Source organism: Protopterus annectens, chromosome 12.part0 (assembly GCF_019279795.1).
Source record: "Protopterus annectens isolate FY-2018-M chromosome 12.part0, PAN1.0, whole genome shotgun sequence".
Lineage (NCBI taxonomy): Eukaryota > Metazoa > Chordata > Ceratodontiformes > Protopteridae > Protopterus > Protopterus annectens.
The window spans coordinates 632,683,027-632,755,115 of NC_056746.1; positions in this window are offsets into that span (position 1 = coordinate 632,683,027).

A 72,089-nucleotide genomic window follows, 5' to 3' on the forward strand; every position below is an offset into this window, starting at 1 on the left:
AATAAAGATTTTTCTTCCTGAAGAACAAAATATCTTTAACACACTTGAAGAAGCGTTGGAATTTACTCAGAAAAAACAAACTTTCAGACAAACTGGAAGAAATGGACTGGTTACTAACTAGTTTAAAGAGACAAGCAATTAGAAATGACTAGGCAATTAAATAAAAGAAAAGCAAAAACCTAAAAAGTAATGACTCAGTTTATTTTGTCTGTATTGTTTTGTTGTTTTGAATACTGCTTTAATTTTCTTTTGGGGAGCAAAACAAATAAGGTAAAATCTTTTCATTTATATAAATTCATTATCTAACAATAATAATAATTACTTAGTTCCTTACATCTTATATTCTTTTAATGAGTCACAAATAGCTTGTCAGTAGTAGTGATTAGATTATTATTAGGAAATAACTTATCTAAGTTTTAGTCGTAGTCTTTTATTATGATTTTCTTTCTTTCAGCTCATTAATATAATGTATTATTTAAATATTTTAAGTTGGCATATTTATTTATTTATGTTGATGGTTAATGTCTTAGTGTGTTATTTTACTATGATACCTCTGTTTTTTGTTTCTTAAGCAGTCTTTGAATTATAGTTGTCACCAAAATTGGTATCAGACTTCAGTAATGTGCATAGTTATTTAGGAAGTCTGTAAATATTACTGTCCTACTAATATTTTATTAATATAGTTGTTGATGTAGTGTGTTTAAATGTTATTTATCTTGTCCTTAAACTTTAGTTGTGTGTTTTTGAGGTTGCAAAGAAATTTTAAACTGTTTAAATGGTTTTACTCATCTTGTGCAATCACCAGCCTTATTTCAAAATATTAAATAACTATTATAGCTTTTCCCAATTCTTAACTTATATTGTTAAAAAAAGACAGTTTAAAATGCCATGAGACAAGTTCTACTCATTGCAATAGCCCAAATTTGTTTTAGATTCAACGCAAAAGAGGAAGTGCGTTGTGACTTTTCAACTCTAAAGAAACAGGAAGGGCATGTTTAGAATGTTCAGATGAGCAGAAACGGGAATCCTTAAATAATAAACTGTCTTTTTTATTTACATTTTAATGTGACTTAGAGTTATAATAGTATCTTCCTTTACTGTTGTCAAATTTATAAACTCATACATAATGCGTTATTGGTAATAGAAGAAATATGAGTCAGGGATCTGGATGACTGAGAGGTATGCTTCACACTAAAATCCTCCATTTCTTTGTTTCTCATCGGTTAACAGCAGATTTTATACACCTCCATTCCTATGTATTTCCACTCAATGCTACCCTTTTTTGTTACTGTTTGTACTGTTTTTTTTTTATTAGAGCTCATTGTTTATTGAGTACTGTAATACAGTATATATGATACATGTGTTTCTAGTACAGCTAAGTGTGTTGATGTGGTGTCCAACTCTAGGGATCATAAACTGTTGATTTATTGTGGGTGCTTTGACTCTGCCAGGACATCACTGGGGAAAATATTTGTTATGCCCCGATGGACTCCCCTAAACAATAAACATAATATAAATAAATGTAAAACTGAGCTAGTGGACAGCCCTGATTTTAGCTTAGTTCTTTTCCTAACCTTAACTACTTAAGTACAGGACCAGATAGCAAAGTGCTGTGTTCTCACGCTGATGACTTTGGCTGTTTTGTTTTTCAGGTCTAAGCTGCAAGTGAAGAACTAAATATCAAGTTGCTATTTTTGTGGTGTTGGACATTATGTTGATGACTCATTGCTAGTGCCACTATTGCAGCAGTTTATCTTATTTTTTTAATAGGAATGAAGTATGGATATGGCAGCCACTGGGGCTAGAGGGTAGTTTGAGGAAAATAAAAAGTGCTATTCCAGAATGCTCCTAAAACAGTTTCAGGACATTATGGAGGGAGGGAGGGAGAAGATTGCTATTGATGATCAATTTTCAGGTACCCAATTACTTGAGTGATCCTAGATAACATAACTGTGTAACCTTCTGGGTTGCATAGTGTCAGGTGTTGAAATTGAGCATGTAAAGAAGGGTCTGCAGGGTGGTGCCAAGCATTGATTTCAGTGAATCAGAGACAGGTCTGGAGGTAATCACTGACACTTGGAATGTTGGTGCTATTGGCTTGAGGCAGTGACAGAGTATGAGAAAGTGAATTAATTATCTATTGACAGTGTTTCATCACATTTTTTCAGGATGTCATCAGTTTTAGGAAGGATTGGAATGGACAGATCTAAAGTTTGAATTAAAACCATAAACAGTTGAACCGCTATAATACAACCTGTTTGTGTTTTACTTTCTTAGAAAATGCACCGCTGGGAGTAATTTTGCATGGTATGTAACATTTCACTGTAGGTAAGTTTTGTTCAATTATTATAATATACATTATATAAGTTGTATGCATTCAACACACACTACACAAAAATTGTAATCACATAATTTGGAAGGACTTCTAGGTTGAATATGAAGCCTATTATTTATATTTTAGTTTTAACTTATTGTAAGGTTTATATATATTAATTAGAAGTAGTGTATCAATGCCACTAATACATTAGCTAGTATTTATGAGTTTTGTGTTATAAGAAGGTTCTGATATGTATTGAGTAAAGTTATAATGGATGTTACAGATTTCATATTCATTGGCTTTATATATAACTTAACGAATATGAATTGGCATAATTTTTTTAATATCTGAAGGAATGTTGTATTATATCTGAGTTAGTCTTTTGTATATTGTGTAAAAAATGTATGAAGACCTAGTAAAAGCCAAAAAACTCTTTATTTAGCGCTTTCATCAACAATAAGTTATGACTTCTTCAGAATAAATGAATCTTCCACCAAAACACATTAAATAGTCATCAGAAAATGCATTTGCAAAGTTAATACCTCTCAATTAAGCATTAAGACCTTCTATTTAAAACTGTAGACTCCAAAATTTTAAAACCTACTATTTCTATATCTGGTCACATGATTTTAAATACATAATAACATTTGTAAACAATAAAATATTATATGTTAAATAGTATGTACATATGCTTGCATCACAAATAACATTCAGCTCTAAGTTTTAAATAACTAGGAAGGGATACTACTTCATTTAACCCAGGTGGACTAGTGGCATGCACCCTAAGTTGCCACATTAACTCTTTGTACTCAAGAAATAAATCAACAGGTCCCACACTTATCCAACTCCACATGCTCAAGTATAGTAAATTTAAAACTGTGGTTAGAGAAATTATTTAAATGCTTGACAAGCGCATTATTTGTGTTACCTTTACTAATGTCATACATGTGTTGATATATACATGTCCTGAAAGCATTTTTAGTCTTCCCTATGTAATATCTGTAACAAACCTGGCACACAGCGACATATACCACATTTTTGGTTCCACAGTTACTTTTATGGCTGTATCTTATCATACCATATATTTTGATTTCAACACTGTCCCCCTCCAAAATAAACTTACATTGTGAACAGTGTCCACATATGTTCAGCCTACCATTCTATGTTTCACACCTTCTTTTTTCTGTTCTAATATGTCCTTAAAACATGTGTCCTTTTTATATACCACTAATGGCTCATCACCTATTTTACTTCCCATTTGTTCATCATTTTAAGGATGAACCAAATTTTTACTAAGATATCTCTAAGCAAAGAAAATTGTGGATTATAAGTCATTGCCAATGCATTTTTGTACATAGTGTTGTTACTCATACTACCAGTATTGTTACTACTGGACTTTAACACATGTACCCCTTCGTCAATATTTAAACCCAACAGTGGAAAAAAGTGACCTGTTATTCTTTTCTTAGTTACTTCTTCTAATATTGGCCTCAAAAATTCTTCAGGGTACCCTCTTCTCAACAACATACACAATAAAACCTCCCTTTCTTTATAAAACATGTCAATCTCACTAACCATTCTGGCCAACCTCACACCTTGTCCCTTGACAAGTGATCTTTTTTATTGGAAGGGATGTCCACTTTCAAAGTGTAAAATGGTGTTTGAGTATGTTGGTTTCCTGTAAATGGTCAAAACAAAGTTTGTATTCACCCTGTCTTTACTAATCTGGATATCCAAATAGTTAATACTATCTAAATTGGCATCCATTGTGAATCATAGTAAAGAAGCATTTGAGTTAAGACAAAGTAAAAATTCACTTAGCTGGTCTGAATTCCCATCCCAAAAAATCAGGATGTCATCCAGGTATCTCCCATAAAATTTACAGTACCTGAACCCACTAGTCCCCCTGGGTTAAATGAAGTAGTATCCTTTAGTAGTTATTTAAAACTTAGAGCTGAATTTTATTTGTGATGCCAGCATATGTACATAATATTTAACATATATTTTATTATTTACAAATGTTATTATGTATTTAATTTAGCACTTATTCAGAGTTGTTTTAGTCTGTTAAAATCATGTGACCAGATACATAGAAATAGTAGGTTTTAAAATTTTGGAGTCTGCAGCTTTAAATAAAAGGTCTTAATGCTTAATTGAGAGATATTAAGTATGCAAATGCATTTTCTGATGACTATTTAATGTGTTTTGGTGGAAGATTCATTTATTCAGAAGAAGTCATAACTTACTGCTGATGAAAGCACTAAATAAAGAGTTTCTCGGCTTTTATTACGGCTTCGTACATTTTTTACTTATTTGGTTTGCTTTTCCAGAATTTTGTATTGGTTTGTGGAGAATGGTACGCAGGCTGTTGTAGGAGCCTGGGGTTCCCGAGATGAACTGGCAAAAGCTATTGGGAACTTAACACTCTTTGGAGTGTTGACACAGCAACTTGTTGGTTTTGGGTGGAAATTAAACCTGTCTCCCACTACATTTGGGCAACAAAGTGACGAAGGTATGTTGCATTCACAAGACTCACTTAACAGCATTCCCCCAGGTCAGAAGATTCCTTTTTTTGGTAGTCAGCTATCAACAAACAGAGAACAAACAGGATTTAGTAATGTGCAAGCTCAGCAGACTCAACAGATTCAACGGATATGCTCCACTAATCAGGTGGAGTTACAACAAACATTTAACATCTTGGATTGGATTAACAAAGAAGTACATGCTGCTTTTGCTATTTCCCAACAGTGAAACATACAACGTGCTGTTGTTAAACAGCTTAAAGCTCTTGAAAAAGATGTTTTAAAATTAAGAAAATTGCAGGTTGAAAACCACTATTTGAGAGAACGTTTAAAACTGTAACAAGTTCCAAAAGGCCTTAGGTGTTGGAAGTTTCCAAATGGCCTAATAAGTGGTTCTGACCTGCATAGAGACTTGCTAGCTCTGTTTAATCGCCAAGGCTGTGAACTGATGGAACTTTTAGTAAAAGACAATTATAAGAAACTTAATTTGCTGAAAGATTCTGTTAACAGACTAGATAAACAGATTAAACAGGATTTGTGTTTTCCTATGAAATTTAATGAATATAAAGCCATGTTTGTGAATGTTGATAAAACTATTGCCAATATTAAAGAGAAAAAATACAAGAAATTAGAAATGGATAGAAAAGAGTATGAGACAGGGCAGGCATATCCTTTACCTATAAGCAGAAATACTGCAAATAATGTTCAGCAAGGAGATGTTAATGAAATAAATGTGCTTGAAAGGGACACAACTGTTGAATGTTATGATGACAGTGCTAATCAGGAAAACATCTCTTTATGGACCCCCACACACACACACACACACAGATGATCAGAGAGAATTCGGCAACAGAATTACAACAACTACAGACCACAGACTAGGAGTTACTGGAATGGCCACAATCAGGGGAGGGGTACTCATGGGAGGGTGAGAGGGAGGGGGAGAGCTGTGAATTGGTAAATGATGTGCTAGAAGCATTTCTGGTAACAGATGAAACCAATGATAGTACAATAATATATAATGATTACAGTGACTTCAAAATTTACAATTTAAGTAGTCATCAGGTCACAAAAGAATGGACACATTTGTTCCAGAAGGGGCTGAATTTTGTGCCCACTAGGAATGCAAACATGGATAAAACATTATTAGATGTTACCTTATATACAAGGAAGCTCAATTTAAGTGTGACCATTAATACTGATTCTGACTTGAGATATAACACAATGTGCAAAAAGGCTAGTGTATTTAACCCCCCCTACACCCCACACTACAACTTTTTGAAACCATGTGCATGAATGATATCAGGACTGTATGCAAAAACAACATTTACCCCAAGGAGAGATATAACTTAACAAAGGATGAAATTAATTTGTTGTCCAGTATTTCTAATAACAAATGAATTAGAGTCATGAAACCAGATAAAGGGGGTGGGTTGGTGGTGATGGACCAACAAAGATACATGGATAGCACATTTTGTTATCTGTTTGAGGATGGATATGAACAAGTGCCCCTCAATGAACTGAACATAGCATACAGAAATATAGATGTCATTTTATATGATTTGTTATTAAATGACCAGATAATGAAAGCAGAGTATGATTTCCTGTTACAGAATAGTCCTAGGATACCAACAATATTTGGGATCCCAAAAATTCATAAAGACACCATCAACCTGCCCCTTAGGCTTATAGTTGGCGCTAAGGCATCAAAAACATTGACTATTGCTAAGTTTCTTGACTTTCAATTGAAAAATTGTTTAAAGAAATGTCCACATATTATTCAAGATTCTTGGGACTGTTTAAGAAAAATCAGACAATAATTTTACAGTGATAAAATCATCCTAGTAACAGTTGATGTGAAAGACCTATTTAATGTTATACCCCATCAAGAGGGTATAGAATTATTTTATGATTTTCTTTGTAGGCACACCCAATATGTGCATTCTAGAATTCTAACTTTTAGGACTTTGATGGAAATAGTTCTAGAAAATAATTATATAATATTTGAGGGACAACTATTTAGACAGACATCAGGTGTTGCCATAGGGGCTGCATGTGCCCCTATGTTCGCTAATATTGTCCTTACACAATGGGAGTTGTCTATGGTCTTTCCTTCAGAAGGTTTCAAGTACTGTAAATTTTATGGGAAATACCTGGATGACATCCTGATTTTTTGGAATGGGAATTCAGACCAGCTAAGTGAATTTTTACTTTGTCTTAACTCAAATGCTTCTTTTCTATGATTCACAATGGATACCAATTTAGATAGTATTAACTATTTGGATATCCAGATTAGTAAAGACAGGGTGAATAAAAACTTTGTTTCGACCATTTACAGGAAACCAACATACTCGAGCACCCCTTTACACTTTGAAAATTGACATCCCTTCCAACAAAAAAGATCACTTGTCAAAGGACAAGGTTGTGAGATTGGCCAGAATGGTTAGTGAGATTGACATGTTTTATAAAGAAAGGGAGGTTTTATTGTTTATGCTGTTGAGAAGAGGGTACCCTGAAGAATTTTTGAGGCCAATATTAGAAGAAGTAACTAGGAAAAGAATAACAGGTCAATTTTTTCCACTGTTGGGTTTAAATATTGATGAAGGGGTACATGTGTTAAGGTCCAGTAGTAAGAATACTGGTAGTACGAGTAACAACACTATGTACAAAAATGCATTGACAATGACTTATAATCCACAATTTTCTTTGCTTAGAGATATCTTAGTAAAAATTTGGTTCATCCTTAAAAATGATGAACAAGTGGGAAGTAAAACAGGTGATGAACCATTAGTGGTATATAAAAAGGACACATGTTTTAAGAACATATTAGAACAGAAAAAAGAAGGTGTGAAACATAGAAAGAATGGTAGGCTGAATAAATGTGGACACTGTTCACAATGTAAGTTTATTTTGGAGGAGGACAGTGTTGAAATAAAAAAAAATATGGCATGATAAGATACAGCCATAAAAGTAATTGTGGAACCAAAAATGTGGTATATGTCACTGTGTGCCAGGTTTTTTACAGATATTACATAGGGAAGACTAAAAATACTTTCAGGATGTGTATATATCAACACATGTATGACATTAGTAAAGGTAACACAAATAATGCGCTAGCCAAGCATTTAAATAATTTCTACAACCACCGTTTTAAATGTACTATACTTGAACATGTGGAGTTGGTTGAAAGAGGGGGACCTGTTGATTTATTTCTTGAGTACAAAGAGTAAATGTGGCAACTTAGGGTGAATGCCACTAGTCCTCCTGGGTTAAATGAAGTAGAATCCCTTAGTAGTTATTTAAAATGTAGAGTTGAATTTTATTTGTGATGCCAGGATATGTACATAATATTTAGCATATAATATTTTATTTACAAATTTTATTATGTATTTAATTTAGCACTTATATTCATAGTTGTTTTAGTGTGTTAAAATCATGTGACCAGATACATAGAAATACTAGGTTTTAAAATTTTGGAGCCTGCAGCTTTAAATAGAAGATCTTAATGCTTAACTGATAGGTATTAAGTATGCAAATGCATTTTCTGATGACTATTTAATGTGCTTTGGTGGAAGATTCATTTATTCTGAAGTCATAACTTATTGTTAACGAAAGTACTAAATAAAGAGTTTCTCGGCTTTTACTACGTCTTCGTACATGTTTTACTTATTTGGTTTGCTTTTCAAAATTTTAGTATATTGTGTCATATAATATGAATGGGTATTATCTTATATTGTTTATTGATATTTAGTTTTTATTAAGAAGTGGTAGCATTAGAGTGAGATTGGGTAGTATTATGGAGATGGTTGTAAGTGGTTTGTATGATAACTGTTATCAAACCGGGAATTTTTTTATTCAATGTTAGGAGGTGTAAATATTTTTATAATTATTCTTTTAGTTGTTAGTTTATTGAATTTGTCCATAACAAATTTCATTAGAATTAAATATAAGTTCTTGAATCTAATTCATAAATTCATTTTTTCTGAATTTATTATCTTTAAAGATGACAGTTTATAAATGCATTTCATTAAACATTAATTGTCTTAATAATCCTATAAAGAGTGGTAGCTTAATCAAATATTTAAAAGTAAATAAAACTCACATTGCCTTTTTACAGGAAGCACATTTGTTGTCTAAAATTTTAGATAGATTGCAATTTAAAGATTATTCAGTTTCAGTGGGGTCCCATTTTTGTTCAAAAAGGAGAGGCAGTCATATACTTTGGAAGAAGTAATTGATTATGCCCAAAGTGATTGATACTTTTTCTGATAATAATGGTATGCTGGGATTGGTGGTAGCTGAAATAAACAAAAAATACTACATGTTTATTAATGTTTATTGGATTCCTGGAATTTGTTCTAGGGTGGCTAAAACATATGTAGGTATCATAACTTTACATTCAAAAGGGGACATTTTATTAGTTGGCAATTTTAATTGCATTTTATCAGGACAAGACACTACCAAAGATAAAAAGCCTAGAATATCTGTAGCTCCTAAACACTTGGACTATTTTATAAATTCAATGGATTTCAGATATATATATATATATCATTTAAAATTGCCAAACTCCCTTAACTATATACAATATTCATTTAGATTTGGCACTCAAATATAGATAAAGTTTTTGTTTCCAGTGGGTTATATTCTAAAACTGATGAAGTGCTAACAACTTCTTGTCCATTGTCTGACCATAATACTACTATGTTTGATATCCTTTTGAAACCCAAAGACTTATTTTTGTCAGAGAATTCCTGCTTATATACTTAAAATTAAAGGCTTTAAGGAATATTTTATGAAATGTATTTATGGAGATTAATAATAATGGTGAAGATACTGGTTTGGGATTCATTAAAAGCCTATTTATATGGTATAATTAAAAATTAGTATTTATATAAAAGGAAAGAGTAAGATAAGAAGTTAAATGTTTTGCAATCAAATATTGATAAAATTAAATTTAAAACCCAATGATATGACCATGACAACAGAACTGAAAGCTTTAAATGAGAACTATTTAGAAATGTTGCATCGCAAGATTTCAATAAATTGTGAAAAGTTAAAAATTACAATCCTATTCTATTAAACCCTCTCCCCAAATTTACATAGGTTAGCTACTTGTTCTAAAAGATGAAACAATATAAATCACATTAAAGAAATTGAATATAAAGTTGAGAACAGCATTATGAAAGCAATACATTTAAAATATATATTGGAATGCTTTACAAAGCATTATGAATTAATTAATAATAGTAAGTCAACTTTAGGTAATAGCAATTTAACTGACAATTTTCTGAAGGAAAATATAAAACATATGTTGACTAAAATGAGCAGAATACTAGAATAAACAAGCCATTTACTTTTAAAGAACTACAAGAACAAAAAAATCTTAAAGCTAATAAGGCCCCAGGGATAGATTGTATAATTCCTGAATTATGTAAACTAATGCCTGATAATATATTAAAAATCTTATTAAAAGCTTTGCAGGAAGTTAGAAATATATCAGATAGTCTTCCCTCTTGGATATATTATTTGATTTAACCCATTTTAAGCAAGATAAAGATCCAAAACGATGTTCCTCCTATTGCCCCATTTCCCTCCTAAGTATTATAGGTTCATAGGTTCATAGGTTCATACTAGGCTATCTGCCCAAGGGCATTTATAAGCCTAGCCCATAGTTATGTGGCTTTCGCCACCCCTTTAGTTTGAATAAAAACTATGCCTATCATTTTTCTGTGCCTCTGTCAAGCAGTGACACTGAAGTAATCCCTGGGGTATATCTGCGATCTCCCATCCATTGGTCAAGATTCCTCTTGAACAAGGCCAGCGAGGTGCTCTGCCTCACATGTACCGGGATTTTGTTCCACAGCATAGGGAGTCTCTGGGTGATGAATCTGTCCCTCCAGCACGTTCTATTTATAACCGTGTCAAGGTTTAAGTCTCCGCCCTTGTGGTTCTGAGGGATCTAGATTTTGAGGTGAAGCATATTCATCAAATCTGGGTTTGACATGGCCTTATATGTCAGGCACAGGTCACCTCTGAGCAAGCGGTATGAGACTGAATAAAGCTGGAGTTCTTTCAGTCGGGCAGCATAAGACATATTTTTGAGACCCTTTATCCTTTTGGTGAGGAACTTTTGGGGCCTTTCAAGCTGCATCAGGTGTCTGGTCAGATACATTCCGAACGGGCATTGTACTCAATCATAGGTCTAATGAGTGATGAGTACAGGGGGACGATGACCTCCCTTGATCTAGATGTGAATCCCTTCATGATCAGGTGGGTGATATAGAAGGTTTTCCTAACTACTTTAGCAACGTGAGTGTCAAACGAAAGACTACTGTCAACTTGGGTCCCCAGATCCCTGATGACTTTTTCTGTGCTCAGTGGATTGTCACCTATATGGTAGCTAGGTAACCTTGTTTTTCCGAAGGGTATGACTATGCATTTTTTGGCGTTTAACTTCAGGCCATGGCTCTGGCACCAGTTATCCGTTTCTGTGAGGCCCTTCTGGAGGATATCTATGTCAGATGTGTTTTCGACTATGGCGCCGAGTTTGCAGTCATCTGCAAACTTTGTCAGCCATAACCCTCCTGTGTTTGCTTGTACTTCAGAAAAGTAGATGCCGAACAAGAGTGGACCCAGGACTGAGCCCTGTGGGACACCACTTGTGACAGGCTTTGAGTCTGACATGGCTCCAGCAACTCTGACCCTGTGGGTTCTGTCGCTTAGCCAGTTTGCAACCCATCTTGTGATGTATGGGTTTACATTCAAGCTGATGAGTTTTTCGATGATACCTGAGTGGGGTATTGTGTCAAGGCCTTTGCCAGGTCGAGGTAGGCTGTATGGACTGCCTTTCCCTCATCAATGGCCTTGGTGACTGTCTCGAAAAAAGTCAACCAAGTTTAAGAGGCAGGATCTGCCTTTGACAAAGCTAAACTGTTGGATCCAAAGTCTGCAAGTTCCTATGTCTTTATTTATGAGTTCCATTATGATCCTCTCCATGGCTTTGCAGATAAGGCTTGTCAAGCTAATGGGGCGGTAATTTCCAGGGTCTGTGGAGGCACCGCCCTTATGAAGTGGGACCACAGTCGCCAGGCCACTCCTTGGGTAACGTATCCTGAGGTGAGGCTAAGATTAAACAGCTGTCCTAACTGTGGGTTTAATTCCTCGTTGAGTTCATGGCTACACAGTCGGGGACACCATCCGGTCCCATGGATGCTGTGTTTTTTGCCTTAGTGAGGGCAGTTCTCACCCTATGCTGAGATGTTTGGGGGCTACAATCCTCTGGAATAGATATCTCTCCTTTGGAGGTGGGGGGAGAAGTTTGCACTGAACCTGTCAGCCAGTATGTTAGCAATGTGTGTAGGTTCAGTAATTTTCACATCATTTTGAACTAATTCTGAGCATATCTGGGAGTTTCCTCCTAGGTTTCTAACATAGCTAAAGAAGGCCTTATGATTGTCTTTAGAGTCCTTGGCGATTTTTCTCTCTTGATTATAAAATGTTTATATCTATTCTTGCAAAAATTAAATCATATCCTGCCCAGTCTAATTGAAGATGCTCAAACTGGCTTTATTTTAAACAGAAAAGTACAAGACAATATCATAAGACTTTTTTCATTAATAGATAGTGCAAACAAAAATAAGAAAGAACTTTTGATTATAAGTCTAGACTTAGATAAAGCTTTTGATTCTGTTAATTGAGTTTATTTAAAGAGCTTAAAATATATACATTTTCTCTAGAATTAGAGATCTGATATCAAAAGTGTATAATAATTCATTTTCTTTTGTTAAAATAGGTTTCTTTTTATCTAATTCCTTTTAAATACTAAAAGGTACAAAGCAAGGATGCCCTTTATCTCCTTTATTATTTGCCTTGGCAATAGAACCTTTTGCTAATTTTAATAGATCAAACGCAATGATTGAGGAGTTTTTCTTAGATGGGAGTTATACATCCAAAATTCAGCTTTTTGCTGATGACATCTTGCTAACCAGTGGTGACATTGATTCTTTACTGGAGCATATAATAAATTCAATAAACTGTTTTTGCTGAGGACATCTTGCTAACCAAGCGTTTTTTTTAAAAAAAAAATTTTTTAAAAATTTTTTTTTTATTGACATTATGGATGACATCCTGATTTTTTGGAATGGGAATTCAGACCAGCTAAGTGAATTTTTACTTTGTCTTAACTCAAATGCTTCTTTTCTATGATTCACAATGGATACCAATTTAGATAGTATTAACTATTTGGATATCCAGATTAGTAAAGACAGGGTGAATAAAAACTTTGTTTCGACCATTTACAGGAAACCAACATACTCGAGCACCCCTTTACACTTTGAAAATGGACATCCCTTCCAACAAAAAAGATCACTTGTCAAAGGACAAGGTTGTGAGATTGGCCAGAATGGTTAGTGAGACTGACATGTTTTATAAAGAAAGGGAGGTTTTATTGTGTATGCTGTTGAGAAGAGGGTACCCTGAAGAATTTTTGAGGCCAATATTAGAAGAAGTAACTAGGAAAAGAATAACAGGTCAATTTTTTCCACTGTTGGGTTTAAATATCGATGAAGGGGTACATGTGTTAAGGTCCAGTAGTAAGAATACTGGTAGTACGAGTAACAACACTATGTACAAAAATGCATTGACAATGACTTATAATCCACAATTTTCTTTGCTTAGAGATATCTTAGTAAAAATTTGGTTCATCCTTAAAAATGATGAACAAGTGGGAAGTAAAACAGGTGATGAACCATTAGTGGTATATAAAAAGGACACATGTTTTAAGAACATATTAGAACAGAAAAAAGAAGGTGTGAAACATAGAAAGAATGGTAGGCTGAATAAATGTGGACATTGTTCACAATGTAAGTTTATTTTGGAGGAGGACAGTGTTGAAATAAAAAAAAATATGGTGTGATAAGATACAGCCATAAAAGTAATTGTGGAACCAAAAATGTGGTATATGTCGCTGTGTGCCAGGTTTGTTACAGATATTACATAGGGAAGACTAAAAATAATTTCAGGATTTGTATATATCAACACATGTATGACATTAGTAAAGGTAACACAAATAATGCGCTTGCCAAGCATTTAAATAATTTCTCCAACCACAGTTTTAAATGTACTATACTTGAACATGTGGAGTTGGATGAAAGAGGGGGACCTGTTGATTTATTTCTTGAGTACAAAGAGTAAATGTGGCAACTTAGGGTGAATGCCACTAGTCCTCCTGGGTTAAATGAAGTAGAATCCCTTAGTAGTTATTTAAAATGCAGAGTTGAATTTTATTTGTGATGCCAGGATATGTACAAAATATTTAGCATATAATATTTTATTTACAAATTTTATTATGTATTTAATTTAGCACTTATATTCATATTTGTTTTAGTGTGTTAAAATCATGTGACCAGATACATAGAAATACTAGATTTTAAAATTTTGGAGCCTGCAGCTTTAAATAGAAGATCTTAATGCTTAACTGATAGGTATTAAGTATGCAAATTCATTTTCTGATGACTATTTAATGTGCTTTGGTGGAAGATTCATTTATTCTGAAGTCATAACTTATTGTTAACGAAAGCACTAAATAAAGAGTTTCTCGGCTTTTACTACGTCTTCGTACATGTTTTACTTATTTGGTTTGCTTTTCAAAATTTTAGTATATTGTGTCATATAATATGAATGGGTATTATCTTCTATTGTTTATTGATATTCAGTTTTTATTAAGAAGTGGTAGCATTAGAGTGAGATTGGATAGTATTATGGAGATGGTTGTAAGTGGTTTGTATGATAACCGTTATCAAACCGGGAATTTTTTTATTCCATGTTAGGAGGTGTAAATATTTTTATAATTATTCTTTTAGTTGTTAGTTTATTGAATTTGAGGAAGGTGGGTTATTTCACCCGCCGAAAGCGCTAATTTCACTTGTGTGGAAATATTAAATCATTTTACAGTTCGAGCCTTCTCTTATTGTGTTCCAGATCGTTTTTTGGTTTTACATAGTTTTATCTGGTGTGTTTGGTGCAGAGTTTATTGAATTTGTCCATAACAAATTTCATTAGAATTAAATATAAGTTCTTGAATCTAATTCATAAATTAATTTTTTTCTGAATTGATTATCTTTAAAGATGACAGTTTACAAATGCATTTCATTAAACATTAATTGTCTTAATAATCCTATAACGAGTGGTAGCTTAATCAAATATTTAAAAGTAAATAAAGCTCACATTGCCTTTTTACAGGAAGCACATTTGTTGTCTAAAATTTTAGATAGATTGCAATTTAAAGATCATTCAGTTTTAGTGGGGTCCCATTTTTGTTCAAAAAGGAGAGACAGTCATATACTTTGGAAGAAGTAATTGATTATGCCCAAAGTGATTGATACTTTTTCTGATAATAATGGTATGCTGGGATTGGTGGTAGCTGAAATAAACAAAAAATACTACATGTTTATTAATGTTTATTGGATTCCTGGAATTTCTTCTAGGGCGGCTAAAACATATGCAGGTATCATAACTTTACATTCAAAAGGGGACATTTTATTAGTTGGCAATTTTAATTGCATTTTATCAGGACAAGACACTACCAAAGATAAACAGCCTAGAATATCTGTAGCTCCTAAACACTTGGACTATTTTATAAATTCAATGGATTTGAGATATATATATCATTTAAAATTGCCAAACTCCCTTAACTATATACAATATTCATTTAGATTTGGTACTCAGACATAGATAAAGTTTTTGTTTCCAGTGGGTTATATTCTAAAACTGATGAAGTGCTAACAACTTCTTGTCCATTGTCTGACCATAATACTATCATGTTTGATATCCTTTTGAAACCTAATGACTTATTTTTGTCAGAGAATTCCTGCTTATATACTTAAAATTAAAGGCTTTAAGGAATATTTTATGAAATGTATTTATGGAGATTAATAATAATGGTGAAGATACTGGTTTGGGATTCATTAAAAGCCTATTTATATGGTATAATTAAAAATTAGTATTTATATAAAAGAAAAGAGTAAGATAAGAAGTTAAATGTTTTGCAATCAAATATTAATAAAATTAAATTTAAAACCCAATGATATGACCATGACAACAGAACTGAAAGCTTTAAATGAGAACTATTTAGAATTATACCATGACCCCCCCAAAATGTGCACGCTGATTGGCCAGCGTGCACATTGTAAATCGAGTTATACTAATGGAAAAAGGTCCGGTCGCCCGGACTTTTTTCCATTAGTATAACTTTACTTTTAAAACAATGTCTCGCTATGTTAAATGGGTTTAACATAGCGGGACAGCTTTAAAATAAGCAACGGAGATCTCTGTTGCTTATTTTAAAGCTGTCTCGCTATGCTAAACCCATTTAACATAGCGAGACAGGTTTTAAAAAAAAAGCAACGGAGAAAGCAAGATCTCCGTCGCTTTTTTTACTGATTTTTCCATTAGTATAACTTTACTTTTAAAACACTGTCTCACTATGTTAAATGGGTTTAACATAGCGAGACAGCTTTAAAATAAGCAACGGAGATCTCCGCTGCTTATTTTAGCTGTCTCGCTATGCTAAACCCATTTAACATAGCTTAAACAGTAAAAAAAGCAACGGAGATCTTGCTTTCTCTGTTGCTTTTGCTCACAGTTCTGATGTACTGCGCAGCAAGAGTACATCAGAACTGCCACGGATGCCAGACATCTGCGGAAGGGCAGTAAACAGGCATTATACTATGCCATTATTTAAGAAAAGTAATAGTTTCTTTTCTTAAATAATGTCATATAATAGCAATAACTCATTTCTGGTGGTAATGCTGTATTTACCCCCAGTTGACTTTGTTTGGTCCCTCGGGCTTCGTCCTCGGGACCAAACCACGCCATCCGTGGGTAAATCCAGCATTACCCACACCCAGGCGTGGGTTATCGCTATAATGTTGCATCGCAAAATTTCAATAAATTGTGAAAAGTTAAAAATTACAATCCTATTCTATTAAACCCTCTCCCCAAATTTACATAGGTTAGCTACTTGTTCTAAAAGATGAAACAATATAAATCACATTAAAGAAATTGAATATAAAGTTGAGAACAGCATTATGAAAGCAATACATTTAAAATATATATTGGAATGCTTTACAAAGCATTATGAATTAATTAATAATAGTAAGTCAACTTTAGGTAATAGCAATTTAACTGACAATTTTCTGAAGGAAAATATAAAACATATGTTGACTAAAAAGAGCAGAATACTAGAATAAACAAGCCATTTACTTTTAAAGAACTACAAGAACAAAAAAATCTTAAAGCTAATAAGGCCCCAGGGATAGATTGTATAATTCCTGAATTATGTAAACTAATTCCTGATAATATATTAAAAATCTTATTAAAAGCTTTGCAGGAAGTTAGAAATATATCAGATAGTCTTCCCTCTTGGATATATTATTTGATTTAACCCATTTTAAGCAAGATAAAGATCCAAAACAATGTTCCTCCTATTGCCCCATTTCCCTCCTAAGTATTGATTATAAAATGTTTATATCTATTCTTGCAAAAATTAAATCATATCCTGCCCAGTCTAATTGAAGATGCTCAAACTGGCTTTATTTTAAACAGAAAAGTACAAGACAATATCATAAGACTTTTTTCATTAATAGATAGTGCAAGCAAAAATAAGAAAGAACTTTTGATTATAAGTCTAGACTTAGATAAAGCTTTTGATTCTGCTAATTGAGTTTATTTAAAGAGCTTAAAATATATACATTTTCTCTAGAATTAGAGATCTGATATCAAAAGTGTATAATAATTCATTTTCTTTTGTCAAAATAGGTTTCTTTTTATCTAATTCCTTTTAAATACTAAAAGGTACAAAGCAAGGATGCCCTTTATCTCCTTTATTATTTGCCTTGGCAATAGAACCTTTTGCTAATTTTAATAGATCAAACGCAATGATTGAGGAGTTTTTCTTAGATGGGAGTTATACATCCAAAATTCAGCTTTTTGCTGATGACATCTTTCTAACCAGTGGTGACATTGATTCTTTACTGGAGCATATAATAAATTCAATAAACTGTTTTTGCTGAGGACATCTTGCTAACCAGCGGTGACATTGATTCTTTATTGGAGCATATAATAAATTCAATAAACTGCTTTGAAAATATTTCTTGTTTAACATTTAATCATAATAAAACAAGAACATTGCTAATGAATAATATATATATATATATATATATATATATATATATATATATAGATTAATATATATATATATGTGTGTGTGTGTGTGTGTGTGTGTGTATATATATATATATATATATATATATATATATATATATATATATATATATATATATATATGTGTGTGTGTTTGTGTGTATATATATATATATGTATATATATATATATATTTTTTTTAATTATAATGATTTTAATTGGGAGAATTTGTGAATTAAATATCTGGGGATTATTATTGCATCTAGTTGGAAGGACTCAGTTTGGGTAAATTATAAAAATGTAATTGATATATTGATTAAATAAATTAACAATTGGAATAAATTGTTCTTTACAATGGAAGACAGACTTAACATTGATTAAAATGATCTTCTTCTCTTTCGGCTGTTCCCGTTAGGGATCACCACAGGAGATCATCTGTTTTCATTTCTTCCTATCCTCTGCATATTGCTCTGTCACACCAACCACCTGCATGTCCTCTCTCACCACATCCATAAACCTTATCTTAAGCCGTCCCATTTTCCTCTTACCTGGCAGTTCCATCCTTAGCATCCTTTTCCCAATATACCCAGTTTCTCTCCTCATCACATGTCCAAACCAATGCAATCTCGCCTCTCTGACTTTGTTTCCAAACCGTCCAACCTGAGCTGACCCTCTAATATACTGATTCCTAATCCTGTCCTTCCTTGTCACACCCAGTGCAAATCTTAACATCTTTAACTCTGCCACTTCTAGCTCTGACAGCTGCCTTTTTGTCAATGCCACCGCCTCCAAACCATACAACATAGCTGGTCTCACTACCCTTTTGTAAACCTTCCCTTTCACTCTTACTGGTACCAGTCTGTCACAAATCACTCCTGATACTCTTCTCCACCCATTGCACCCAGCCTGTATTCTCTTCTTCACCTCTCTTCCACACTCACCATTACTCTGAACTGTTAATCCCAAGTACTTAAACTCTTCCACCTTCACCAACTCTACTCCCTGTATCCTCGCCATTCCTCTATCCTCCCTCTCATTCACACACACATATTCTGTCTTAGTCCTGCTGACCTTCATTCCTCTCCTCTTTAGAGCATATCACCACCTCTCCAGGGTCTCCTCAACCTGGTCCATACTCTCACTATAGATCACAATGTCATCTGCAAACATCATAGTCCATGGGGCCTCCTGTCTAATCTCGTCTGTCAACCTGTCCATCACCATTGCAAATAAGAAAGGGCTCAGAGCTGATCCTTGATGTAATCCCACCTCCACCTTAAATGCATCTGTCACTCCCACTGCAGACTGCACCACTGTCACACTACCCTCGTACATATCCTGTACCACTCATACATACTTCTCTGCCACTCCTGACTTCCTCCCACAAATACCACAAATCCTCTCTAGGCACCCAATCATATGCTTTCTCCAAGTCCACAAAGACACAATGCAACTCCTTCTCACCTTCTCTATATTTCTTCATCAACACTCTCAGAGCAAACATCACATCTGTAGTGCTCCTTCCTGGCATGAAACCATACTGCTGATCACTAATCATCACCTCCCCTCTTAACCTAGCTTCCACCACTCTTTTCCATAACTTCAAGCTGTGACTGATCAGTTTTATCCTGCTGTAGTTACTACAGCTCTGCACATCACCTTTATTCTTAAAAATAGATACCAAAGCACCTTTTCTCTATTCCTCAGGCATCCTCTGATTTTCCAAGATTTCATTAAACAATCTGGTTAAAAACTCCACTGCCATTTCTCCTAAGCACCTCCATGCTTCCACTGGTATGTCATCTGGATCAACAGCCTTTCCATTCTTCATCCTCTTCATAGCTGTCTGTACTTCCTCCTTGCTAATTTGTTTCACTTCCTGATTCACTATCCCCACATCATCCAACCTGCTCTCTCTCTCTCATTCTCTTCATTCATCAGCCCCTCAAAGTATTCTTTCCATCTGCTCAACACACTCTCCTCACTTGTGAGTACATTTCCCTCACTATCCTTTATCACCCTTACCTGCTGCACATCTTTCCCAGCTCAGTCCCTCTGTCTAGCCAATTGGTACAGGTCCTTTTCTCCCTCTTTAGTGTCCAGCCTTTCATACAACTCTCCATATGCCTTATCCTTAGCCTTCACCACCTCTCTCTTTGCCATGCTCATCTCCTTATACTCCTGTCTAATTTCTTCATCTCTCTGACAACCCTACTTCTTCTTCACCAGCCTCTTTCTCTGTATACTCTCCTGTACTTCCTTATTCCACCACCAGGTCTCCTTGTCCTCCTTCCTCTGTCCAGATGTCACACCAAGCACCTTTCTAGCTGTCTCCCTTACCATCTCTGCTGTAGTTACCCAGCTATTTGGTAACTCTTCACTGCCCCCAGTGCCTGTTTTAACTCTTCCCTGAACTCCACCTCAAAATCATCCTTTTTCAACTTCCACCATTTGATCCTTGGCACTGCTCTCACGCTTGTCCTCCTTTTTTTGATCACCCACGTCATCCTACAGACCACCATTCTATGCTGCCTAACTACACTTTCCCCTATCACCACTTTACAGTCTCCAGTCTCCTTCAGACTGGCCCTCCTGCATAGGATATAATCCACCTGTGTGCATCTTCCTCCGCTCTTGTACGTCACCCTATGCTACTCCCTCTTTTTAAAATACGTATTCACCACAGCCATGTCCATTCTTTTCGCAAAATTCACTACCATCTGACCTCTGCATTCCTCTCCTTAACACCATACCTGACCATCACTTCCTCATCCCCTCTGTTCCCTTCACCAATATGCCCATTTGAATCTGCTCCACACTGATTAAAATGATATTACCAAAAATGTTATTTTATGTACAGTCAGCAATTATGCTTCCATCAAAAAAGATTTTCAAGAATTTAAACTCTACTTTATGCACATTTCTGTGGTAGCCATAAAAACAAAAATTTAATTTGACTGACATGTAAAAAGCTGGGAAGAAGGTATCACCAGTTTTCCAAATATTGAATTATATGCTAAGTTTGTTATTATAAAAATAGTAATCCAGTGGTTTAATTTTTCCTATGTTTCAAACTGAAAACTCTTACATGAAATAATTTTAATTTCAAACAATAGATTTGAAAGAGATTCTAATTTTCAGTCTGTTTTTTATAAAATATATTGGGCCCTGAAGAATTTTTGTATGAATATTAAAAGTAGTTTTAGTTCTATTCCTTTTAACTATATTCTAAGTACTTTCAAGAGAGTTATGGAATCTAATTACATTGTTAAAGAATTGCTATTTCTAATATTTTCTATAGCCTATACTAATGTATATCTGGAAACATTTAATGTAAATAAAATGCTAGATCTTAAGGAAAATGATTTAAAATTTTGGTATGAATTTTTAAATGGTAATAAAATATATTCAGCTGATTACCTTTCCGCTAGATAGAGTACAGGAAATAATTGGATACGCATACACATTTGTAAGGAGTTTATCAATCATGAACTAAATGCTTTTAAATATGCATATAAATTTCATCCCACAAATTTTTGAATTTTTCTTTATTATTAATAGTAGTATGATTAATATTAAGTTTTATTTATCTAAAATTTATAAGATTTTTAAAAACTTGAATGTATAGTTTCTGCTGCATCATATTGGAATGATTCATCAATTTTTTTTCAGATAGGAATAAAAAATTATCTTTAAAGTCTGTAGATAAATCTACTTCATCTTTTTATTAGAAAATGTATACTTGAAAGTATTTGCACATAATTTTTAACTCCTTATAAGGTTGCTTTAATTGATAAAACAGGAAAATTTAATTGTTGGAGATTTGATGAGGTGCTGGCTGCATATTGATTTCATATCGTTTTTAGAATGTAAAAGGATTATTCCCTTTTGGCTAGAATGTAGAAAGTTTGCTAAAGCATTATGATCTGATAATTGCATTGCTACAGATTCTTTGATTTTATTTAATGCTCCAATCTCAGATAAAAACAACTCAAGATATAAATTGATAAGTATATTTTTTGGCACTTTTTTCCAAAGTTCTACAGTATTCTAATTGCTTTTGCTTGATTGATTTAAGATCATATTTGCTGGCTTCTGATCTGTGTTGAAAGTGTTATTTTTCAGAGTGGAAAGTGCTATTTTTCCTCCACCCTTAATCCTGCTCTGTTAAATACTGGCCAAAAAACTTGTGTGTTTCATCTGATTGTCTCAAGGCTTGCTAGTATAATTAAGATTCCCTGTTTGTTACCTCTGCATTCATTGCTTGAATCTAATTGAGATCTAACTGAGAGTGCTACTGAAACAACTCAAGATATAAATTGATAAGTATATTTTTTGGCACTTCTTTCCAAAGTTTTTGAGTATTCTAATTGCTTTTGCTTGATTGATTTAAGATCATATTTGCTGGCTTCTGATCTGTGTTGAAAGTGTTATTTTTCTGAGTTGATTTTCTCCCACCCTGCCATCTCTATTGGCGATTTCTTTTTATACTTGGTGGCTTTGCAATTGCCCACCTCTACTGTATATTTGATATGTGACACTCCTCCTAGTCTAGTGTCTTTAGCTCATTCTACCTAATACGGAGAGAAAAAAAATGTGCACTTTATTCATCTGCTTACTGTGTTTGCGTTACTTCCTACGTTATTATTTATTTTGCTCTTGCTGCCTGTTCTTAAAAGTACTTAATAGCATTTATTCTGCTGCATTTATTACTGCTTGTTAGTAGCTGATTAAATTGTAACTGTTATTCTAAGCCTTTGGAATATGCACTTGGGCTTTAGACCAGTTGTTTCACATTAGGAAGGTTTGTTGTCTGCCACTGTTGTGGCAGGACAGGAAGCTTGCATCCTTCTGAGTGGGGAATTGCTGATTGAAGGCTTAGTGTCTGTTCTAAAGTGTATTAGTTCTGGTTTAAGCACTTGGGCTTTGGGCCAGGTTTTTTACATTAAGAAGGTGTGGCCTGCACTCTTGTAGGAGGCTGGATTCTACCCTTCTGAGCTGGGAATTTCTGGTCACAGGCTTATTGTGCCTGCTTATTTGAACTGTTTCTTTCTGAAAATGGTGCATCTTGTTGCTGCAGCATAGACCAGATTTAGGCCTGCTGAATCTAGCTTTGTTTGTATAACTTGAGCACTGACCCAGGCCATTTTTTTTTGGAGAAGGTTCCCATGCACCCTAGCAGCAGGAGTGTGCAGTTAGAACTTGTCTGTTTGAAGACTGCTGGAGCAGGGCTCAGTTTTGAGCATTTTTCTGGTTAATTAGGTAACTTGTTTAAATCAGTACTATTATACTGTACAGAAGGACAAGGCTCTCTATTTAACCTTGCCAGCCATTCAGTAAAGCATTCGTTTTCCATTGTTTTATATATATATATATATATATATATATATATATATATATATATATAAATTGCATTCTATTCATCTGCTTTTACTGTATTTGTGTTTCTTCCTACTTTATTACTAGTGGCATTGACTACAACTCTGATCTGAGATATATAACAATAAGTATCCTTTTCTGTACATTTAAAGAGTTTTTTGATTGTATCCACTTTATTTTCTGAAAAAAAAAAAAAAAAACAAACAAAAAAATACTTGTTTCCCACCTTTCTAAGCTAGTATAGTCCAGTTTTCAGGTTAAGTGCTGAATTCAGGGTTGTGTTACAAATCTCTGTGTTTGCCCATACCTTACCTGGATAGAAGGATGTTTCTCTGTTCACCTGTGAGAGAGGGGAGCTTTGAGCAGTCTATCTGTCCCTGGAGGAGTGGTTTCAGCCCATAAATTAGTAGTTTATTGGTCATTTTGGGCTAATTTCTATCTCTTTCATTTCCCTGCTATAAATTCCACATTTGCCCGGTTTTGCACGCCAGGCAGTGCTGGTTAGCTAGGGTATAACTATTCTTGGCTCTACTAAGTCTCTTCTTCAATTTTTCCCTTGGAACTAGACAAACTTTCAACTTAAGCACTCAAGCCATTCATTTCTCAGCCCATCACTTGCTCAAAACTTATAGCAAGCACTTATAAACCCTAGCACTAGACCCTCCTATACTGTACAGAAGGACAAGGCTCTCTATTCAACCTTGCCAGCCATTCAGTAAAACAGTTCACTGTACCTATACAGGCATGTCCAAAGGGCAGTTTCAGGTGTACTCTCCAGTCCAACTGGTGAATCTGGGCATTTTGAGGTAATGTTACAACTGCCTCATGTACGCAGACAACCCTCTCCTCCTATCACCAAACACTAATACATGTGAGAGATGCAATTATACAGCCAAACTGGAGGCTAAACTCTCTCAACCAAAGGCTGGATCAGACAGTCAAGAGGAGAAGGGAAATACTTGCATCACACCACCAGTCTCACATAGACCCATTAAACCAGCACCGGCAAAAAACACACATAAATACACAAAAACATACTCGGAGGCTCTAAATAAAAATCTGCAAAAGCAACAGAGACCTCCAAAGCAGACATCCAAGCAACCTCCACCTCCCAACACAAATCAAGAAACACATACTTCACAAAACCAGTGTGTCATGCAATCACAGCCCTTAAGGCAAAATAACATACCCAACATACTACTAATAGGTGACTCTATAGTCAGGCAAACTGACGTCCCACTCACTAGGCTGAATAAGAAGAAGTTTACTGTTAGCTGCCTGTCGGGTTCCAGGATCCGCCACATAACATAAGCACTCAGGTTACTCCAGAACAAGTACAAATACGACTCTATCATTGTCCATGTTGGTGTGAATGACCTGAGCCGTACCTCCCTGGACTACATGAAAAGAGACATGGAAGAGCTCTCTGATCTTGTAGCCCAGGCTGGTATGACCCTGACCCTGAGTAGCATCCTGCCCTCACCAAGAATGATACCACAGTATAAAGAAAAAATTATCAATTTCAACAATTGGCTAAGTTTCTGGTGTCATTCAAAGGGGATCCAGCGTCTGTCCGCCTAGGTTGACATTCTCAACAAGCCACGCTGCTTCCCTAGTGATGGCTTGCACCTGTCACCCTTAGGCTTTCAAATACTGGCCAAGGCTCTTGCCACCCCCACTCCTCAGTATGGAGAAAATTGATATATGTGCAGCAACAGAAACCTGGTTTAAGGCTCCAGAGAGCACCCCAGCACTACCAGGCTACAACTCATACCATACTTTTTGGCCACAGAACCCAGACTGAAATACAAAAGGTGGGGGCATATCCATATTCATCAAGGATACCCACACCTCCAGGTTAGTGGCACAGCACGATGCTTCAGAGATCATACACGTGCAACTAACAATGGGCAAAACTGCAATTCAAATTGTAGCTTGCTACAGATTACCCACCATGTCCCAGGACCCCCATTCCACATTTCTGGAAACACTGGGAAATATAAAGGTCCTACCAAACACCCTACTATTGGGTGATTTCAATTACCCAAACATTAATTGGGAAAACTACTCAAGTACTAACTCCCTTGCCCAATATTTCCTTGAATTTATAAACTCAAATTCCCTGGATCAACTGGTCAACACTCCCACCAGAGGTGACAACATATTGGACCTGGTCATCACCAACATGGGCGACTGGTACTCCACACCGGAGGTCAACCCCTCACTGGTTAGATCTGACCATAAACAAATCACTTTGGATATCCACATTCTTCCCCCACTCCCGGACAAGGAAACCACTATGAAAAACTTTTCAAAAGCAAATTCATGTTACTTAAGACCGAGGTAGAAAGTTTCAAAGCCCCCATGCTAAAGGATAACATTGTCCAAGCTACAAAATCCTTTACTAATGCATTCTATGGGCACCAACAAGAATGCATGGATCATGCTATCCCAAGCAAAACCAAGACTCACTCCTCCAAGAAAAGGAAACCAGTCTGGTGGACTCCTGCCATAAACAAGCTATACAATAGAAGGAGGAAACTAGTACAGAAAAGAGTAAAATCCCAAGAAGGGAAGACATCCCTGATCAGTATCAGCAAGAAACTACGATCCCTCATAAAATCATCCAAGGTGAGTTTCGAAAGAAAAATTGCCAAGGACTCCAAAGATAACCACAAGGCATTCTTTAGCTATGTAAAGAATCTAAGTGGCAATGCTCAGATCCGCTCAGAGTTAGTGCAGAATAGTGCAAAATACACTGAACCGACCGATATTGCCAACATCCTGGCAGACAGGTTTAGTGCAAACTTTACCCCCCCCTCACCCCTAAAAGGGCCCATAATCATACCAGAAGAATGTAGAGCTCCTGAAATCACAGACACTCAGGTTAAAACAGCCCTCTCCAAAGCCAAAAACATAGCATCAATGGGACCAGATGGAGTCCCAGGCTGCGTCCTACATGAACTCAAAGACAAACTAACCCCTCACCTAAACACACTGTTCAGACTCAGCCTCTCCACAGGTTATGTACCCATAGAGTGGCGCACAGCAAAGGTTATTCCGCTCCACAAAGGTGGAGCCACAACAGACCCCAGGAACTATCATGCTATAAGCCTGACTAGCTTGGTCTGCAAGGCTATGGAGCACATCATCATGGAACTCATTAACAGAGACATTGGGAACCTCCAAACACTAGACCCTACCCAGTTCAGCTTTGTTAAGGGTAGATCATGCCTCCTAAACCTGGTGGACTTCTTTGAGACAGTTACCAAGGCTATAGATAAGGGAAAGGTGGTACACACAGCCTACCCAGACCTTGCAAAGGCCTTTGACACCATTTTCCATTCTGTTATTAGCTCACCAGCCTGAACATAAACCCCTATGTCACAAGATGGGTTGCCAACTGGCTCACGGACAGAACCCACATGGTAAGAGTTGTGGGAGCTAGGTCTGACTCTAAACTGGTTACAAGTGGCATTCCCCAAGGCTCAGTCCTAGGACCCCTCCTGTTTGGCATATACTTTTCAGAGGTACAGACAAGCACAGGAGGACTATGGCTGACCAAGTTTGCAGATGACTGCAAACTAGGAGCTATAATTGACTCTTTGGCTGACACAGACATCCTCTAAAAAGGTCGCACTGAGACGGACACCTGGTGTCAAAATCATGGCCTCAAGCTAAATGCCAAAAAGTCCATAGTCATCCCCTTTGGAAAAAACAAAGTACCCACAAACTACCACATAGGTGGTAGTCCCCTAAATACAGAAGATGTAATAAGGGATCTGGGGACCCAAGTAGATAGTAAACTCTCCTTTGATAATCACATCACCAATGTGGCTAGAAAAACATTCTACGTGGCACACCTTATCACAAAAGGGTTCGCATCCAGATCAAAAGATGTCATTGTGCCCCACTACTCATCACTCATCAGACCCATCATAGAGTACAATGCCCCATTTGAGATGTATCTTACAAGACACCTGCAATAGCTGGAAAGACCACAGAAGTACCTCACCAAGAGGATCACTAGCCTCAAACAGATGCCCTATGCAGCTCAGCTGAAGAAACTCCAGCTGTACTTGGTTGCATACCGTCTACTTAGAGGTGATCTCTGCCTGACACAAGGCCATGTCCAACCCAGAACTGATCGACATACTTCACCTAAAGAAAAGCTTATCCCATCGAGCCATGCACTCTAGGGATCTAAACCTCACCACAACAATAAATAGGGCATGCTGGAGGGATAGATTCCTGTCACAGAGACTTCCCTTGCTTTGAAACAAGATTCCAATCTACATTAGGCAGAGCTCCTCACTAACACTCTTCTAGAGAAATCTTGACGAGTGGATGGGAAACAGAAAGTTTTCCCTGGGGATCACTTCAGTGGCTCTGCTGGGCAGAGGCACAGGGAACTAATCTAAGTGCGCGGCGAAAGCCAAAACCTTCTGGCTAGGCTTATAAATGCCTTTGGGCAGATAGCCTAGTACCTACCTATGAACCTATGAACCTATACCAACAACACTCAGTGCTGGTTTGGAAAACTTGCCTAAGCACTGAGAAAATCAACATATTGGGGGCAATTCAATAACACCTACATGGAGCAATTCTCTGTGCAGGAGTAGTGTTATAGCTCGAACATGGAATATGTCCGCTAAACGATCCAGGAATCAAGGCTGGGGGCATCCATGAGCCTCCTAGCACTGTCAGGACATGGAGGTGACCACATATTGCAAATCACCTCATTTTCTGGTGAAATCCATGCAAATGAGGTGAATTTGTGATACAGGAAGCAGACAGGCATCCGTGTAGGAGCTGTGTCTGCAGAAGAAATGTATGCAGTTATTGTGTACCAGAATGTAAAAATAAAAAAGGGGCCATGACAACTCAAATAAAAGCATTTATTAGGTGCAGTTGGCATGGCAATGGCCAAAACTATGGCTATTGGCATTTAAAAGTGATGCAATTAATGAAAAATCAAAGGTATTTTTAGCACATTTGACACGTTTAAGTGGTACTCAGTGATCCGCAAACATAACAGATCATAAAATAAAAATTAAAATATGAAAATATGAGATATAAAGCTATATTGAAGTTTCCCATTATACTGGCAAGTAGGCAGAGTCATACAATGGCAGGTTATAGTGGTTGCTAAGGACATAGGCTCTGGTTAGTACAGTAATTAGGGTATACACAATTGGGTGTATGTAAATGAAAAGTAAAGTTAATTGAATAGAAAAATGGGCCACAGTGTCCATAGGTACCTAACCATGTAATGGATACAATGTGGTAGTGTAGACAGAAGAGGAAGATGACATGAAAAAGGTGTGTGCCATGGTTTATGTAAGCACATTGTAGCTCAGCGGCTCCTGTTTGCGCTCAGCTAAGCACAGCTAAGCAGGGGTGTGTGTCTGAAGCTGCTAAACTGTGCTTAACTGGATAAAAAAATTCTGAGTGTGCTTGTGTACAAGGGAGGGCCCTTTCTGCTCAGCAATGTTTATACTAGCTCCATGGGTTTGTGGGCCTAGAAGTGGAGGAAATTAAAAAAAAAAATAAAAGGAAATAGCTGAGAAATGCCAATCAACTATAAATGACTAATAAGCCCTCTGCCACTCAGAGTGGCCCATTCAAACCCCTCAATAATTTAGCTGACAGGTGGAATGTATCATAATCAGCCAATCACACAGGCTGCATCTGCAGTACACCAGTACAAAGTATGCAGAAACCCTTCAATCTGATTTTCCCACATACTCTGCACTACTGGAGTGCACACTTGGGAATTTTAGCTGACAAAATGATAGGGGCAGCTGCTGCTTTGCTACATCTGTATGAGCTACAGGCTGATGGCAGTGATGAGGATAATGTTGACAACTGGCCAAGACTGAGGAGGAGAAGAGTTTTCAGACCCAGGGTAACCTTTCAGGGGCTACATGAGCTTGAGATAATAGAGTGCTACAGGGTGGACAGGGTCATACTACAGCAACTCACCAAGTTCTGCCAGCCTCACCTCAGACCCAGAGCCAACAGAGAGGAACCCATCCCAGTGGAAACAAAGGTATGTGTAGCCTTAAGATTACTAGCTACAGGTACTTTCCAAAGACCTACTGTGGACATCATGGAGATCTCACAGGCATCTGCATCCAGGGTACTCCATCAGTTCCTGGATGTCATGCTAACACATTCCAGTGAGCACATTTATTTCCCCAACACCTGTGAGAAGAGGACCAGCAATATGCATCTCTTCCACCATGTAGCACATTACCCAGAGGTACTGGGTGCCATAGACTGCACTCACATACATATCAAAGCACCAGCCAGTGAGGAGGGTAGAGTCTACGTCAACCACAAGGGCTGTCACTCCATCAACTGCCAAGTTGTGTGCAATGCCCAGGGCATTATGATGAATGTGCATGCTGGCAGCCCTGGCGGTTATCATGACTCCCACATCTGGCATGCCACACAGCTGTACCAGGCATTTGCCAGGGGGGAACATCCCATATGACCATCTAGTGGGGGATGCTGGTTACACACTGGAACTGTGCATGATGATATCCATCAGAAATGCACACACATCTACTGAAGTATGCCATAATGAGGCACATGCACACACTAGGAACATTGTAATGTGTGTGTTTTGGGCTGCTTAAGTCATGGTTCCACTGTCTTGACATATCTGGTGCAGCCCTGCAGTACTCTTCAGCTACATGTGCACACATGTTCATAGTCTGTGCCATGCTACACAATATGATCCTGTGGAAACAGCTGTGGCAGGAACATCACAGGGAAGGAGGACACAGCCCCTACCATTGACAAGGTCCCCACAGGTACAGGGGGACTCTGAGGAGGAACCCCCCTTAGGCCTGTCCCTGTAGGCAGACATAGGCATGCCAATATACCCTGGTCTTGGCAAAGAGGCAATGCATAGCACATACACTGACACCCTAGTGGCCCAGAGATTGACACCTCACCTCGACTCACATACACACAGTAAAATGGATGCCAGTTGCATCACACTACCTATACCATACCATGTATAAGCTGTGTACTGCCTGCATCTGACAGAGTCAGCCCTGAAGCACTGTCCTCTCAACCACTCCTGGCACAAGGTAAGTCACTCTTATCAACAATAAATGAATGGGGTAGTAGACTGTGGTAGCGTATGTACGGTACTGATGCATGTATGCCTGGGAATGGAGTGGTTTACCAGGATAGCAGCAGATAATGGACAGCTGTGTGGGAGAACAGGAACTCTCTCCCAAATACTGGCTGACCCACAATATGCTGTAGGCTCTAAGCCAGCAAAATCTACTGCACTATGTGAGAGACTTACAAAGAGCAGGGCAAACGACAAATGCATGCAAGTCAATGTTGGAGTCCCATACATAGCTCCAAACCCCTTACAGCAAGAAATGTGTACAAAGCCATAATAAAATGTGGGCAAAGGCCACAAAACAGGGACAAGTCATAAATATTGCTCTTACAAACATAGGAAGTTGATAGAATAACAGCTGTTACAGTAGCATGAATTCTCTGAGAACAAGAAGTCTGAAACTCAAATTATTGTCATTGCTTTCTAACTTCAGTCTTTAATGATTATATTATTTGCCACACAACCACATTTTTATGAAAAATGGACCTAAAATATGAGCTAAACATCTGCACAGTCTGTGAAGATGTGTACAGTTGAGAGGTATGCTTCCTTCCCTCAACACACCTGTGTCCACATAGAACTGTAGTAACATTTATGTCTGTAAGGTGATAGCAGCATGCCACACATTCCCAGGGCTGTCAACTTGTTCCATTTCTACGATATGCAGGGGTCAATGTGCTATGTATGTTTGTGGTTAATAGTGTCAGGAAGTAGCCAGCATATGCTGGTTGCTGTTGTGGCTTAGTGGTCTAAGTACAGTACTGTGGTTGTCAGGGTCTATGGTTTGAGACTGGCTATGGCAACTATTTTGCATGTCAGCTACACCAGTGGTAGGAGTTGTACACACTGGGCAGAACTCAATATTTGTTACTGTAGGAAAGCTGGACAATGGAGGGACAGGAGGCCACACATATGGACAGTACACAGGTCTGACTAACCTACACAGTGCCTAGTACAACAGCAGGTTGTGACAAGTCAGTCAAGTGCCAGGATATAAAGGCTGCCACATCACTGTGTCAGTACTGACAACAAGTTAGTGGGCACCAGCCATACCCCTGGAATGACAGGGTGTCACAGAATGTCCACACATATGCCTCATATATCTGTTCTGCTTGTCATAACATTGCATTTGCCTACCAAACTGTTGGCAAACTAATAAAGGTTTGTGTTGAAACAGCAATGACAGACAGTTGAGATGCAGATGCCATACCCATAAGTAAATGCAAGCTAATACAAAATTGTTCTACCAACTGTGTACATTTGGCAATATTAAGATCCTGCACCCATGTCTGGGCCTGTATAAGACTGTTATATATGGGCATGTCCAGATGTCTGTCTTTAAGAGTTTGAAATCTATGGACAACCTGTTTGAGAGCTATGGCGAACCTGTAGCCTTATAATAACAGTGCAACACAAACTGCCTGAGGACCACAGCAGATGTATGGGGCACAATGATGGACAACCTACTAAACAGGTACAGCAACTGTGGACAAATGCTGTGACTAGACTACAGAAGGACAGAGACACATATAAGGTGAAGGGGAGCCACTAGCCAGACAAACATAGAATGTGCACAATAGAACAAATTCTGCTGTAACATAGTTATCAGCAGTGTATAGGTTCAATGAACAAATGTCTGTAAGTGCTCCCTCACATTACTCTATACTGATCTGCCACTCACATACCAGGAAATCACAGTGCTATGTAGAATACACCACACATATTATGGAAAACTCAGCTCAGTCCAATGCACTCTGTACCCATACCAGGATATGACTCAGTTAATAAGGACAGCACACAGCCAGGAGATTCCACACACAGTATATCACTGAGGTGCTGGACTGTTTACACAGGTTCATCAACCAATCGGCTGTAGCACATAAAATCCTCGACTGGAGTACAGCTAGCTCTGGAATGGAGTCAGACTCCTACTATTGAATGTCATACTGGGCATGCTCTAACACTTAGAGAATTACATCCCATGAATCATCCCACATCTGACTATACAATTCTGTTATCCAGATATGTTTTTGCATACAGGCAGCTATATACACCTTATCTGTCTCCCCCCACCCCCATCAGACAGGATTACCCTCCGCTATCTCAAGGTGGCACATATGTGATATATCGCCATCTGTTGAATGTGGCAGATGTACATATATATAGGTAACATACACAAATATATCAATTATAGACAGACAGAGACATGGGGAGGGACAGACAGAGAGAGAGAGAGAGAGATAGGCATAGACAGACACCCTGAAAGGCATAGACTGATATCCTGATGCAGATGTTTGCACACCAATTGTAACTACTGGCACATGCCAGTATGAAGGTGAGCTCCATTGTGTAATAGTAGTGAGGTAGGGGTTGTAATCTTGCATCACCTGCCTTGTGTCTGTGTGTAGGTTAAAGTCTTTTGAGGCCTTTTCCACCCAATAAACTTCCCATTGCCCTACTTTACAAGGCCTGCTGATGTAATTCACCTTGGAAGTACCTTTGGGCACACTTCAGCCCTGTAAGCTCTGTGGCACATATGATAAGTATGTAGCACTATAATAAACATAACTAGATAGGTAGGGCCACCAATCTCAGTGCTGGCAACTGTGTGTATATGTTTGTATATTAAAGAGTTTTGAGGACTTTTCCACCCAGTAAACTTCCCATTGCCCTACTTTACAAGGCCTGCTTATGTCATTCACCATAAAAGTACCTTTGGGCACTCTTTAGCCCTATAAGCTTTGTTACACATGCAATAAGTATGTAGCACTGTAGTACACATAACTAGATAGGTAGGGGTTCTAATCTCAGCACTGTAACTGTGTATGTGTTTGTAGGTTAAAGCATTTTGAGGCATTTTCCACCCAGTAAAGTTCCAATTGCCCTACTTTACAAGGCCTGCTCATATCATTCACCTTAGAAGTACTTTTGGACACCCTCAACCATATAAACTCTGTGATACACCTGCTAACTATGTAACACTATAGTACAGAAAACTAGATAGGTAGGGATTCTAGTCTCCATATTGGCACATGTGTGTGTTGGTTATACCATTTTGAGGCCTGTTCTACCCTAGTGACACCCCCCATTGTATTACTTTACAAGGCCTGCTCATGTTATCCACATTACATCCACTGTTGGACACTGTCTAGACATATAAGCTCTGTGGTGCATGCAATAAGTCAGCAGTACTCTAGTACATACAACTAGGTAAATAGGGGTTTGAATCTCAATACAGGAAATCATACTACTGAATATGTGTGTTTGTGTGTGAAGCATATCCCCTGTGGCTGTTGTGTGCATTGGTTATACCATTTTAAGGCCTGTTGACCCCCTCCCAAAGGCATTACTTTAAAGAGATTGTTGATGTCATCCACCTTAGATGCACCATGTCAAACTCTACAGGCCATATCAGCAGTAGGCAGAATGTCCAGATGTTGGCAACATACAGGTGGTCCGTGTCTCATTACAATGGGGTATTATGAAAAATCACTGGCAAATATGTGACAGCTGCCGTAGTGACAGATATCAGCTTCAGATGTCATACTCATCTGAAACGTCATGCTGATGCAAAATATGTTGCCCTATCACTGGTCTAGGTTTGTAAGAGCAATATGTGAGAACAGTCCCTATTTTGGGTGGTTTATCTCACCATTCATGAAGGCATTCCAAAGATTATGTGGCATATGAGGCTGTGAGTTATGTCCCTGGCTTATAATCTCTGTGGCGCATGCAATATGTATGTAGCACTATGGTACTTGCAAATAGGTAGTTGTTCGAATCTGACTATTGACAGCTGTGTGAGTGTATGTGTTTCTGTATACATATCCCCAGTGGCTGTCTTGCCTGTGTGTATGCAATGGTTATGCCCTTTTGTGTGCCTGTTCCACCCTGTTAACTCCCCCATTGCCAACCTAGTCAGGGGCCTCTACAGATGTCATCCACCTATCAAGCACAGTTACACATTTTCTAACACAAAGGCACTGTGGTGCATGCAATAGTCATGTCAGTCTGTGCTGTACATAAGATAGGAAGGTGTTCTAATCAGAAAAGCGTCAACTCTGTGTGCATGTGTGTTTCAATGCACATCCCCATGCAGCTATGTGTGCATGTACGTTTGTGTGTGTGTGTTTGTGATGGCTCTACCATGTCAAGGGCCTGTGAACCCCCCATTGGCAATCCTAACAGACCCTGCAATTGTCACCCACTTGAATAGTAGTGCCGGACACTGCAAACACTATAGTTGTTCTGTGGTGCTTGTGTTATGTATAAAGTAGTACCATATGTAAAACTACGCAGGTAGAGGTTCTACTGTCAACAAGGGCATGTCATGAGTGTGTGTGTGTGTGTGTGTGTGTGTGTGTGTGTGTGTGTGTGTGTGTGTGTGTGTGTGTGTGTGTGTGTGTGTGTATGTATATCCCCTTGCACCAGTCTAACTGTGTTATGACCACCAGCATACTTCTCAAACCCTCATAGAAAGACATCTGGTTAAAGCCATATGAAAAAGTGGGGCAAAGGCCAAACATTGAGCACAACATTCACATATTGCTGTGACATAGATGGAAAGTAAATACTAGAACAGGTTGTGCATTTGAATGCATTTTCCAAAGGGTACGTGTTGTGACATAACAATAGCTGTCATTAATCTGTAATGTTAGTCTGTCATGTTTTTTCAACAATTTACCAGAAAACCACAATGTTATGATAAACTGAAAAAAGAATATGTGGTAAACATCAGGACATTATGCAGACATATGTAGAGGTTAGAGGTATGGCCACCATCTGTACCACCCTGCAGGTTGCAGTCCATGTTTGGCAAGGTGTGACTTGTGATGACAACTGAAACAATACAGAGGTCATGAGAGTGTAGGATAACAAACATTTCATAAAGTTGGCTACTAATTGCATAGAGCAGTTATTGCACATCAGAAGCACCTTAATGTTCTGACAAATAGTGTAAGTTAAGGTAATGTCACACAAAGAAGGTGTCATAGTAGCACACCAAAGGAAGTTGTTTGTGTTGCACTTACCGTAACTGTCACGTTAATACAAGACATGTCCTACAGTCCACATTTGATAAGGTGACAACCACAATCTGTGTTGCTTATGTGTGTGCAATATGTACACATGTGAAGGCCCTGTGACTACCTGCTACCCCCAATGACCCACATGTATATAGGCATGACTGCTAACTGCCACCACCCACATATGTAGGTACTGCCTAAGGCCGTGTCAACTCTAAGTATTGTGCAGTCTGTCATTGAGCCACAAACTGCTGTTAACACACTGAAATGGGCCATACAGTGGGTATGGAATGGTGCCAAGGTCCTGGCAACATGCTGAATGCAGACCACAGTGTAAGCATACCATACAGCAAGGACATGGCCCCAGTATTCCCCACATCAGCACCAACCCCATAAACACACAGACTGTGATGACAGACCTGGGTACTCAGAATGCCATCAATGTTGCATTCAGGCAGCAAGTAGTGGCAGTGGTCATAAAATGCTTATATGTAGTTCACCACATAGGTAAAGGGACTGCATCCAGACAAATGGTGGACATTACCTCTGAATAGTCCTCAGTCAGTACAGCAATACATTAGCAGCATGGCCGGTCTGCTATGCACGTATGCAGACATCTGCAGAAACTGTAAAGGCTATGTAAACACCCACAAAGGTCAGCCATGGCCCTCAACAACTGTTCCATGCAGACAGCTTGTAATCAGTACTGCTCCACTGGTTATCGGTCAGGTTGTCCACAGGTGTCTGTGACATGCCTAGATGGCAAAGTGGCAATGTTGTGCTCAGCCCTTCAACAGCTGCCCCATATATGAGAGTATAACTATGTGTGCATTACTGGCATGAGAGGCCTGCATCACATCTGAGATAGTATAAATACATGATGGAATGTCAGGTTTTGCTCCCAGAGGTTGCCCTGTGTCAGGACTACACTCCCCAAACATGTCAAACACTGTACCATGCATACCTTTATCAACTGCATCAAGGTTGAGTGGATGGGAAAAACATGTGTCCCTGGGATTCAGCCTGTGTCCAGCAATGCCAGAGGCAACAGGTGCTAATCAATGATTTTTTGGGGGATAAAGTAATGGCTAGGCTTGTAAGGGACCTAGGGCCAGTACTCTAGTAACCTCCTCTGTATCTATGAACCTGTGATCCTACAAAACACCCAGGTGACATGTATGAAGGCTAGCTGGCTGTGTCAAGGGGTATGTATGCAAGGTTATGCTGTCTGCCCCCATTGTCCCTCATAGACTGTTGCATGCATACGCGCCTAGGTAAACATGCACATATACAGCCATACCATGGCAATGAAAAAGTCTCTGTTTCCAGTTCACCTTACTTGGCTTTGGTAATAATAGCAGCTCCTCAGGACATACAACAGACACCTGGAATAGAAACAGATTAAGGTCTGTGAGACAACAGTCCATCAGCAGTACTATTGCAATAAAGCATCATGGCACAAAGATACATACACTTTGATGTGTACCCATAACAATTGCCACCAGACAGCACCTTACACAGCATAACAGGAGTGCACTACACACTGGCATCACCTGTACTATATTCACCCTGTGCATCAGACACATATTAGCATGCCCCTGCATCGATGTTATGGATAACAGGGATGTGGCACAGGTATCATCACATGCACAGGGTATGGTGTGGAGTTGTCAAAGGCCTAGGCTGGGCCATACAGTTGACATCATGTGTGTGTGTGTCTGGATGGGTGGTGTAAAGTTGGGCCATGGAGAGGAGCTGTGTGTGTCTGTTGGTGATCTGCATGTGATGGTGATGTGTGAGAGTGTGTGTATGCACACAGTCAAACCATGTGCCAGCCCTACACAAGGGTATGTTGGACAGCCATGCACCATTCATGGCAAGATTTACAGTTCACTGTCTCCGGCCATGGACACAGGAACTGGTCCTACCAGGAGTGTCACTGACACCACCATGCCCAAGGCCAGATGCGGTACTACTTTCTGATGGTGACTACTGTCTGCTAGGTCCATGTCCCTCACGGGACCGGTCAGGACCATGTGCCCATGGCCGTCTACATTGTGGTGTGGAGAGCGCCATCCCTTCAGTAGTGCTGGTGGTACTGCCACTATGGGAGTGTGAATGTGCACAGCCACGTGGGCTCTCAGCTGATGTTGACCTACGTCCACATGTCTGACACCCTATTCCCACCACATGTTAAGGACTGACAATGTCTTACCTTACGGTCTATCCACAGCATCAGCAAAATGATGTACGGCATCACCAATGTTGTGGAGGGTGTGACACATGCCAAGAAGTGTTGCATCCGTGACCCTGGGCATCCATCTGGTGCACAGTTCACAATGTGTCTGTGCCTCCATTATGGACTGAAACATGTATCGGGTGACACATGGTGTGACACCTCTGACAGGGGCTGGATGGCCAGCAGTCCTCTTTTGAGCACCCCTGTCAATCTGCCTGTGTGGGATCTCACCAGCTGTCTGTCTATGTCTAGTATCTACAGTCATAGATGCCATAGCCACTGCACTAATCTGTTTGATACCACCACCCTCTGAATGTCCAATATCTGTGGCTGCTGGGGACTGGCTATGTGTGGGCATACTGACTGTGTGCGGGGACATTGGGGGTGAAAGTGGGATGCCAACCAATGGTACAGATTCAGCCCCCAAAAACCCCACCTGTGTCTCACTATGACCACTATCATCCAAGCCCAATGAGACACAGACATCAGGTTGTGAGAGGGTGAAACCCCAACCCCCATGTTCACCTGTGAGGGGAAGACAACATAGGTAAATTGCTTCCTGCACTATAATGTTTGCTGATCCACACACATACGCGTACACACACACACACACACACACACACACACACACACACACACACACACACACACTTGTGGGGTGCCACAAAGGCATACAGATCACACCTTCTGACTGATGCCATGCATGACACACAATCAGACCACAACAGACACACTCTGCACAGGCCCTCAACAACAAGCAGTGTGGCTCCATCCAGTTAATGTTTCTAGTACTATACACCTGCGAGATATGTGAGAAGTGGGGATATGCGATGGACCTTCACCTAACACACAGTGCAACAGTGTACACACTACTAATGTACTTGTGTATAGCACAGTGGCTACACCTACACAAAAGTACATGCCAGTATGTTACACCTCCTGCAAATAGGCTCCTGTGATGAACAATGTGATGCACTGCAGTGAACCCCACCACAAGTGAACATGCGCATTTTGCAATATGGCTAAGCTTAACAGTTGTGTGCATGGAAAACTGGCTGCCATTAACATGCCTAGGGTATAGGTGAGCTACAACATGACAATTTCGCACTCACTGGCTTCAGGTTGATATTCCCCAGCCACACCAGAGGTACCTATGGGGTTGTGGAGGACAGTTATTGTCAGTACACACACATGTGGCATTGGTACAGGATAATATGTGCATTTATAAACATGTACACTACAAGCTGTGATACTACCCAAATTGCTGGCATTCACAATATGTGTGCATTAGCAATCCCCACCCACAAATGCAGACTGACCTGACATATGCATACAGGTATGCAAAGGTTGCCACTATGAATGCTACAGTATTAATGTGATGTCCACTTGAGCCTTACCTGGACGCTCCTTGGCTGTGGAATCTGTGCCACCCACCTCTGTGATATATGTAGCGATGGTTTCCTGGGAAGCGGTGGCTGAACCGAGGTTTGTGAGGAACTCCTCAGTGGCTGAGAGTGGTGCTTGAGTAGCAGATCCTCCACCTTTGCCAGCACGATCCCTGGCCACATCTGCACCCTTTTGCTGTGCACTGTGTATGAGGTCTGTGGCACGGTGTTGGACCTGATCATAGCTCCTGTCTCAGTGGCCCACATTGTTGACTGTTGCTACCAGTTCTACCCATACGGCAGTGCGTTGTTGCAGGTTTTGTCAGCTCCTTCCGAACAATACCCAGTGATGTAGTCTGAGGGCATCAATGATTGCAGGAGTCTCTGCTTTTGAGAACTCAGAGTTCCATCTTCAGTACATCCCAAATGAAAGATATAAACAGGGGAGCACATCACAGGACCACATACATTGACCACCATTATGTAGAGACCCTACACATCCACTTTTGCTAGCAATATCCACCGCTAACACCCACATCATACCCCTGCCATCTATCAGCGCAATATGTGTTTGGGTATCAGAAACATATACTGGCATTACAGCACGCATTGGCCCTCTCTACCTGATGTTCCATGTTCCCTCCAATGAGGACCATTAATGTGCATAATTCTCTGTTTGTCATTCACATCACACAACACATGCAGCAGCAGGTGACATCACAGAGGTTCCCCACCAGGGAATGGCAGGCCATCAAACAGCTACCATACAACTATAGGCTATAAATCCAACCTTCTACCCAGTTTCATACATACTTCTCAGGAGTGACCTCACTCTGGCATGCCAGGCAGTCATGGACTCCACATTGCTGGGACTGCTACACCAGTGCAAGTCATGCTGCACTCTGTTAACACACACACACACACACACACACACACACACACACACACACACACACACACACACACACACACACAACCTCACCTGGTGAGCAGGGTTGCCAACTTTTCATGTCAAAAATTCTGGACATGTACAACTTTTCATGTCAAAAATTCTGGACATGTACGTGAAAGCAAAAACGGCATGTAATTTTGGTACTCAAAATACAAAATTTTGATTAATAATGTTTGGAATCATTAGTCTCGCTCTTGCATTATTTTTATTAACTGCAACTTACATTTCTTACTTTTTTCCGGCTGTAAACTGTAAAATTTTGTATTTACACAGCCATGGAACTATGAAACATACCCATGGGTCCCATGGTCATGTTTCTTTCCTGAAAAATCTCACGTTTCTATCAAAAATGTCCAACCATGGGCATTTGAAAAGGTGGCAAGTGGCAACCCTCTGTTTTCCATTACATTGGACATGTCATATGATCGTTCTTTATGCTTAGTTGAGCTGTAAGTACTTAATACTTTATTCTGCTTAATACTGAAAATGTATTGTCTGCTGTCACCTGACACTGCCTATCAAGAACTTGATGATGCTTGAATCATCTTGCTGTAGGATGGGGTAAAAAATTGCAGATAATCTTCATGAAGATATACAGACAGACTAAACAAAGTTAATTGATAAAATAGATAACTAATGAATGTATTTGAAAAGAAACCCTGGAAAACATAGGCTAGGGTGGACACAATAGAAGGAGCCTGAATTAAAATTGGCATATTTACAATTACCCAAAAAAGTGGATAATGTGAGGAGACAGTAAAATTGAAAAGAAATATTATATAGAAAACTAACAAACCATTTTGCTCAATTCACTAATGCTGAAAAGGAAACTGACAGTACTTAAATTATTCATTTAATGTATTTTAGTATTTTAAATTATTAATTTAATCTTATATTCCTTCTGTACTGCTGTCATCTCACTGACAACTACACCATTGTGCAGTCTTACAACAACAGACTGGATTGATCCAGCTAAATTAGCGACAAACAATACGTAATCCCATTAACAAACCAGAAAACTACTGTAGAAAACTACCCATGCCTTCTGAGACTGTAAATGGCATTATCGAGCCCTACTAAGCAGAATTCTATGCTCCACAAAAGAAAGAAACAGCTATTTGTAATGCAAATCAATGCAGCAGGGATCTCACTATACTAAAAGGTCTCAAAAAAAAAAAAGTAGAACACCAACACTCTCTCTCCCACAAACTGACAATTAAAACTCCTTCAAATCACAACTAACACACAATACCTAAATTTGGATTCCTTACTTTGCTCTTGCACTTTTCCCAGGATAAAACTCTACACTACAAACATATACCAAATACCACCAATGTTATGCTTTCTTTTACATTTCAGCTAAACTGTAGACTGCAATTACCATATCTTCTCCTTCCTTTTTCCCCAATGGTTTTCAATTTTACTATAATACTTTCCACATTGCTCCACTCTTCCACACTGCTACCAAATTACCAATTTATAAATTTAGACTATATCTATAATATATATCTATAAATTTATAATCTGTCTGTCTCTGTATAGTCACACATTTACTACTACTACTGATACTGACTGTACAATTCAAAGGAAAGTACTATGAAAATGATCACCATTCCATTAATAATGCACTGTGCAGTTGTGTATTATTTATTATTTATTGTTCTGTGTAAAATAATTATGCAATGAAAGTTATTTCTTCTCTGTCTGTAAATTAATGTATCCACTGTACTTACTTACCTGCAATAATTGACTTCTTTACAGTCCAGACTTGACTTCTTCCTTCCCCTTCTAATCTTCTTCCCGCCTAAAAGATAATTCTCTTTTGTTGTTTTCTACACAGTCAGTCACCTTCGCTTTTTCTTTGCATAAGGTGGATGTTGGCTGCATGGTGTTTTTATACATGCCTCACTCTCGTGAGGTCTCACCATCTCAATATGGATTTCAGTTTGCTTTCTTCAATTCTGGTGCGGTGCTGAATCAGTGGTAATTGGTTATCTCAGCTTTCACTTGCAAACTGAGATTAACCAATCAGCTTCAGGGGAAATGTTTCAGTTCGGTTACTGCAGGCTGAGGCTGACTGACTAGATTTGCATGAATTGTGTGTGTGTGTCAGACTGTCAGTGTGAGCTGTGTATGAACCCAGCAAAGCAAACCCCCATACGTCCCCAAACTCCCCATCTAAAGACTGAGCGTACAGTGGTGGTTTTAGAGAAAAAAAGAAGATGAAAGAATGACAGTTTACTTTCTGTGTGCTTATTTCTGAGTTATACTTTTCACTCTGCAAAATGTTATGAATTAAATGTTGTTGTGTGAAGCATGTGTTGTAGTATAGGTTTACTTTTTCAAACTGTTAACTTAAAAAGCTAATGCTTCCCTTTTGAAAAACATGGAAAATATAACTTCAGAAGTTCTCTTTGCTGTAGTTAGAAATCATGTCCCATCTTGATTACTGCAGCCTAGATTCGTCACACTCGCATCATTGCATCGCATAATCACTGTGGATTTGTGAAATTGTGGCTTCTTAGTTTTCATTGATTTTGGTATGACACTGTATTTCATCAATGGCTACATTACATTGTAGGTAAGGTGATGAAGCTGCAATTCATTTTGAAAAATAGGAAGGCTGTCCTGTCCGTCTTATGTTTCTGAAATTTAGTTTGTTGTCTGCCCTCTCACAGTGTAAATCGGCAACAAATCTGCATACAGTAACAAAGCTTTCTTAATAAATTGTAGTCATGGTTTTCTGTAGATGTGTTGACTGTTTCACTGTTGCAGTATTTTCTGTAGATTGTCAAATAAGAGCTATTCTATAGATTATTGTCAAATAAAAGCTACAGTCAAATACGTATCTAATCTACTTCAAGTAGAAGTCTTATGTGGCTGTCTTAAGCACAGAAATGTCACAGTCTTTGTACTTTTATAGATGTGGTTATGTGGAGGAATTTTGCTAACACACTGCTGCTGTTTGTTTTTGGACTCTTAAGACTCTTATTATCACATTTGTTGTCTTGTCTAATTAGCTCTATGCTGGCTTGCATGCGCATATATGGTTGCTTAGCAACCTCAACGATAAGGTTAGGTGACAGTTGTGACTGACTAGTGTGTTTGTGTAACTCGCTGATGATGTTTCATCAGCAGTTGGACTCGGTGGCACTCGGCACTGTTGGCAGGCAGGTTTTTTTTTTCAACTGCGGCATGCCTGCGAATAATTTCCGGATTTACACTGTGAAATCCGGACAACCGGACAACAGCCTTTATTTTCAGACAGTCTGGAAAAATTCTGTACAGTTGGCAACCTTACTGGTGAGTGATCTGAACTGGCGTTATTGGTAGCTTGGATATGTGTCCCACACAATCACCCTGTGGTGGAATGGGCACCCTGTCCACATCAGGCAGGGTATCTACCTACACCTTTGCAGGTGTAACCTGGTCAACTGGATGGGTAACAGCACATACATCCTTGGAATACCACCTGTGTCTCTATTGGATGGGGACATCGGCTGCTGCCTTGCATATACATGGGCTAACATGTGGCCTAGGTATGTGGCTACTCAGGGCCCATAGCCTAGTAACCTCATATGGTAACAGATGGTAACAGGAATACCAGAAATGGCCTGACTGCTGTGATAGACTGTGTTGTTACGTGTCCACACACATCACTGCTATGGACTGCTGAGTGTCCCCTATGGGCAGCGTTACAGTACCATGTCATCCAGTCTACATACCACAAATAGTGAGTGCTACTACAGGTGCATGTGGACATTCCTGGAACATCTGAGCCACACAATAACAGAGAGCAGCCATATGTGTTGTAGGGTAACCTCCTCATAGGTGTCTGATATCTGCAGTACCCAGATGTTTGCGGAATGTGTACATGTGCCTGATAGATGTAGTCCCCCATGCCAGACAAATATGTATTTTGGGACACCAGTTGGACAATACGTGATGGTTGTCCACAGAGTTTGGGGAATGTGTCTGTGACATGCTGGACCCCTGAGGACAAAGTAATGGTGCCAGAATATCTGGTACTGTATCCATTCCCTTACATTGTATGCTCAGTATGTATGCACTGTTGCTGAGCCAGAGCCAGCATCCCCCACTGATAGAACCTATAACCTGCTGTCCTCTTGCAGGGGCTCACCAGGTATGCTAGCCATAGGTGTCAGGCAATCAGATACAGGTGTGCAGTACACACTGACCTAGCCAGAGTATGTCAAGAATGGTCAGGGAGACCGGGACAATCTATGAAATAATCTTGTATGACATTGGCAGACTGACAGGGGCTCAATGACTGTACATGATGCCAGCTGTATCTACCAGTACATACTGTCAGTGTGATGCCCCTGCCTCTGGCTCAGTAATCAAGGACCCTCAATCCTCACCACTACCACCAGTGAAGGACATACAAAATTGGAGGACAACAAGTACACACACAGTAAAGTACAACTACCCTTTGGAGCACACAGAGATCACAGTCAGTCTGAGGCTGGGTTGGTTTCTCCCTCTCTATCTCCAGATCCCCAATAAGACTCCCAACTGGCATAGCTATACGGTTAGCATCTCAGCACAGTGGTCAAGCCAGAACCTCCATCATTCTCTCTGTCTGACAAGTGCTTCATGTCCCTGCCCAAGTAGCTGACTTTGAGATTTGATTTATAAATCACACACACACACACACACACACACACACACACACACACACACACACACACACACACACACACACACACACACACACACACACACACACACACACACACACACCTGGGAAAGGCTGGAACAGGTGTATTAGCTATGGCCCCTTCTGCCTAGACCTAAAGGTAGTTCTGACTGCCACAATCCAGCTCTTTATCAGCTACTCTAAGGCCCTTACCAAAGGGTGATGATTCCTACGGTGTGATGTGCCTATTAGCCAAATGGTAAGTGTGACCAACACCAAGGCTATTGGAGTGGGCTATACAGTGTCACCAAATACATATGCAAGTACTCTAAGAGCTTATTTAGTTCCATACAGACCTGACACAATTACAAGGTTTAACTATATTTAATAATAACTAATAAAGGAACAAGACAATACTCCATCAATACAGTAACTACAGGGTGCAGACTCACAGGGAATATTTTAAGACAGCATTGCAGGACAGTCTGAAATAAATACAGCAAACATATAAAGTAATCTTTACTATATTTCCATCTATATGTAAACACATTTACATTTCCCTAGTTCCTTACTATTAGCAAGGCAAATGCAGATGAGTGGATGTGGTCAAATACAAATACACATACAACATGCAAAGGTCTTTCTCTGAGACAGGCCTGAAAGTAATCAACATTACTGGTGGGTTAGCTCAGTTTATATCAGTCTTTGTCACCTGCCTTAATTTCCAAAGCTAACAACAACTACCATACATTTTAGCATCACTACATCAGAAGTGCATATCTGTCTGATATTTGTGTAGAACTGGAAGTCATAACAAAGTTAAACACTTTTACATTTTCAGCCTAGTAATTATTTATGTTTCAAGACAATACAAAAACCTCTAACTGTAAACATTTATGTCTGCTTGCTTCACTGAAACTGAGATAACACATTTGTAAAACAAGTTCAGCTAAGTTTTGCATCTTATGTCTGTATGTTTGAGGCTTCCAGCTTCTACTATTAATACATACATTTGCACAGGTAATACTTTATATACATTTCTGTTCTTTGCCAGTACGGTACACTGTGCTTACACTCTTGAAGCTCAGTTATACATCTCTATCTCAGAGCAAAACATCTGGACAAAGACACAAATAAAGGGGGGACAAAGGACCAAAAATAGTGACACTTTTTAAGTATTGCTCTTACAAGCTTAGACAGTTGATAGAATAAGAGGTTTTGCATTTGCATTAATTTTCTGATTAAATATAAACAACAATTTTAAAATATAAATTTAAAAATAAATGTTAAAAACATCCTTCTTAAAAAATAGTGGAACAAATACTCCATCTAGAGGCCAAAGTAGGAATATATTTTATTCTACCTACAATTTGTCTGCTCTAAGCTTTAATACAGGGGCCAGGGAAACAAAATCATTTAATCCATAATTCTTACTGGCATCCAATTTTAGTTGCCAAAACAATTCTCGGTATTCAATGGTTGTCTCCCAAGGCCCTCCACATGGATGGATTTCTACCTCTTCTGCCACAAAAAAGTGAAATTTAGCTGAAGGACAGGCAATAGTATGTCTGATCAAGGCATTCTTCACATCTTTGTTTTTAATGTCATTCAAGTGCTCATATATTTTAAAATTATTGTTTATATTTAATCAATTATGTAATAAATTATAAACATTTATTAGAAGTTACTTATTGGTTTATATAAAGTTTAAACTGTTTATAGGGAATTAAAGTTGAAAGTTATTAACTTCTGAAAGTTTTTTTTAAATCAAGTTTTTATTGAATTATTGATTTGTGATAGGTTGACAGTTTTATGAGGTGGTATATAAGGTAATTAAGGGAGTACACATTGTATTGTCTGATGAAGTCCTTTGGACAAAAACGTATGTGCATTGGAAACGTTAATAAACCAGCTTCCCTTGAGCTTCATGGTGTAATCGTTCATTTTTGGACAGCTTGTTCTCCGAATTGGTGTTACCTAGTAGTTTTTTGGTTCTAGTTTCTTTTGGCAGTTGTTCTTTGTGGAGTTAAACAAAGTTTGGACAGAGAGGGAAAGGATCCTGAAAGGTTTGTGGGATTTTCTGAGAAGCATTGATCAGAAGTTATTCAGAGATGAACTGATTTTTGTCACCCTGGACATCCACGACTTATTTGATGTTATACCCTATACCACAAGACTCGAGTGGTTTGAAGAAGCACTAAGGTTCAAGGGGAATATTCAGCATGAGAAAGTCTGTTTGTACCTAGAGTTGATGGAATTAGTTCTTAGGAATAATTTCCTATTTTTTGATGGGAGAGTTTTTCCAACAGACTAGTGGGGTAGCAATGGGAGCAAGTTGCACTCCCATGTACGGCAATTTGGTACTCTCCACTTGGGAGGATAAATACATACTAAATTCACAATATAGTCAATATTGGATTACTATCGTCAATACCTGGACGATATTTGTATTTTCTGGGTGGGACCCAAGGAAAACTTGCTGGGGTTTATCAACTGCATTAATCACACTACTACATTTTTAAAATTTTCCCATAATATTTCCCAGGAAAGACTTGAATTTGTAGATGCTTTGTTAGAAAAAAACACGGGAGATTCAATATTTCAAATCTAATGTCTTCAGGAAAAGCACATTTTCTAACTCCTATCTTCACTACACAAGTGCTCACTCCGTCTTCCACAAGAGGGGAATAATGAGGGGGCAAGTTATTAGGAGTAGTCATATGACATCTGACAACAAAGATTTTGATGCAGAATGTGGAAAACTGAGACAAATGTTTTTGGAAAGAGAATATCCCCCATTCTTTATAGAAGAAATTATGGATGAAATAAAAAAAGATAGACACAACAAGTTTGCCCCAATATTAGGGAAGTCTTTAAACCAGGACGAGAGGAAGTCCAGGATAGACCAGAGTGAAACTAACTGGAGTAGTAATTTTATTTTAAATTTTATTACTGAAACTATGTTGATCAAGAATGTAATGAGTTCCAATTGGAACAAATTTAGTAAATTTTCTGATTTGAACAATATTTTCGCTGAACCTTTAAGGTTCACCTATAGGAAAGGTAGAAACATTAAAGAAGTATTAGAAAGGAAAAAGAAAAGTAAAAAGAAAAGTAATGGTGCTAAGAGAGCAGGAACATTTAAATGTGGGAGATGTGCACAATGCCCCTACATCCTTCAAGGACAAAAGTTATTCCTATCTCGAAGAGAGATAGAAATAGGGACCAACACACATTGCAACTGTGATACTGTAGGGGTGGTGTACATTGGAGTGTGTGATATATGCGGAGCTTTTTGTGTTGGTAAAACCACTAGGAAGCTCAAAAGATGCATATATGAGCACTTGAATGACATTAAAAACAAAGATATGAAGAATGCCTTCTTCAGACATACTATTGCCTGTCCTTCAGCTAAATTTCACTTTTTTGTGGCAGAAAAGGTAGAAATCCATCCATGTGGAGGGCCTTGGGAGACAACCATTGAATACCGAGAATTGTTTTGGCAACTAAAATTGGATGCCAGTAAGAATTATGGATTAAATGGGCGGCCACAGTGGTGCAACGGTTAGTGTTGCCGCCTCGATCCTCGGTTGGGGTGCCTTCTGTGCAGAATCTGCATGTCCTCCCTGTGGTCGCATGGGTTTCCTCTCACTTCCCAAAGACATGCTGTAGGTGGATTAGACACACTAAATTAGTCCTAGGCATGAGTGCGTGTGTGTGTGTGTGTGTGTGTGTGTGTGTGTGTGTGTATGTGTGTGTGTGTGTGTGTGTGTGTGTGTGTGTGTGTGTGTGTGTGTGTGTGTGTGTGTGTGTGTGTGTGTGTGTGTGCCTTCTGTGGAAGGTTGGATGCTGGGCTGGCAACTGGACACCATAAAACTCCACTGCCAATCATTAGCGGACAGTGATCCGCTGTGGCGACCCCTAACCGGGAAATGCCAAAAGAAGAAGAAGAAGGAGTTTCCCTGGCCCCTGTATTAAAGCTTAGAGCAGCCAAATTGTAGGTAGAATAAAATATATTCCTACTTTGGCCTCTAGATGGAGTATTTGTTCCACTATTTTTTAAGAAGGATGTTTTTAACATTTATTTTTAAATTTATATTTTAAAATTATTGTTTATATTTAATTAATTATGTAATAAATTATAAGCATTTATTAGAAGTTATTTATTGGTTTATATAAAGTTTAAACTGTTTATAGGGAATTAAAGTTGAACAACAGAGGCCACCAAAGCAGACACCCAAACAACCACCACCTCAGAACACAACACCTGCAACACATAGACCTCACAGTCAGAGTGTCAAACAGTCACAGCCCTTAAGGCCAAACACAATGCCAGACACACTAGTCATTGGTGACTCCATAGTCAGACACACTGACGTTCCGCTCACCAGACTGAGTAAGGAGAAGGTCACAGTAAGCTGCCTGTCGGGCGCTAGAATCCGCCACATAACGCAAAGCACTCAGGTCTCTCAACAGCAGGTACAAATATGACTCAGTCATTGTCCACGCTGGTGTAAACGACCTGAGACGCACCTCCTTGGACTACATGAAAAGAGACATTGAGGAGCTCTCTGATTATGTAGCCCAGACAGGTATGACCCTGACCTTGAGCAGTATCCTACCTTCACCAAGAATGATGCCACAATACAGAGATAAGATGATCAGCTTTAACAATTGGCTTAAACACTGGTGTCATTCAAAGGGGATCCAGTGTCTGTCTGCCTGGGATGACATGCTGGACAAGCCACGCTGCTTCGCAAGGGACGGCTTGCACCTGTCACCCCTGGGATTCCGGATATTGGCAAAGGCTCTTGCCACCCCATAGTGCCTTTTTAGGCAAGGCTCAAATTCTAAACCTACCACCCTAGAACACAAAAAAAGGAAAAAACTAAGGGTAATGCTGCTCAATGCCAGAAGTCTAAATCTCAAAATGCATGCACTGAGGCCCTTCTCAGTATGGAGAACATCGATGTCTGTGCTGTGACAGAAACCTGGTTCAAGGCTCCTGAGAGCACCCCAGCACTATCAGGTTTTACCTCATATCATGCGTTCCGCCCCAAAATCTGGACAATACCAAGAAAGGAGGGGGTATCCATATTCATCAAGGACACCCACACCTCAAGACTGGTGGCAACGCACGATGCATCGGAGACCATCCAGGTGCAATTAACCATAGGCAAGACTGCTCTGCAAATTGTAGCATGTTACAGGCCACCCTCACAAACTCAGGAACCTCACATGGCCTTCCTGAAAACACTAGAGGGATAAATGTATCACCAAACACCATCATACTAGGTGACTTCAATTACCCTAATATAGACTGGGAACACTACTCAAGCCCAAACACCCTAGCCCAAAAGTTCCTGGAATTCATAAACTCAAATGCCATGGAACAACTAGTCACCATCCCCACAAGAGGAGATAACATACTTGATCTCATCATCACGAACATGGGAGCACAATGTTCAACACCGGAGGTGTACCCTCACTGGTGAGATCAGACCACAAACTAATCTCGCTGGAGGTCCTCATCCCACCCCCACCTGAAATAAAATAGACCACAGTAAAGAACTTCTCAAAAGCCCACTTCACACTTCTAAAGACTAGTGTGGTCTCCTTTAAGGCCCCGAGCCGGGAAAACAGTACTCAAGCCGCTGAATCACTTACAAATGCCTTCTACCAGCACCTGCATGACTGCATGGATAAGGCAATCCCAAGCAAAACAAAGACTCTTTGTACCAAAGGCAAGCGTCCAGTCTGGTGGACCCCAGCCATAAACAAACTCTACAACAAAAGGAGGAAGCTACTACAAGATAGAGCAAAATCCTTAAAAGGTAAGACACCCTTGATCACTATAAGTAAAAACTAAGAGCTCTCATAAAATCATCCAAAGCAAATTTCGAGAAAAATAGCTAAAGACTCAAAGACAATCATAAGGCCTTCTTTAGCTATGTTAGAAACCTGGGAGGAAACTCCCAGATATGCTCAGAGCTAGTTCAAAATGATGTGAAGATTACTGATCCTACAGACATTGCCAACATACTGGCTGACAGGTTCAGTGCAAACTTCTCCCCCCCAAAAGGAGAGATATCTATACCAAACGATTGCAGCCCCCCAAACATCTCCAGCGCCCAAGTGAGAACTGCTCTCTCCAAAGCAAAAAACACAGCATCCATGGGACCTGATGGTGTCCCCTGCTGTGTGCTCCATGAACTCAATGAGGAATTAAACCCACAGCTAGGACAGCTGTTTAATCAAAGTCTTACCTCTGGATACGCATTCCAGGAGTGGCGCACTGCAACTGTGGTACCACTTCACAAAGGCGGTGCCTCCACCGACCCTGGAAATTACCGGCCCATTAGCTTGACAAGCCTTATCTGCAAAGCCATGGAGAGGATCATAATGGACCTCATAAATAAAGACATAGGGAATTTGCAGACTTTGGATCCAACCCAGTTTGGCTTTGTCAAAGGCAGATCATGCCTTTTAAACTTGGTTGACTTTTTCAAACAGTCACCAAAGCCAGTGATGAGGAAAGGCAGTCCATACAGCCTACCTCGATCTGGCTAAGGCCTTCGATACAATACCCCATTCGGGTATCATTGAAAAACTCATCAGCTTAAATGTCAACCCATACATCACAAGATGGGTTGCAAACTGGCTGAGTGACAGAACCCACAGGGTCAGAGCTGCTGGCGCCATGTCAGACTCAAAGCCTGTCACAAGTGGTGTCCCACAGGGCTCAGTCCTGGGCCCACTCTTGTTTGGCATCTACTTTTCCGAAGTACAAGCAAACACAGGAGGGTTATGGCTGACAATGTTTGCAGATGACTGCAAACTGGGCGCCATAGTAGAAAACACATCTGACACAGATATCCTTCAGAAGGGTCTCACAGAAATGGATAACTGGTGCCAGAGCCACGGCCTAAAGTTAAATGCCAAAATGCATAGTCATACCCTTCGGAAAAACAAGGTTACCCCTAGCTACCAAATAGGTGGCAATCCACTGAGCACAGAAGAAGTTATCAGGGACCTGGGGACCTATTTTTTGATGGAGAGTTTTTCCAACAGACTAGTGGGGTAGCAATGGGAGCAAGTTGCGCTCCCATGTATGGCAATTTGGTACTCTCCACTTGGGAGGATAAATACATACTAAATTCACAATATAGTCAATATTAGATTACTATTGTCAATACTTGGACAATATTTGTATTTTCTGGGTGGGACCCAAGGAAAACTTGCTGGGGTTTATCAACTACATTAATCACACTACTACATTTTTAAAATTTTCCCATAATATTTCCCAAGAAAGGCTTGAATTTTTAGATGCTTTGTTAGAAAAAAACACGGGAGATTCAATATTTCAAATCTAATGTCTTCAGGAAAAGCACATTTTCTAACTCCTATCTTCACTACACAAGTGCTCACTCCGTCTCCCACAAAAGGGGAATAGTGAGGGGGCAAGTTATTAGGAGTAGTCGTATGACATCTGACAACAAAGATTTTGATGCAGAATGTGGAAAACTGAGACAAATGTTTTTGGAAAGAGAATATCCCCCATTCTTTATAGAAGAAATTATGGATGAAATAAAAAAAGATAGACACAACAAGTTTGCCCCAATATTAGGGAAGTCTTTAAACCAGGACGAGAGGAAGTACAGGATAGACCAGAGTGAAACTAACTGGAGTAGTAATTTTATTTTAAATTTTATTACTGAAACTATGTTGATCAAGAATGTAATGAGTTCCAGTTGGAACAAATTTAGTAAATTTTCTGATTTGAACAATATTTTCGCTGAACCTTTAAGGTTCACCTATAGGAAAGGTAGAAACATTAAAGAAGTATTAGAAAGGAAAAAAAAGTAAAAGAAAAGTAAGAACATTTAAATGTGGGAGATGTTCACAATGCCCCTACATCCTTCAAGGCCAAAAGTTATTCCTATCTTGAAGAGAGATAGAAATAGGGACCAACACACATTGCAATTGTGATACTGTAGGGGTGGTGTACATTGGAGTGTGTGATATATGCGGGGCTTTTTATGTTGGTAAAACCACTAGGAAGCTCAAAAGATGCATATATGAGCACTTGAATGACATTAAAAACAAAGATATGAAGAATGCCTTCTTCAGACATACTATTGCCTGTCCTTCAGCTAAATTTCACTTTTTTGTGGCAGAAAAGGTAGAAATCCATCCATGTGGAGGGCCTTGGGAGACAACCATTGAATACCGAGAATTGTTTTGGCAACTAAAATTGGATGCCAGTAAGAATTATGGATTAAATGGGCGGCCACAGTGGTGCAGCGGTTAGCGTTGCCACCTCGATCCTCGGTTGGGGTGCCTTCTGTGCAGAATCTGCATGTCATCCCTGTGGTCGCATGGGTTTCCTCTCACTTCCCAAAGACATGCTGTAGGTGGATTAGACACACTAAATTGGTCCTAGGTGTGAGTGCATGTGTGTGTGTGTGTGTGTGTGTGTGTGTGTGTGTGTGTGTGTGTGTGTGTGTGTGTGTGTGTGTGGAAGGTTGATGAAGGTTGGATGCCGACACGCTTCAGAAACTCCACTGCCATTCATGAGCGGACAGTGATCCGCTCTGGCGACCCCTAACCGGGAAATGCCAAAAGAAGAAGAAGAAGGAGTTTCCCTGGCCCCTGTATTAAAGCTTAGAGCAGGCAAATTGCAGGTAGAATAAAATATATTCCTACTTTGGCCTCTAGATGGAGTATTTGTTCCACTATTTTTTAAGAAGGATGTTTTTAACATTTATTTTTAAATTTATATTTTAAAATTATTGTTTATATTTAATTAATTATATAATAAATTATAAGCATTTATTAGAAGTTATTTATTGGTTTATATAAAGTTTAAACTGTTTATAGGGAATTAAAGTTGAACGTTATTAACTTCTGAAAGTTTTTTTAAATCAAATTTTTATTGAATTATTGATTTGTGATAGGTTGACAGTTTTATGAGGTGGTATATAAGGTAATTAAGGGAGTACACATTGTATTGTCTGATGAAGTCCTTTGGACGAAAACGTATGTGCATTGGAAATGTTAATAAACCAGCTTCCCTTGAGTTTCATGGTGTAATCGTTCGTTTTTGTACTCTGAATTGGTGTTACCTAGTAGTTTTTTGGTTTTAGTTTCTTTTGGCACCTACTCCTGCTGGATACATACACAACACACACTTCTGCACCAGTTGTTTAATATCCACATAACATATACAGTTTGCTTACATTTGTAAGACAAGCATATGCATCATATTAATATTAACAAATGACATATGACTGTTTACAACATCTCAGTTAGATGAGCTGGCAGTGTCACAGTCAGTATTGTACAACAGACAATCCAGTAGTAGTCATATGTGAGCTCTATTGCTGGGGTGACTCAGATGCCAGAGCTGTGATCTATGTCACTGCAGACAGAGCCAACATGGATGGCCATAGATGCGGAAGTGTTGTTGAGAACTACCTTTTAAATTCCTATTTCCCATGACTGCATCCCTCCATCTGCATTCCATTACATGTTTAATTGTATGATATATCTGATATAGTGCTGTACTCCTTTATCAGAAGAAATCCACTTGTAGTGTTTTAAAGCATCTCAGTCTGTCTTCATGATGAAAGTGCCAGACCTGTTTAGCATAGGCAGCAGCTTGTCTTTTGTAGGTAATGTTCATGAACAGGTGGTGGCCTGTGCACCAGTCTGTGGCTCCCACTTGTTAATTGCATCCAGAAAAGCTGATTTTCCTTTCCATTAGCCAATGACATGGCAACACTGTGCTATAATTAAGGCCTTCATGTGGGCCTTGTCCCTTTTCCTGGCTTGTGAGGAGGACGTTATCGAGGTGAGGGAGCTACAACATCACAGAGGGCAGGTGGAAATACTGTCCACTGTTTGGATTGATGTGTTATGTCCACAGTTTTGCATGCTATGTTTGGCCATTGTTAACAGACTTTCAGATTATGTAGCAGTGTACTGTGTAAATGTGTGTTGGGTTGACTAAGGAGACAGGCAGATGTGAGGGTCATTGAGCCTTTTCTATCTGGCTGTGCATACTGCTACAGTTGATGCTGGTCTATCAGCTGTGTATGTCTGTAGGGGCACACGGAGGCATGTCCCTTACAACCTCAACATTCCCCCAACCCTTTATGTTTGGCTGTTGTGTGGATGCCCTGCACTAGGTGTTTCTGAGCAATATTAGGTCTGTAGCAGGTAGCTGCACATACTGCGTGTAGCAGGCCACAGCTGCTGCATTCTGGCCAGGAGTCAGACTAAGGATTGTGAAGACATCAGGGAAGAGCAAGCTGTTACTATCAGTGAGGGTGTAGTGTCAGCTGTTGTGTTACAGCATGGTCTGGTTGATGGTACCCACAACAGTCCAGGTGAGGCATGTGCCTGTAGTGCATATGTTAACTAATAGTGCCATCCAGAGAGCGGTAGGCAGCATTTAGTACACATATTCATAATTGTGAAATGTGTCCCACAATGCAGACCTTTAACATGCTACTGTGTGTGGCAGTGACTGCAGTAGGAGGAACCAGTATTGCTGGACATTGCAGGGCTCAATTATTCCTATGTGGCATTGACATGGATATAGTTGTCATGCCACAGACTGGGCTGTGGGCCAGGACTGTAGGTGTGCAGATGCGACAGATACTAGAAATGTAACAGATAGAGCTGCAAAGTCATTATTATGGCAGGTGTATTTGTAAGACATATGTGCATGCATACAGTGTGTAACACAGGATTAGCATGGACATGTGTGTTCTGATGGGTATGATGTGTGACACCGAGCTGTCTGTCATGATTTTGTAACCCCAATCTGCGCTGCCTTGCCAGTATGTCAGCATACAGAGTAGGTTTTATGATGACCTTGCCATAAATAGGGGGCACAACTGTGGATATTCAGCAGTTTACCTTTACATGTGCGTATTGCACAAGGGTGAATAGCAATTTTCCGAAAGGCAATCTGCAAAGTTTGCAAACGCCGAGCGGAAAAAGGTTTGAATGTGCAATGAGCGAATGCACAGTGAGATTCGCTCATTCAACATTCGACACTCTGGGGCAGATTGCATTATAGTGGGGATTGGGAAATGGTTCCTTTCCCCACTGTAGTGCAATCTCGGAGTTAGAATAATAAAGTGTCAGTTATTACCTTCATATTAGCAATCAAAGTTTACTTTATTACCAGATTCTTTCCTACACATTATTACTACAGTATTGGCTTTCTTTCATCAACAGTAGCTTGGTTGCTGCCTTCATCTGTATTACACAGTATCTGGCATTAGTCACTCATATCAATGTTGGTCTAACACCACATTTATTCAATACACTCAGAACACACTATACCTAATGGCAGTAGAAAATTACACTTTCTTATTTATTATACTATATATTGCAAGTTAGATCTGTACTTACCACACTGTCAGAGCAGCCTCACCATATGTCCAGCGTGGTCCTCAATGTTACAAGCTCTGCAGCTGTAGGGGGAAAACACACTATTTTGCATACCTGTCTATTAGATATTCATGCTACAATTTGATAAAATCACCAGTTTATATACTTAGAAACTTCTGGGGTATTCTGGTCAAGAGCATCTTGGATCCATTGAGCCAAGAGCGCCCCTTCCTCCATTTCAAGTGTCATAAGGGTGAAGGACCTGCTCACCAGTGTGAGGGATGCCAGTAGCATTGGTGAGCTCATGTGCCAGACAGTCTTAGGCCTCAGATTTGTATTGTGAGCCTTGGTACTGGCCCTGCAGCAGTTTGTTGTCATTGTTATTAACAATGAGCCCAGCCATGACCCTGGACTCCAATATGCCCCAACACTGTGCCCAAAAGCACATTCCCTCTCCAGCACCTGCCATAGTTCCTACAGGGATCAAACTCTAACAGGTTCTGCCTGTATTTCCACCTGTGCAGTTTAACTAAGGCCATATTCCCACCCTTTGCCATCATTGGACCATTTTCCAAAATGCTGAACACAGCTCAGCATTGTGCAAATCCGCTAAGCTGAGTAGAGCAGTGCTTAAAGTAGCAAATGCTTAGCAGTGCTTAGTGGTATACAAATCCTCTTAGCTGAGATGATGGCTGCTTAGAATGGGACTTCTTAGCAATGCTCAAAGCAGCTAAGTGGAGCTAAGCACTGCTAAGTATTGCTCAGACAGGTCTTGTTTAAGTATTGCTTAGCTTGGCTTAGCAGTGCTTAGCAAAACTGAGCTAAGGGTAAACAAGATTTTTTATTTTAAGAAAAATAAGAATTGGCTAATAATTATTCATTATTGATACATTATTAAGTGTATATATTTTACTTTACATGACCTCTTCTATATGCTTTCATTACGTTACCTTGGGGTATGACAGTACTGTATTGGAGACTTGTGTTTACATGGTGGTTTTCACCTCATATCTCCACTGACACTGGGATTTTGGACCAGCTACACTACCCTGGTTAACAAATATCACTAACTACATCAATAAATAAAACAAATTAATATAAAAATGCTTTCCCATGAAAAAGCTAACTGGCCCATCTTGGTATTCGAACCGTGTACCTACTGTGTACAAAGCCATGACTCTAACCATTCAGCCAACTCCACTGTCAAAATTTCAGCTATACATTTTTGTATAGCTTCTTGATATGTTTAAGTACTGCTGAGCAAAGCACTGCGCTGCACAAACCCACTCAGCTATGCTTAAACTTTAAAGAAAAATAAATTAAAAAAAAAATTATCCATTAATTACATGTTAAACACTACACTTCAAATTATTATATAAGTGTCCAAGCACTTTTTTATTGTTTTACAGCCATACAGCACCTTCACAATCCAGGGGGTGTGTTACGGTTACTGTACCCCTCATGTAAACCTCTCAACCGTATAGATTTCAACATGATGTCCAGATTTGTGTCTCATATTTTTGGTCCGTTTGTCATGAAATTGTGTTTCTCTGGCAAATCATTGTCAAATCATTAAAGACTGAAGTTAGAAAATAAATGACAGACATTTGAGTTTCAGACGTCATATTCTTCAGAAAATCCATGCTAATGCAAAACCTGGCATTCTATCAACTTTCTAAGTTTGTAAGAGCAATATTTAAAAACTGTCCCTATTTTTGGGATTTTGTCCCACTTTTACTAATGGCCTTGTCCAGATTTCTTGCTCTAAGAGGTTGAGCCATATGGCACTTTCACATTGCAGGGGGTGTGTTCCAGTACCTGTCACGCACCTCCTACATGACATTCACTTCCCATTCATCATTTACGTGTTAAGCATCCAAGGACACTTTGAGAGTGCAGGGGGCATGTTACATATCTATGAGCAGTGTAACACAACTGATTCCCTCAGTAGTACACCTTCATTGCTATGCAAGGTGCGCTTCCGAGAAGGAGATGCGGACATGGACACCATTCACTCTGTGTAGGAATAACACTATTCCTATATGGAGTTTATTAAATCAAGGGGATTGTCATATATGTGGTTATGTGAAAGCATTACATCGTGTGATGAATCAAGGGATATATGTCCTAATCACTTGCAAATAATCTTGCTGCATGTCAGACAACATTGCTTGATGTGAGGTGTAGATCACTGACTGTATTGTTCCTATTCAGCCACTATAGCTAGATAGCACGGGCAAGAACAGTGCCATTTTGTGGAGTCAGCCAGAGTGAATGCAGTCATGAATGGAGAGGCACATGTGAGTGTGTTTGAGGTAATGAGTGAATCAGTCAGCTTAAATACAAGTTCTAATAACAGTTCCTGACATGTTTATGTACAGTAACTATCTTGAACCCATACACCACTTCAACGCCTCTTTTTAATGCATGAAACACATGACATGGTGCCAGAATGGTATCTGAAGTTGAAGCAGTACACAAGACATGAGGCATGCAGTTAAAAGAGGAGGAATATACCGGAGTGAACATGCAAACAGTTAAGTGGTTATTCAAAGGTACTTACACTTGTTAAATGATTTTTCAGTTACTGAATATGAGGCAAATTGTTCAAAATGTTCAAAATAATTACTGAGCTAAATGAAATGTCTGCAATAGTGACATATTGATAAAAGTATTCAAAATAAATACAAAAGTGTTTGAAATAATTTCCGAAGTGTTAAAATATTTGTGATGGCTTGGTGGATAACTACTGGAACTATGGTGTATAGGTTTCTGGGTTCAAGACCTGTATGGGTGTTAATTTGGTCAGGGGGTTGGAGACTGGCCTAATAGTTAAGGTGTTTACCTTACAGACACAAAGTGCAGGGTTTGATTCTCACATGGGGTAACTGGCTAGGCCTAAAAGGGCAGGTAGCCTAGTACTAACCTATGAACTCCTATGAACAAAAGGGCTAAAACAACTGCACTTCTTTGCAAAGTACTTCTTTTTCACATGAATTAAATCAATTTGAATGTCCGAAGATTGTGGAATATTTGCAGTGCTTTCAGTGTCAAAGAGAAGCTTTTTCAAAGTGTTTTTTGTGCATTTGAACATAATTACAAGTACCTGGTCTATGCTTTTGTTTAAACGTATTTTGTTGTTGTGGAGAGGGATTTTGCAGACCTAAACCACTGGTGTTTGATAATAATATTCCTGAGAATTGGAGAGTATTTGAACAAAACTATGATATTTTCATCCAGGCTGCTTTTTCTGATAAAGACACACGTACAAAGGCATTCCTACCTCTTAAATTTAGTGGGCTCAGAAGCCATTTAGAGGCAATACTCTTCTGTATGAGCCTGCTGTAGTGCTGTGTATGGAGGTGAGGGGGAGACTCCATACTGTGATACAGGTTGAAATGTGGGAAGATCCTGAGTGCTTAAAACGTAAATTTAGAGAAATGTGTAACCCTCAAACAAATATTACAATGGAAAGGCACATTTTACACAATAAATCAAAAGCCTTGTAAAACTATAGCAGCATATATTGCTGACTTGAGAAAAAAAGCTAAAACGTGCAAATCTGGTGATTTGTGAGATGAGTTGATAAAGGACAGACTTGTGTGTGGTGTTAATAATGATGCAGTGGGAAAGATTTTGCTTCATGATGGTGATTTAACATTGAGCAAAGCCATAGAGATTTGTCAAATAGATGAGTTTACAGAAAAGCACACAAATGTGCTTACAAATGAAAAGAATATGCCTGAAGTAACTAACAGTGCAAATGTTGATAGTTTGAGACATAAGGTTGGATGCAAGTGGAGATATAAACCAAAGGCTGTGTTAGTGTATAACCCTAACCATAAACCAAATGCAGCCGCAGCAAAAACAACCAACCTTATTGTTAACTGTCATAAATGTGGAGGCAACCATGAGCCTAAACCAGAAAAGTGCTTAGCTTTTGGTCAGCAATATCCTTTGGTTCATACTGGCTATAGCCAGAATAATTGTTACAAAGAATTTGAAAAGTAAGAATAACCTCTCTTTTACTGAATTTGTTTGTTTAGCTAAGACCGTATGTAACCAAGAATTGCAAACTATTAAAATGAGAATATCAAAGGTTACACATCAGTATTTATCATGGCAAAAACTTAGTGATTTATTACAGAAATATTAACGGTTCAGTTTAATATAAAATTTTATTATGGACTTATACATAGTTATTTGTTTGTTATGTTTTGTTAAATGTTAAAAATTTGTTTCAATTTTTTAACCTTAATAAAAAGTTAAAAAAAAAAAAACGAATCGAAGGATTTTATCTGGGAGGGTAAGTGGGCAAGGGTAAATTCGGATAAGATGATCCAATAGAAGAAGATCATTTAGGATTACCTGATTTGAAGGGATATTTTAGAGCTACACAGTTAAGGCTGATATACATAACAGAAGCAGAAAGCTATAATTCAAAGTGAAAGGGATGATGATGATGAAGTGGATGGGCATTCAAGAAATAAGGAGAAAGCTGGATTTTAGGCACAGATCTTTAAGAAGAATAACAGCCATACAGAATATTATATTCATAATTTAGCAGAAAATATTCTAAGAGGTAAGCTATCACAAAAATGCAGAAAGGAAAGTTTGCCGATATGGATGACTGCAATTAGGGGTACAGAGAATAGGCAAGAGGGAGCTGGCATTTATTGGAGAAAACTGGCAAAGGAACCAAGGTATTAGGAGCAAATAACCAGAGAGGGAAAGGTGATAGAGTGGGAATATGTCAAGATATGTTGTCTCCAGGCTAGAGACTGCCTCCCCTATCGGGGACTGATATCAGAGTATAGGCAAAGAGAAAAAGATAGGGGGAATCTTCAGTGATTGACCTGCTCTGGTAGAGTATTTAGTTTAATCTAGAACAGAAGCTGCTGTTGAAAAAAAGAGGATAATTAATAGGGCATATAAAATATTGCAAAATAACTATAAGAATCAATCAGATGAGGTGAGAAAAGATTGGGACAAGAGAATAGATAAAAATTCACAAGGAAACACTGGGAAAACATATGTATGTCTCCTAAATATGCAAAGATGTCTAGAATATGTAGAATGTTTGCTTGGAAGTGTTTGCACAGGTATTTTTATACCCCTAGCAGACTCCAAAGAATTTTTCCACAGGTGGATGGTAAATACTGGAGGTATGATGGAAAAGAAGGAGGTAACTGGGAACAGATCTTTTGAGAGTATAATAAGTTGGCAGACTTTAAAAATTCCCTATGGCGTACTCTATAAGAAATATTGGGTGAAGAAATGGGTGTAATCATAGGCGCCAGAAGCTGTTAAAGACTGGGAGGGGGGCGAAGGGTGACAGGGGCACTTAGTGAACTAAAAAGGGTAATTTATTTATAACTATTTGCTACCACAACATAGGTTCACTTGGAGGACATTTTAAGTTTAGCCAATTCCCTTTTGTTGCTTGAATTAACATTTTCTGATTGGTCTTAGCTATCCCCATGGCTGATAATTGTATATTAGCCCTAGTGAGAACAACTGTGATCATACCATAGATAATTTGAGGGGGGCATGTAACGAATGCAGCATTTAGGAACTGCCTCTATCCATTAGAGACATGAGAGGAAATCCTGGAGTACATTTTCTATTACCCATCCTTAGATCCAAGTTGCATTTGAATATGGATGGATGAGCTTTACTTTATTTTTATGGATAGTCTGTTCCAGAACAGTGGTAGCCTCTGTGATATATATCTATCTCTCCACAACATTCAGTTTAGATACCTGGATTGCATATTTCTGATGCCATTTGACTTGCTGATGTTCACTAGGTCCATCTGTATTATGTCGGAGGATGCTTTGTATGCCAGACATGTCACCTCTAAGCACTCTGTAGGTACTGAGTTTAGTAATGCATCTTTGAGGTGGTCCATGCAAGACCCATTGTATAGGACTTGTATCCTTTTAGTAAGGTAGCTCTGAAGGTATTCCAATTGTTGCATGGGCTGGAGAGATACATGCCAAAGTGGGCATTATATAAAATGATTGACATAATGAGAGCTTTGTAAAGGGGGGCAACATCATCTCTAGATCTAGTCACAATCAATTTGTTTATAAACTGTGCAATATAGAAAGGCTTTATGACTCTGGGCACATGTTGGTCAAAAGTTAGGTCACTGTACACACAGTTACCAAATACCAAACAATTGGATCAGTTCTCAGAGAGCATTGTCATGATTTTGACACCAGTTATTATTTGGGATAAACCTTCCTGCACGATGGTTAAGTCATTTGGGGATTCAATAACTTCTCCTAGCTTGCAGTCATCTCAAACTTAGCTGGCCAAAGCTCTTTGGTATTTTCTTTTACTTTTGAGATGTATATACCAAACAGAAAAAGTCTCAGCGCCGAACCCTGGGGGACTCCATTGGTGACTGGTCTCTTCCCCTGTTTTGATCTCCTGCATCCTGTGAGCCAAGTTGTCAATGCAGCTGGTGATGTAAGTGTTTGCTCTGACATCATTCATCAATGCAGCTGGTGATGTAAGTGTTTGTTCCTACATTATTCATCTTTTGTACTACACCTGAGTAGGGGATTGTGTCAAAAGGCTTGGCCAGGTGAAGGTAATGTTGTGTGAACTGTTATACCTTCATCCATTGCTTTGGTAACAAGAGTAAAGCTTAAAATTTGCCCATGATTTTGAGCCTTTCACACTTTCCTCTGGGCTGTTTTCAAACACAGTTTTTGGGCCATGCATACATGTATGCATTCCTTGATTCACCTTCCTGATTGTATTAAATTATATTCCTTGTATAATACAACACACTTGTTAGACTTAAGTTAGAGCGCATTTTAAATTTATTGTTTAAACATTTTTCCAGTAGACAATGAAACAAAAATGCATTAACCAATAATGACAAAACTTCCCTATTCATAACATTTCCATCATAAAGGTCTACTTCCACACACAACTGCATTTTAAATTTATTGTTTGAACATTTTTCCAGTAGGCAATGAAGCAAAATGCATGCACCAATAATGACAAAACTGCCCTATTCAGAACATTTCCATGATAACAGTCTACTTCTAAACACAATATATAAATACAGAATCACAGTAGACTGTAAGCCATAGGTATGTTGCACAGCTTCTTGAACTTATTTTCAATTGGGGGGGGGGGGGCAAAAGGCCAAAAACCAGGGACACATTTTAAACATTGTGTGTATAATTTTGGAAAGTTGCTTGCATAAAATGTTATCCCCATGCATTTCATTGCCAAGTCTTGAACTCAGAACACTATATACTACAGTCAGAGCAACATACCACTAAACTAAACCATCAGTTTCTTGGAAGACACACTTAAATGGCTACCATATCATTTAGTGAATTCAGTTCTCACTTCTCACCATAGCTCTCAACCACTTAGCACAAAAATACAGAACAAAGCCAATAATGGGGGAATACAGCCCCAAAATAGGGACACATTTCAAATACTGATTTTATAATCTTAGAAATATAATTTTGGAAAGTTGCTTGCATAAAACATTGTTACTACCATGCATTTTACTGCCAAGTCTTGAACCCAGAACACTGTAGACTATAGCCAGAGCAACATACCACTAAACTAAACCAAATGTTTTTTTAAAAGACAGAAAGACAAACTTAAATGGCCATCATATCATTTAGTGAATTCAGTTCTCACTTTTCACCATAGCTCTCAACCTCTTAGCACAAAAATACAGAACAAAGCCAATAATGGGGGAATAAAGCCCCAAAATAGGGACACATTTCAAAAATACTGATTTTATAACCTTAGAAATATAATTTTGGAAAGTTGCTTGCATAAAACTTTGTTACCAACATGTATTTCACTGCCAAGTCTTGAAGCCAGAACACTGTGCACTACAGTTGGAGCAACATACCACTAAACTAAACCAGCAGTTTCTTGAAAAACAGGAAGACAAACTTAAATGGCTATCATATCATTTAGTGAATTCAGTTCTCACTTCTCACCATAGCTCTCAACCTCTTAGCACAAAAATACAGAACAAAGCCAATAATGGGGGAGTACAGCCCCAAAATAGGGACACATTTCAAAAATACTGATTTTATAACCTTAGAAAATTGCTAGAATGAAAGGTTTTGTTTTACCACTCCTGCAAACCAGAAAGAACAGAACAAAAATGTGAGGCATAAATTCACAAGTGATGGTGGCTAGGGACTTCAGGCTCTTTTTACCTATACCCAAGGTACAGGGTTTGAGCCTGAGTACCTCTAGCCACCAGATGTACCCTGGTGGGGGCATTTTGACACACACACACACACACACACACACACACACACACACACACACACACACACACACACACACACACATACCTCATAAATAACAGCCAGAACTCCATTCTCTGCTGATAGACAGACTGTCTGTTCCCCCGCTCCACTCTGCAATTCCAAACTCCATCTGCAGCAGCTTATATTGCAAATAGCCAGAAAGCCATTCTGCAGCAGCTTCTGAATATCCCACTCGCAAATAATGATTGGAAATTATGTAATCACGGCAAATGCTTGCAAATCCGAAAGGGACAGAGGTGAGCTGCAAAAGTGGAGGGGCTCCCCTCCCCCCATGCTCTATGGTTCCGGCGCCCATGGGTGTAATTAAGGAAATTATTTTTTGAGCTATTATACAGGACCTGAATTGTCTAAATATAGTAAGACATTGTTAAGTTTATTTCTGGTGGCTGCCAAAAAAGAAATTACTAAAAAATGGAAATCATAGCATAAACCAACTGTATTTGAAGTCTTGAATATTTTATCAGAGATAAAATAACTGGAAGTGGGATTGTTAGAAAAGAGTAGGAACAAATTACATAGAAAAATTGGGAATTGTGCGAGCAGTAGAAGCAGAACTGAATTTTAGAGGAATGAGGTTTAAAGGAAGGCAGGAATTGAACAATTTATGTATTATGATATATTGATGATTATTTTACAAAAGAAAATATGTAATGTATGTTTGTAATTGGGAACATGTTAATATGGTTTGTTTTCTTTTATTTAAATGTATTTTTACCTATGTCTTAAGTGACAATTCAATAAAGATGTTAAAAAATGGTATGTGATAGGCTGGTACACTTTCAAGACTAGCTTCACTGCCTTGTGCCCACAACTGAGTATCTGATGGGTCTCTGTCTCCACTGTGACTTTGATTTGTATTAAACAGGAAAGTATGAATTTGGTTTCTGGATACTTTCAGCTAAGTTGTGTTCCAGTGAGGGAATTCTGATGGCTGCCTTTAGACTACTTTTTTCTAACTGCATGCTATACTTAAGTGATAATCCATGACTATGTGTGGGTATATCAGGATTTACCCATGGTTGGTGTGGCTTGATCGTGAAAGCAAAGCCCGAGTGATTAAACAAAGCTAACCATGAGTAAATCCTGATATACCCACAAACAGGAGTGGATTATTGCTATTACTCATTTACAGTATTTAAGAAAGAAATTGTTTACCTTTCTTAAATGTATTTGTATAAGAGCATTTCAGTCTTTTTCTGCATTGTTTTCCCTATACTGATGTACTGCACATGCGCATGCGATTTGGGTTCTTATGTTTGTGCAGTGCATCTGTGCAGGAGAATTGACAGAGAAAACAGAATCACTGTTTCTGTTTTTTTTAACTATTAAAAAATGTAGAGATTTATGAGGGACAGTCCAAATATATTAGAAAAATCAGGTGTGGTTGTTTTTTTAGTTTTGTGGAATGTACCTGACTTTTATTATATTTTGCTCTGTCCCTCAGCATATTACAATAGAAAGTCTGGATAATCAGTGGTATTTAAGCAGCTAGACTTTTTTCTATTGGTAGAAAAAAGAAGAAATGGTAAATATTGTATTGACAACACATCCCTAACAGTTGACCCTATACTTAGGACACACTCCAACAGTAATCCAACCTTTGAACATCACATGTCTACAGTAGTGAGGAAATCATTCGATGCTGTTCGACTTATAAACAAAGGTATGGCATCTAGGTCCAAGGAGGTCATTGTTCCTCGGTATTCGGCATTCATCAGACTTGTCATTGAGTACAATGTCCCTTTTGGTATGTACCTAACTAGACACATCCAACAATTGGAACATCCACAGAGGTTTCTCATTAAAAGATACAGGGTGTAAGAAACATGTCCTGCGCAGACCTCCTCAAGGCTCTATTCCTGTATTCTGCCTCCTACAGACTGTTGAGGGAATCTATGCTTACCATACAAGGCATTCTTAAACCCCACTGTGATGGACCTCCTGCAGATCCACAAAATAAACAGAACCAGAATTACCCATTCTAAATACTTAAACATTGCCTGTGATATAAACAGGACCTGCTGGAAAGAAAGACAAGTAACCTGGAGACTATACCTTCTCTACAACAGGCTCCCTAACTGTGTGAGTCAGATTTCCTTCCTAACACCATTCAAGTGTACCTTGGACAATTGGATGGGGGACAGGAAATTCATCCATGGTTTGGCTCCTATGTCTGTAATGGACACAGGCAGCTTATAAATGTTTCATCTTCCAGGTCCCTGCTTACACTTATCAAGGATACCAGAACTTGTCAGAGATTTGGGATGCATAGCTAGGCTTAAACAGGCCATTGTGTTCATTAGCATAGCACATACCTATGAACCTATGAATCTATGGTATATGCTCAATATGCAACAAGCACAATGGTTGGGCTATCCAATCAGCATGTTTGCTTTTGAACAGTGGTGAGCATTTATTCTATAATCATGCACATTCCTTCATTTCTTACACCATACATCATTTGCGTGTCAGAAATCCCCAATATTATCACGGACACTGTGGGTGTATTAAGTGCCTTCATGTGGTCATTAGTCAGACTCCTAGAAAGAAGTGTATCACATTATGTTACTTCCTGTTGGTATGAGTTGGTATAACAGAAGATTTATAAGTTATGTACTACACAGAGTGGTTTATACACATGAAGCACAACACTGCAGACTTACACAAACAGATAAAGTAAAGAAAGACAGAAGAAGAAAAATAGATGAAATCACAGTCCAGTAAACTAAAAGAAGAATAAAAAGAGTTTAACAGTTGAGTGGTAGTTTACAATATCAAAATATGCATGTAATACAAAGTGAAAAATAAACTAGGCTTGGCCTTTTGAAGACATTTGTAGAAAAAAATGATTCTAATAGAAAGTAAAGTAAAGAAGGTGGAAAAAAACATTTAATATACAAGGAACTTACATTGATATTTTCAAGGTACATTGTGTTGTCTATGCATAGAATATTCAAGGGCGAAAAAATGGAAATTTAGAAAAGGGTGAAGTCAAAGACATAAACCACTGCTAAGGAAGAAAAAATATCTGTATGACTTTGTGGCCTATAAAGAAAGAGCAGACCACCTTGTTAAAAAAAATCTACTAAGACAGAAATAGCATATTATAGTGTTAAAAATCAAACTGCGGTGGTGGTGCTGCGGCAGCGTTGTCGCCTTACAGTAAGACGTTGTCCTGTTTGATTCTCAGCTGAAGCGTCTTCTGTGTGGAGACATGCGTGAATGGGCGTACCTTCGTTGAAGGTTGTGCGTCAGAGCTGGCAACTCGGCACGTAAAAATCTACTGCCAATCATTAGTGGACCGGAGTTCTGCTGTGGCAACCCCTAACCGGGAAAAGCCGAAAGACACAACAACACAACATAGTGTTAAAAATGAAAATGTGAACTGAAAGGCAAGTAATAAAACAGAGAAAAAAATGGGTTCAAGCAGAAATAATTTTCCATATGAGTTCTATTAAGTTGCATTAATTTTTTAAAAACATAAGTTTGATGTTACAGGCTGTATGTTGCAATGTAGTATAGCTGAAGAGCCCTGCATCCAAAGATAGACTCACACTTCAACCCCCTCGCATACATAGCCTGGCTGCGGAAGCAAGTTTTTTTTTTTTTTTTTGAAGTATGTATATTTTTATAGGTACTCTATCTGCTGTTGCCATGAGATAGGATGTAGGAAGGTTTATTTAAGTATGTGTATGTTTGTGCATGTTTGTCCATGTGCTACATTTTCCTGAAGAATTAGGGGTGGTCTGACAAACTGGTGAAAATTGCAGTCACTAAATAATGACAGACGCTTGGGTTTCAGATTTAACTGCATGCAAAAAGGCATGCTAATGCAAAGCCTGTTACTCTAGCAACTTTCTAAAGTATATAAGGTCATTCAGTATCTGTTTCTGGTTTTAGTCTTGTATTTCCCCATGTTTTTAGCTTTCTCCTTGGTTCTTGAGCTAAGATGTGAAGAGGAATTTGGGGGATACACTGGGTTGCACTCTATTCTGGCAGTATTGTGTTTTGAAGGTTTGCAGAGTTTCTTTGATTTTTTTCCCCTCATATTTTGGTCTGTTCCTCATAAAGTTTGTAGCTTTTCTGACAGATCTTTGAGAACTGCAGTCATGATGACAGAAATTTCAGTCACAGATTGAGTGGCCTTCGATAAAAATGCTAATGCAAAGACTGTTATTCTTGCAAATTTCTAAGCATATGAAGGCAGTAACTGTCTCTGATTTTTGATACTTTGCCACTGTTTTTAGCTTTCTCCTTGATTCTTTAGCTATGAGGTTGATAGGTTTGATGGAGGTTGCAATGGGTTGCATACTGAATTTTAACTCCTGTGTGGCAGTTATTTATGTATTATTCATTTGATGCAGTCAAATGTTAGCAGTTTACAATCAAAGTTGTATAAGCATGGGTTAAAAAGGTCACACAGTAAAAACTGCAAGAAAGACCCTGCCAAGCTGTAGTAATATATTAAGCCTCATATGATAGAGACTCATGGGATATAAACAAATGAATCTTTAAGGACATACTGGTCTTTCAGCTATATAGATTTTGATTGCGTATGACTTTTTATTTTTTAAGTCTTTGTAGGTAAATTCAGGCCAACAAAGCCAAACCCCACTAGCTGTAGACATGCTATGTTTTGGCCTTGTTTTTACCTACTTGGTACAGTGTAAATAGATTGTTTGGCTGAACTTTAGAAAAATGCTGCATATCCAAGAGGGAGAACATTTTTACGTTTTCATTCCAGAGTGAATAACAACCAAATCAAAATTAACCTTAATCCCTTTTCATAGGCTCATAGGTTGGTACTAGGCTATCGGCCCTAAGGCCTATGCAAGCCTAGCCATAACAATTCCCTGGAAAATTTTTCCCACAATATTTACTTCTCTGGGCCCCTGTCTAGCAGCGTGACTGACATGATCCCTGGGGTGAATTTCCTATCTCCCATCCAATCATCAAGGTTCCTTTTGAACAGGGCTAATGAGGCGCTCTCCTTGACATGTATGGGCAGTATATTCCAGAGTATGGGGGGGGGTCTCTGGGTCAGGAACCTATCTTTCCAGCATGTTTTGTTCATTGTGATGATAAGGTTTAGATCCCTGGAGCGTGTGGCTCTGAGGAATTGGGATTTCTTTAAGTGGAGCATGTCCAACAGCTCAGGGTTTGTCATGGCCTTGTATGTTAAGCAGAGATCGCCTCTGAGTAGATGATATGCCACAGAGTATAGCTGGTGTTTTTTTAGACGGTCAGCATATGGCATCTGCTTTAGGACTGTGATTTTTTTTTAGTGAGGTATTTCTGTGGCCTTTCCAGCTGTTGTCGATGTCTTGTGAAATACATACCAAATGGGGCATTATACTCTATAATGGGTCTAATGAGGGATGAGTACAGTGGGACAATGACCTTCTTTTTTCTGGATGAAAAGCCCTTAGTGATGAGGTGTGCTACATAGAAGGATTTCCTGACTGTTGTGGCAATGTGGTTATCGAAAGTGAGACCACTGTCCACTTGTGTCCCTAAGTCTCTTATCACACTTTCAATGTTTAGTGTCCTGCCACCTATGTGGTAGTTCATGGGTACATGTTTTTTTCCAAAGGGGAATTTCTTGGCATTAAGCTTGAGCCCATGGCTCTGGCACCAGGCATCTGTTTCTGTAAGGCCCTTTTGTAGAATATCCACATCATTTGGGGATTCAGTAATGGCTCCCAGTTTGCAGTCATCTGCAAACTTTGTTAGCCAGAGTCCCTTAGTGTTGGCCTGTACTTCAGAGAAGTAGATGCCAAACAAGAGTGGTCCCAGGACTGAACCCTGAGGTACTCCACTTGTCACTTGTCTGGAGCTAGATTTGGAGTCGGCTACTTTTACAGTCTGGGTTCTGTCAGTAAGCCAGTTGGCAACCCATCGAGTGATGTAGGGATTTATACCCAGCTTAGTAAGTTTATCTATGATTCCAGAGTGGCGGATGGTGTCGAAGGCCTTGGCGAGTTCCAGATAGGCTGTGTGGACTGCCTTACCCTTGTCCACAGCTCTGGAGACCTATTTGAAGAAGTCAGTCAGATTCAGGAGACAAGATCGGCCCTTCACAAACCCAAACTGGGTGGGGTCCAGTGTCTGAAGGTTGCCAATGTCTTTGTTTTTAAGTTCCATGATAATGCGTTCCATGCCCTTCCAGATCAGGCTTGTCAGACTGATGGGACGGTAGTTCCTGGGATCCAAGGCGGATCCTCCCTTGTGGAGCGGGATAACTGTAGCTGTGCACCACTCAGTGGGCACGAAGCCTGAGGTGAGGCTATGATTAAACATGACACTTAGGTGGGGTGCCAGTTCATTTTGTAGTTCATGTAGTACACAGCCTGGGTGTAATCTGGTCCCATGGATGCTGTATTCTTAGCTTTGGAGAGTGCTGTTTCTACCTGTGTGGCTATGATTATTGGAATATGGCAATCTTTTGGTATTGAGATGGGCCCTTTAGGAGGTGAGAGGGGAGTGAAGCTGGCAGTAAATCGATCTGCCAGGATATTGGCAATATCCTTGGGATCAGTATATTTAATGCCATTCTGTTGTAGCTCAGAGCAGATCTGAGCATTGCCATTTAGATTCTTGACATAACTATAGAATGCCTTGTGGTTGTCTTTGGAATCTTTGGCAATTTTATTTTCGTAACTAGCGTTTGAGGATTTTGTGAGGGATCTCAGCTTCTTACTGAGGCTGGTGAGGGAGTTTTTTGCATCCTGGGATTTTCCTCTTTTCTGCAACCTTCTGTTGTATAGTTTGTTTATAGCAGGGGACTACCAGATTGGCTTCCTTTTTTTGGAGAAGAGCATCTTGGTTCTATTTGGGATGGCACGATTCATGCACGAGTGGATGTGCTCATACAGTGCCTTAGTGTAGGATTATGCAGTCGAACTTCCAGATCCCATCTGCGTGGGTGTTGTGAAGTTTGTCACTTCTGACTTCAGTAGCATGAAGTTGGTTTTGGAGAAGTTTTTTAAGGAGGTTTCCTTACTGGGGGGTGGGGGTGGGATGTGGATGTCAAGGGTGATCTGCTTGTGGTCAGACCTGACCAATGAGGAGGTGACCACTGGTGTGGAGCATATATCTCCCATGTTGGTCATGACCAGGTCTAGGATATTGGAGCCCCTGGTGGGAAAATGGATTAGTTGATGCAGGGCGTTGGAATTTATGAATTCCAAGAACCGTTGGGAAAAGGAGTAGGTACCCAAGTCGTTTTCCCAATTAATGGCAGGGTAGTTGAAATCACCCAGTATTAGGGTGTTTGGTTGTATCTTAATATTTTCCAGTATGTTTAGGAATGTGTAGTGAGAATCTCGGGGTATGGTGGGGGATCTGTAGCAAGCTACAATTTGGATTGCGGTCTTACCTAGTGTTAGTTGGACCTGGAGAATTTCAGATGCATTGTGTTGGGCAACTAGCCTGGAGGTGTGAATATCCTTGGTGAATATGGGCACTCCTCCACCTTTAGTGTTTCGGTCTTGCTTTTATGGCCGAAAAGTGTGGTAAGAATTGT